The following is a 71,366-nucleotide window of genomic DNA, read 5'->3' as shown; positions in this document are numbered from 1 at the left end:
AACTACATACCCACTCAGATATATCATTATGGCAGTATCTAACACCCATCCAGGCAGTTCACAGTAACCCACACAGAGCCAGGCTGAGGCTACCATTCAGCAATTAGAAGAAAAAAAAATATTTGCTTCTACTTTCCTGTCCTGCCTGGGTAATTTTTTATGGGTATACAAAATTTTTAAAAGGATAATCTTTTCTATCATTACTTTCAATTGAAAAAGCATTAAAAGAAAATGACATCTAATTACAGCCCCAAAAACTGTACTGAGGCATAAACTTCTCTCACTTCTTGTATGAACAGATCAAATTATGCTTTTGGCAGCAAACAAGCAGGGAGCCTGTTCCAGAACCCACAACCTTGTAGCAATTTTGATGTTGCTGGTTTTGTTCGATTAAAGAAAATACACTGAATTTTTTTTAAGAGCAAGGGCAAATTGTTTGAAATATTACACTGGGAAGAGTAATTCCGAAACAGGATGTTGGATAAAATGGACAAAGACAACATTACTGTCATTACAGTAATGTCAGACAAAGTCTGTTGTCTTTGTCCAGCAGACAAAGTCTGACATTACTGTATAAAAGAAAATAATCTACACTGTAATTGCTTTTTTGACTATGGTAGAGACGTAATTTTTTCTGCGTTTAGTTCGTAACGGATAGGGGAAGAAGAAAAGCTATCGTTTTTTGCTGGAAAAAGTTTAATAAAGGCGTAAAAAATTATGATCTAAATTGTATTTTTATGGATTTTCAGAAATCCTCTAAAAAGGGTCCCGAACAAATCGCTGTAACTCAAAAAGTATAAGAGATATCAAAATAATTCTTTCACCATGAGTATCAGCAGGCTTTTGAGGACCATACAGCTTATTTTTATGTTTGTACAAAAATCAGTGTAGACACAGCAACGATGTAAAAAAGTGGTTGATGTGGGAAAATGCAGCTCTAAAGCATTTTTAGGATTTTGCACATTCGCTACTCCCGAACAAATTGTTCCTGCGGAAAAGCTGTAACAGTTATCCACAAAATTCTTTTTTTGTGAGTGCCAGAAGGGTTGGGACATTCATGTGTGAAAGTCTCATGTCTGTACATAAAACGGTTTAGGAGTAGCGACGATGCGAAAACATGTGATGTTTTGGATTTTCAGACGTCATTTTTCAAAACCGCTCCATAGGAAATGAATGGGGGAGGTTTTGGGTTTGTGTCGGTCTGAGGTGATTTGCGAAAAATCTATAAATGCCACATGAATGAGGGTTACATTTCCCAAATCCTGACAAAAATACCTACGTTTTGATGTATAATTTGTCTACGTAGAGTGAAAATTGAGCGAGTAAAGTCAAGTTGTTCGGAGTTTTGAAATCTTTAAAAAAGCTAGAGTGGGCCACTCTAGCGGTTGGAGAATTCCGTCATTGACTTTCATTGTAAACGATGATTTCGCTGATTTTTGGACATGAGCTTTGAGGAGTAACTGTGAGGAGACGATAATAGATATCCACATCCCGTTTTCACTTCTGAATAGTTCACAGATATATCTACAAAGTACCTATATCGTGGGGGTGCTCGCTACAGTTCGGGCTGCATTTATCGTGATGTAAGAAAAATAAAGAATAATAATAAATAAGCCGTTTAGAGGTGCATAGTAATAGGTGCCTCCATGCATTTGCATGGGAGGCAGTGCTGTGCTTCGCACAGCACTGCCTCCTCATTGCAAATGCTATGGCAGGCGCCTAATAATATCATATGTGTAGTTAAACTGACTCTGTGAAATGCAGCCTAAAATGGGCACTGTGTCCTGTGTCCTATTTGTGCCATTGCCAAGCCTGATAAATGAAGAAGGTTGACACAGGAGGGCCATCCGGTGTAAAACCTTGGCCACATTTACCATACGAGTCAAGTCCAGGCCCGGGCTAATGACCGCCATTAGTGCTGGTAAACGACAGGGTACCGGTGGAAATTGGGCTACTGTTGGTCAGCAAACAAGAGGAAGAGGATGTGTCCACAGACAGAGAGATGAGGATATGTAAAAGTCTAGGACTGAGAGTAGGGACTTTGTTGGGACTATGGCAGGAAAAGCAAATGTGTTGGCTGACAGGATGCAGAGGAAGAAGTTGGATATACAGTGTATTCAGGAGACCAAGTGGAAAGGTGGCAAGGGTAGAAGCTTAGGAGCAGGGTTCAAGCTGTTCTACCATGGGATGGATGGGAAGATAAATGTTGTAAGAGTTATCTTGAAGGAGGAGTTTTTCAGGAATGTTCAGAGGTGAAAAGAGTGCCAGACATGGTGATGAGTTTGAAGCTAGAAATTGTAGGTGTAATTTGTAACACTGTTACTGGTTTGCGCCACAGGTAGGATGTGAGTTAAAGAAGAAGGGCAAGTTCTGAAAAAAAGTTACATGATGCAGAATATCTCCAGAGATAAGAGAATGGTCATTTGTGCAAATTTTAATGGAAACAATGTAGCAGGGAACAGAGGTGATGATGAGATGATGGACAGGTCTGGCATTCAGAACAGGAATGCAGAAGGAAATATGGTATTCGTCTTTACAAAGAGAATGGAAATGGCTGTAGTGAATACTTTCTCAATTTATGCTGCATCTCTCTGTACTCCTGGCAACCCTCTACAGTCCTCATCCTGTTCCAATTCTTTGCTGATCCCTTTCTCCCTATGCATTTTGATACTTCCTTAACCCACGACCCACTATCAACTTTCCTACCAGAAGACATGTCAAGTCCTCTCCAACCTTATTGAGTCATGTGGAACACCCTTGTGGCCTCCCAGAGCTTGTCTCAGCTCCTCCCTGAAAGCCACACATCTTTCTTCCTTTTTCAGGTTCCACAACTTTGCGCTCTGCCCTGCCTTTGTCCTGTTGATCTTCCTTGCCATCAGTGTCATTCTACACACCACTGGCAACACTTTAACCAACTACTACCTTGCAGTCACTGGTTTCCTTCATGTTACATAGTCCATACAAGATATAGTCCCCCCGTGTGCTCCTACCTCTGCTCTTGTCAGTCATCTTGTGTTTCTTGCCTCTTCTGGAAAGTAGTGTTAGTTCAGGCCAAACAAAGGACAGTAAGGAGGGAGATAATGATTTATACAGGTTGGTGAGAGGCAAAAAATGAGAAGGACATTTAGCAGGTTAGGGTACTTAAGTATTGAGATGGAAATGTACTGACAGGTACAGCAAGTGTGATGAAGGAGGAAAATGAGAGAGAACAAAGAGCAAAAGGAACCATTGTGGATGAGGAAGAAGCCAAGATTAGGAGGGATGAAGTAATGACGGCATTGAAATGGACAAAGAGTTGAAAGGCATTTTGTCCCGATGATATACCTGTGAAGGAATGGGAGTGTCTAGGAGAGACGGCAGTAGAGTCTTTGGCAAGGCTGTTCAATGAGATCAAATAGAGCGAGAAGATGCCTGAGAAATGGAGAAGTGGGCTGGCACCAAAAAGAACAAGGGAGATGTGCAGAGCTGTGGTATCTACAGAGGAATAAAGTTGAGTCATTCAATGAAGTTATGGGAAAGAGCAGAGGAAGCCGGACTGAGGTCAGAAGGGAGAATCTGTGAGCAGCAGTTTGGTTTCATGCCAAGATAAAGGACTACAGATGAAGTATTTGCTTTGAAGGTGTTGATGGAGAAATACAGAGAGGGTCAGAAGGAGCTGCATTGTGATTTTGTAGATCTAGGGAAAGCATATGACGGGGTGCTGAGAGAGGGGTTGTGGTATTGTATCAGGATGTCTGGCATAGCAGAGAAGTGGTGCATTACATGAATGAGAGCTGTAAGACAGTGGTGAGGTGTGACAAAGGAGTTCAATGAGGAAATGGTGACGCCATCCAGGATCAGCTCTGAGCTGCTTCTTGTTTGCTGTGGTGATAGACAGGTTGACAAAAGCAGTTAGACAGGAATCTCCATGGACCATGGTCGCATGACATTAAACAGGCTGCTCATGCTAGAAATGTGACTGAGTAAAAAATAAACACAAACAAGCCTAGGTCAAAATTCCTCCACAGTGATGTAAAAGACTGACTGGCAGTTATCTCAAGTGAGATGCTAGTTGTTGCTGCCAATGGTGACACAACCAACAATTAGATTAAGGGGAAATTACTTTTTCTCCCCACAGGACAGGGTTGATTTGCATAGCTTTGAAAAAAAGATGTTCTAAATAAAGACCCCAAAAGAAATTTGTAAGGGGGCAAAGACTTTTCACTGCACTGTTTCCATTATGTCTGCTTTGATGTGTACCTCTCTCAGCAGCTGTATCATTAAAAAGGATTTCCACAGGTGTACCAGCCTCTGAGCAAATACTAAAACAGAGCTGGGTTGCATCAGTCCTCCCAACCTTCAGAGAGCCTTTAGAAGTGTTTGGTTTGAAATTGTAAATTATTTTCTCCTACTTACATGGTCCGTTCATTTGCATAAGTCTCTAGTTGAGCAAACAAAGTTTTAACTTATCTGCCACTCGAATGCAGACTAAAATAAACTGCTTTCTCAAGTACTTTTGAAAGAGAGATTTATAAACCTTTTTTATTTGTGCCATGTTCCTTTTGGCCCAGTTCATTTTGAGGTTAGACTCTGCTGCTGTACTGCCATATTGATTTTATAGAGTTGAATATTTTGCCTCTCGGTTGCAATGTTGGATACAGCTGCATATCTTAAATTCTTCACTTTAAAACCTTTCACACCAAACAGCTTTGTTTTCATATTTTCCATTATATAACTCTGTTTCAGTGACAACAGTGGGTGTGCTGATATGGTAAATTACGACATTATGTATCAGCAGGTCATGTAGAATGGTAAATTATCCGATTGAGAAGCAAAACATGTGTCAAAAGAGACCCACGTTTAAAATCACTCATATTTAACTACATATGAAAATCCGCCACTAGTCCAGCAATCCACTTCAATTTTTACTGTACCTTTCAGAAAGTAGGACACTGCAATCTTACAAGTGATAGTAAAAAAAACAATCTATGAAACCTCAGTACTTCGTAGGACCACCTGATGCTGCAATCATAGCTTCAAGTCTTTCAAGCTAGCTTTGTAGTAGCTTTGCACCTCTAGAGACTGAAACTTTTGTCCTTTGCTTTTTGCAAATTATCTCAAGCTCGGTCTGATGGGATGGAGATCAACTTTCAATTTTTGCTTAACCTCTGAATTAGATTAAGTCTGAACTTAGATTCGCCCACTTTCACACATCACGGTGAATGCTATGATTTAAATGATGTGTATTTAGGGTAATTGACCTGCCTGAATTTCAGCCTTCAGCTCAGTCTCAAGCACATTGAAGCCTCTAGCCATCTTCAACTCTGCTCAACACCAGCTTCCCTGTCCCTGCTGAAGAAACACACCCTCACAGTATGATGCAGCCACCACCATGTTTCACCTTGGGGAGGGTGTGTTCAGGTTGCAAAAACGGATCAGTATTTCTCCACACATAACATTTTGGTTGTTAAATGAAAAGTAAAATTTTGTTTTCATCTGACCGCAGCACTTCCTGTGTACCCCGACACGGCTTGTGAAAAACTCCAGAGAGAACTGCTTATTAGTCCGTGGGCCAGAATCTGTAGGACGTCTCCGTAAGAACTTTCGTATGAACTAGCACGGCGCAACTTTCTTGCACTTGGATCAGTTGCTACACATAGCAGTGATCTCAAAACACCGATGTTCCCACCTTTTCACTTGCACATTAATAAGTTATAGCCGATAAAAAAATCTAAACTGTTGCGCTACGGTCCAAGAGGTCATGTGTTTAAATTTTTGCTGCTCAGCCAATCAGATCGCTGTATTGTCAGCTGAGTGAGTGCAAGAAAGTTGACCCCTGACAGTTCATACCAAAAGTCATCCTACAGATTCTGGCCCACGGCCTATATGGCTTTTTTTTTCACAATTATGGATTTCTTCTTTCCTTTCTTTCATAAAGGACATATTTGTGGAGTGCATGATGAATAGTTTTCATGTCAACAGATTCTCCCACCTGAGTTACCATGGGCCATGTATGTACTTTTCTGGATAATGCTTTCTGTTTATTCACCAATGTTCTCTTACAAACACTGAGGCCTTCAGAGAACAGCTGTATTTGCAAAAATTAAACTAAAAAAATTAAAACTGAAGACAATCAGCTGAAATTGATATTTATCAAGAAAGAGAACTGAAAATAAATACATTGCCACTCATCAGATTTTGTAAAAGGAAAATGGAAAAAAAAAGAAAACCATGTATTTTTTCTTTCCATCTCACGTACAACTTTGCACTGGTCTATTATACTAATAAAATTATTGGGTTTATGGTTGTAACAATACCAAACTAAAAATTGCAAGGTATCAAATACTGTACTGTATAAAATAAAAAAAATGTGTTTAAATAGAGGTGAAGTAATAGGGGAAAATGTCATGATATAAATATTAAAAAGTGACTCAAATATTAAGTAATAGCTACAAAAGATTTTTTTCTTTAAAGCTGGGCGTATTTCAGGCACTGATCTTAAAAAAAATCAGTTCAAAGGTCCACATAGATCTGGTATCTACAGATCCACACTACCATGCCTGAATGAAGGATGATGGTAATGTGGAAACAAGCCCATCAATTTCTGAAGATTCATTACAGCTGCAAAATATAATGAATTGCATTTGCTTTGCTTTCTTTTTTCAAATATCACATTACACATGTCAGCTTACATAATAATATATATGATTTAGCAATGGCATCTAGGTGTTATTCGAGTGTATCTGTTGCTTTATGTCTGTTGGTTGTGCTGTTCTTTTTGTGTCTCTTTCCAGGTGATGGAGCAGACAAAGAAGGTTTTATCATTCTCTCCCTTTTATCTCCTCTTTCTTTCACCTCTACTCTTTTTTTTCTTTTCTTTCACTTTTTGTTCTTCCTTTACTCTCCCATTGTCATGTCCATATAATTTGAAATTCTCCTTGCAGGAATCATAATAAAGCTATTTATAAGCATAAATCAAGTGGAGCACTATGGCGAAGCCGTTTGCTCCACTTGTAAAAGCAAAATCTGTCGAGCTCTATCTGGCATTGAGACATCAATTCCTATTGCCATATTGCTAGACAGGACACTGGGAAAAAAAATAAAAAAAAATAAATAAATAAAAAAAAATAAAAAAAAAGAATTGCATTTGGCATTGCAATGTGAAGGTGTGCAATGGATTTAATTTTTATTATATTACATGTGTTTTCTGCCAAGCATGCAAAATTCACTATGACAAAAGTATGACCTTTGCCCTCCCTGTTGGATAGACATCTACTGTCCTTGGTGTCCATATTTGACGCGTATCTTTTGTGGTGGAGATACTAAAGGTCGCAAAGAGCGGTGGGAATAGTGCTTTCAAGGAAAAGGGGAAAAAAAGCCAGAAAAATTCTGATTTATTTTAATTTATGTCATCATCACAATATTTAGCAATATGATCACAACTGCATGTTTTCCTGATAGTTTATACCCTAGTTTTTAGTCTCTGAGGGCCTTTTTACTCTATTGAACAGCTCTTCCAAATAATATCCTAAAAATTGCAGAGTTGCTGGGCTTGTATAGAAATATCCCCCATAAAAATGGATCCACATAGGCATTTTAAGCAGAGAATTTATTATTAAAAAAGAAATACCAATTACCTTCGATGAGTTTGTATAGTGTAAAATCAACCAATTGCGAGACATTTTATGTTTTACTCCGTAAGTGTAACAACTGTAAATTCTCTTTGGTGTGTTGACTATTGGCTGAAATTAAACATAATATTTTCTCTTTATTTAGTATTACTCACGCTCCCAGTCCCTCTATTTCCCCCCTCTCCTCTTGCTTGTATCGAAATGCGAGCAGCGTGAAATTAAAGCCAATGCGTTTCTGACTGAAATAAATTTGCCCTTCTGATGAGGTTGGAGTTGCTCCAAAGCTATGCAATGTAACACTCTTTACACTTATTTTACTTCATGGTAGAATTATCACTGCTTATTATTACTTGGAATACAGGACTCTTTCTTCTGGGTATGTATGCAACGTCTGAAAGAGCTTGGTGAGCTTTTTTAGAAGTTCATAAAGTGAGAGTAAGTTAAAGATGTAGAATACTGTAATTATAAACTAGTCCGTGCTTTTGTTACTTCAAGGCTGGACTATTGTAATTTTTACTATCAGGAAGTCCACAAAATGTAGTTCAAAGTCTTCAGCTGATCCAAAATGCTGCAAGAGTTCTGATGAAAATCAACAAGAGGGATCATATTTCTCCAATTTTAGCTTCCCTTCATTGGCTTCCTGTTAAATCAAGAATAGAATTTAAAATTCTTCTTCTCACGTATAAAGCCCTTAATAATCAAGCTCCATAATATATCAGAGCTCTGATTACCCCGTATGTTCCTAACAGAGCACTTTGCTCTCAGACTGCAGGTCTGCTGGTGGTTCCTAGAGTCTCTAAAAGTAGAATGGGAGGCAGATATTTTAGTTATCAGGCTTCTCTCACACCCTGTATACTTTTAAGACTAGGCCTAAAACTTTCCTTTTTGACAAAGCTTATAGTTAGTGTCTTGGATTACCCTGAGCTATCTCTAGCTATGCTGCTATAGGCTTAGGCTGCTGGAGGACATCAGGGTCTATTTATTCTGTACTAAGGTAACCATTTCCTGCTGCAGCAATATGCCATATGAAATAAATGTGTGATTTTGTTAGTATTGGTGCTTTATGCAGCTTCTATTGTTATACAAATAATGCATGTCTTTTGTTCACATTAGATTTCAACCTTTCTGTGGTAATGAAAAAAATTAAACACAAATGGGCAACACATAACACTACAAAATAGTGCTGTGTAAGGTTGAGATATGTGCAAAGTCTTCAGTAAGAATTGAATGTCATCATGCTCTCTTCATGTAAAAAAAAAAAAAAGCATAATTCAAATATTTGAATCATGCCTTGAAGAGTTAAACTGCCCCTTTAAACTCTGGGGTTATTTTCTTTCCTAGACCTGTTTTGGTTGCTGTTGATAGTTTAAACAGAATGTTTTTTACAGGTTTTATGAACAGCAAATAGTCTGTGGTGAAAACTATGAGAATATTGTTCATATAATTTCTACTAGTTGTAGTATTGTGGTGTCCAACTGAAATTAATTGCTTCGATTGGTAATGAGTGATTGAATTCAGTTGATCCAACTTAATTTTTTAGTTTATAAGTTGTAAAGTTAACCCTTTCTAAATAAACTACATTGGGTAAACTTAATTCAATTACTTGTTACCAACTGAAGCAATTCATTTAAGTTGGAGCTGCATTCTCTTTGTAAATTGCAAAAGAATGACTGATAGGGAACTTTGAGCTTGTAACTATCGTTAATAGTCTTATGGCACATTGCTCAATGGCCATCTGAGGCTGTGATGTGCTTTACAGCTTCCTAAAAGCATCCAAAGGCAGATAAAAAAATAATCTCAGGAGCGTATTTATTATTAGAACCTTAAGTCAAATATTTTTTGGATAGCAGCCTTTTAAATATAACACAAGAGAACGTAAGGAAGCGTCACCTGCCAAGTTTATTGATGGCTTTGTCCCACACACTCCCTCAGGTGTCCTTACTGTTCAACAGACAAATGGCTGTCACTGAACTCTTTTTAGTCTCATCTTATTCAGACAAACTGCCAATTGGTGATCATGAAACCCTGAAGAGAAAACCATCGCTAAAAATCTGAGATTATTTTCTCTTAAATCTTCTGTGTGTGTAGCTCACAGAACAGCCCTCTAGCACTTCAGAGGTGATTATTCATTCTCCGGTCCATTTCTCTCTTGGCTGAGGTTGCTCCCAGTCCAGGCATATTAATCAACTGCTGCCCTAATTGACTGATTAAGTCTTGTCTCCCCGAGCCAAAATGGCTGACCGACTCATTAAACCATGACATATATTCTAGTAGCAAAATGGCTGATTGCGTGCTAATTTTTCTGACCTTTATGGACAATATAACAGTTCTTTCCTCGGTTCTTGTAGTTTAATGTTAAGGTAATAAGGTGCATTACCTGAAGCATTTGAAAAGGGAGTGGTTGCTTTTCAATATTTTGTCGCATTACAGCCACAAACTTGATTTACCAACATAAAGTAGTGCATTAATGTTAAATTGAAAGAAAAGAATACATAATTTTAAACAAAATCTGAAAAGTGTGGCACACTTTTGTATTCAGTCCCCTTTATTCTGTCACTCCTGAAAAAAAAGAACAGGGTCTAGCTTATCTCCATACAGTCCATTAAACTTCTCGTTAGCAAAGTGAATTTTTCAAGCACTTTGCCTCTGAATCTCTCACAGCATCACCGAATCAGTAATGTAAACAAAAGCCGCTGGAAAACTGACTGCATCCCACAATGCATTGCAAAATCTCTGGCTCCTCTCTGCATCCTCTGGCTAATGACAGAGGTTTTCTGAACAGAATATGTGACAACCTAATTAGTGAATTTCTTTCCCCTTTTCATTTTACAGAACCTTACGCAAATGAAGTGGTGTGTGGACTAAATCAGAATCAGAAATACTTTAATAATCCCAGAGGGAAATTACTGTTTCAGTACAACCGCCATCACATACATCACAAACATTTTGGGTGGGAGGGGGAGGGATTTACTGAGGCCATGCTGCCAAGGACACTACTGTGCCCACAGGGCGCTGCCATTGAATCTGTGGAAGGATAGAATGCCACAACAGGGGAGAAGAGGGGAAAAAAAGGCAAATAAGACACACCCTATCCTCTCACGGTAGTGTGAGATATCTGACAAAAAAAAAACTCATGCACGAGAAGCACAAATAAGACGAGACACATATAGCAGAAGGTAAACATTTGAGACTAGTCGTGTGCAAGTTCATCTGTTTTTGTGAGCATCAGTTATGTGTGTCTGTTTGGGTGAAAGTGTTTGTATTTCCGTGAACGCTCTCCAGAGGCCATTGTCCTTGATGTTATCAGCCGGACAACAGTTCAGAAAGCATCCGCAGATGTCAGCGGGGGAGGAGGGAGCAGGGTAGAGTTCTGAGCTCGTCCCTAATAACAATCCAGGAGTGATTAGATAGGGAAGGCATAGACTTATATTGGGCAGTATTTAAGAAAACAAATGAAAGACAAGCAAAGCCCAACTGCAGCTTTCCGCTAAGAGTAACCAGCCTCTGGTTCACATAGGATGGCACAGCTGCAAACGTAAAACATAACAATCCACCTAACATCCAGACAACAGCTCTATAGTAACTCTGGAGGAGATACCATGAAACATGGTGATGGCAGCAGCATGATTCGGGGATACTTTTCTCCAGCAGGGACAGGGAAGCTGGTCAGAGTGGATGGGGAGCTGGATGGAGCTAAAAAACCTGAGAACTGGCTGGTGGAAGTTTTGCCAAAAAAAAGAAAAGACTTGTGTTAGATAGAAACTCAGTGCCCTCTGGCATTTGACCAATCATTTGTGAAGGACCACAGCCTTTTATTTTCCATCAAACATTGCTCTGCAGTCTGAGTTTTTTTCCACTCTCAATCTTTTGAGTTTCGAGACGTTCCACATTGACTGTTTTCCATTTGGATTTGTGAGTTTATTCTTGCAAGTCATCTAAAGCCTTATGAAGATTTTCATAAGAGCTGAGAAAGTTTTTTTCTTTACTTTTGGACAACTTTCAGCAAAGAAGTTTTCTCACTCTAGGCTCTCATAAAATATGAAAGCTTCTGACTCCTGATTACACAGAAAATGAGTATGCGCTCCTTTTTATGTTTAATTATTGATTCCGGTCACATAACCACATTTCCTTAAAGTAGACTAAAGAAAAAGTTATTTAAATTGTTGCTTGTAAAGAGCACAGCATGTCCACCTAAACCGCTTCAAAATAACAAAAACCGAAAAGGTACCAAGTAATGAAATTACACTGAGATATAACACTAACGTCCAAAACAATCAGACACCTCTTTGGAAAACACAGGGTCAGCCTACATTTTATTTCTGCTAAAGCTAAATTTGTTAAAGATATTACATTGACACATTTACATTTAATTCATTTTGTTTATAATTACCACTTTTATTTTGAAATAAATATTTAAAAAAATTATTTTAATATATTTTGAATTGATATATTATTGGTATTAGTATTAGCTTAGTATTTGCTTATTTGTTTGTTTGCTTGTCTTTCTTATGTGTACTCTTAGTCGGAATGGCCAAAAAGAAATGTCATCACAGTAACACGTGGTGACAATAAAGAATCTTTGAATCTTATTAGTAGCAGTAGTAGTGGCAAAATCACCTCTGGGAATGCCGATGCTGCTTTTGCCCTATGAAAATGATCCAGCTCAGCCCAGCACTGATGTGACACAAAAAAGCATCCTGAAGGCCCCTAAGGCCTACAGGTAGCTGCTTCATGTTGGGCAAAGGGTGGCAGAAGGACTACTAATGCGGTCTCTGCCAGCAGGTAGTCTGTCTCTAGACTAGGGACAGCCCAAGGTTATATGGGGCCTTAGCAGAATTTGATTTCATATCCCCTCTCTGTTAAGAAAATCATCACCACTAACAACATTCAATACATATTTGGAGGAACCAGGGGAAGGGGGGCTTAGTTTAATTTGAGTTTAAAAGCAACAACAGATAATTATTATTACTTGCTGAGACATATCTGTGAACAAACAGAGCTCAAATACACATAAAAGTTTAAACTCATAGCATCAGACTGTGACTATGTTAGCATAACAATCAAACTCTGAAGATTATTCCTTGTACCTTTACAAAGTAAGCTTGATGATTTTGATTACCATTTTTAAATTTCAAACCACTAAAAACCTTTTAATTTATCTGCTGAAAGCAACAAATCAAATGTAATACCATTCTCGTTCACAATAAACTTGTATAAACATTTTAGACCTACAGACTGTGCTAAACTTCAAGCATCTATGGAATCTAGTATCTAGTAGCATTCATTTGCCGAGCACTTGTGTTGTAGCAGAATTGATTCAGGGGGGAAAAATTGCCCGCGGCGTTTTGCATTTAGCACTTTAACTGCTTGTTTCAGCTGAGCTTTTTGCAACTGCCAAACACAAAAGACGCAGAGGCAGTCATGCATTCAACACACGCAGGGAGTCGCATCGTCCTCCGGCTCTGATCCCACAGACAGCACACTGATCAATACTGAAAGACAGACCGGCCAAGAAGCAATTCAGCCACAACAGCAAACAAATAGGCGGGCTGACCGATGCACCTCCGGCAGCTGTAAGAAACATCACAATGCAGTATTAGCCAGTGCGGCTAATGAGCTATTATAGCGGTGACCTTGGGGACAACCTCATTACCAGGTGAAAATGGACGGCAGACAGAAGCTAGATTCATTATCATATTTATCAGCACCTTTATTGCAGCCCGCTGGGTCATGGTCCTCCTGGTGTATTCCTTTGTTTGTGTGTGACTGCAAGCACATGACAGTGTTACAAATAATAAGATACCATCACAACATTGTAAAAACCTATTAAGTGATTCAAACATCAATTAGAATTTCATTTTATTTTATAGGCCGTAAAACACAGGATCTGGACCAGGGAAAGAGGCTCATCACAAACCCTGTTCCAATGTACCCACGTCAGTTTCAGAATGGACGGCCACTAGAGGGCACGACTGTCTTTCCATCTGGTCAGACAAACCGAGCAAATGCTCCTTCCTTCGTACTGCTCTCTCTCGCTTCTTCTCTGGTTAACTTTGGCAAAAACTTTAGAGACATTTACTGCTCGGACTGCAAGACAAGCGCAGAAGCAATCTGGTAGCACTAAACAAGCATTTTATGATGTTCCTTTAAAAAGCGAAATTGGGTTACAGTAGGGCTGGACGATAATTTAATAACAATATATATAGATTGATAGACGTATATTGATGATAGAACAAAAGGGTCAATAAAAAGTCCAATAGAATAACAGTTTTCCTTCCTTATGCATTCTAGCCTATCATGTAGGTTAATATTACAGTCATTACATCCTCCCAACCAATCACAAACGCAAACCCAGTATCGCCCCCTTCAAAGAGAACAGAAAGCATGCGTTCCTTTTTCTTTTTTAAAAACTAGCAGTTTTGGTAAAACGTTGATGTAATAAAAGGGTTGAGTTTGAATTCAGTCTTTGTGTGTTCTTTGTCTAAAAATTGGTTGCTAAGCAACAGCATAAAATGGTCAAGGCTGCACTTAAAATGTATGTTTTGAATTTGTTGATAATTATCGATACCGATCAATATGATTTCTATTTTATCGATATGATTCTTTCTATATCGTCCAGCCCTAGGTTACAGGCATAATCTAGCAAAACAAGCAAATAAGAGCCTAGTAATGAGCAAATAGATAGTGGTGCAGAGCTAGGGTCAAGCACTGGCCATTTGCAACACAGATAAAAGTCTTAAACGTTTATTTCTGAGAGCAGATATGGACGCCTTCCAGCTGATTAGGTTGTGATCAGGATATGAAACTCAAACAGAGAAGGCAGCGGAGCACTTATTGCCCAAAATATTTCCACTTCTAGCAGATTTACATTTTAAATTACTGATCTGCAACAGGATGGAAATGTTTTTCCTCCTCTATCACTCCCTGAACTGGAACCTCAGCCTGCACATCTTTAATTGTCAGACTGTCAACTTACAGCGGGCATAATAACCATTGAACACATCAAGGTTTTTTCAGCTGAAATATTTCTAATGGGGCAATTGACATTCTCACCAAATGCCAGCAACGACCCAGGTAATCCACACACACACACACACACACACACACACACACACACACACACACACACACACACACTGATAATTCAGAGCCAATTAGTCCACATATTAAGTTAAGGGTAAAAAGATGGAATGATACAGGGTTTAAACATTGAATTCATTATTGACATGACGACATGTTCAGGGTGTATCCCACCTTTTACCCAATGAGCGCTGGAGAGAGGCAGCCGCCGCCAACCTGCTACAATAAATGGAAGAAGAGGATGTTAAAAAAGGGGTATATAAAGCCAAGAAACCATCTGAAGTCTGGCAAATTTCTGAAAATATTCCTGCTATGTGCAATTTCAAGCCACATAGGACAGACAACCAAGCGCTCACACCAAAGGGCGACTAATTAACATAACAGCCATGTTTTGGGATTTTGGTAGAAAACTGGATAGCCCCAAGAATACCCATAGATGGATGGCTAAATTAACGGCTAAAAATAACTATTAGAACAACAGCTATATCCTTGTATAAACAAGGAAATACGGAAAGCATCAAAAGAAAAAGAAAACCCAAACACCTGGAGATTGTGACTGGATGTGATAGAAAAGTATAAAAGCCTCTGCTCCCCTGGACAGCAAACTGGGCTGGAAATGCAACAGTAAAGCCATATATATATATATATATATATATATATATATATATATATATATATATATATATATATATATATATACAAGAAGGGATAGAGCACACTGTACTTCAGAAGAACTTTATGTCCTGATGTGGTTGCAGCAAGATGCTGCAGATTTTTATTTAGGTCTGTTGCTGATGTTGCAATAACCTTTGTCCTTATTTGACGGGATAGCAGCACCAGAGCCTTTGTCTTAAAGATAGAGTAGTTGATTTTTTCGGAAATGTAAGTACCAAACGGTCAAGTCCCGTTTTGAATGACTGCACATAAGACCATCTTACCTGCTCTTCTGCTTCTCAGGGGATCACATGAAAAAATTTCCCAAATCCACTCTGGTCTTATTTCTTTTTTTCTGAGGCCTTCTTCTTCTTCTCATAAACTTGTTAGCGAGTTTGCTTCTTTCGACCGCAGCCATTTTCAATGTATGCGGTGAGAGTAGCAGAGCTACAATGAATGGCTAACACCTAAGCTAAACAAAGCTAACCGGATACATACACACTAGAAGTGCACATGCGCAGCTAGCAAGTGGAAACTAACCAGGGACGAGCACGCACACTGGCGTTACGTCAGTGCGTCGGAATGATTGACACGTGGGACAACTAACAGATGAGGTGATACTCCCCAGAACTCGAAGGACAGAGAAGGGCATGAGCCGGACCACCCTTCTGACCAATCCCTGCCATTCGGTCCAAATGGCAAAAGGGTTAGAATATTGGTTTTTGAAGGCCTCCAGCTTTGACAGAGCTCAAATTTTCTCTCAGGATGGAAGGACCATTTAATCCTGAATAACAAAAAGTGTTTCTAAACAGGACTACCAGGTATAGCTTTAAAGAAGGCTGGTTCTGTTTTGGAGCTTTCAGACATGACTGTAGAACGAAGGATGCATCATAAAATGAAAAACATGTTAGATAACCCTGAGCATCCTGTGGAAAAAAAAAAAAAAGATGGTGACTCAACAACGGTGTCTTCAGAAAGAGGCTTCTTAAGATCTGCAACTACACAGACTGCCAGAGGAGATACGGCAAACAGCCATCACCGTCTGTAATGACTAAAACTTGTATAATGAGAGTTACTGTGCTCCAGTGTCACTTTGGGGTTAATGAAGCATTATTGAACTGAAGTGAGTTTTCCGCAAGACGAGCTGTCTTGCTTTGGAAACAAACAATGATGAATTAAGCACTTAGAAGAGGCGGCTAGCAGAGAGTGCTTTACTGTCCTGATGCAGTTGAGCAAAGGATTTCTACGGCTGTATCTCTGAGCCTCGTAAAAAAAAAAACTTTTAGTTTTGCCTCACAGCTTGTAGATTCTTCCAAACAGTGATTATATGATGATGGATTTTAATATGATAATAAGAAAAAGTATGTGTGGTTTTTAACCCTTATTCACCATCCTGCTAAATTGTGTTCTCCATTTAAACCTATTAAAAGTGATTTGAATGACAAAGCAAGCCAGGTGCGGAGAACAGGGATTAAACACACCATTGAGACTCAAGAATGCAAGGCGATGGTAAGAGAGAGGGAGGGATGAAAAGAGGGTGATGAGAAGAGGACAAAGTGATCAAGATTAACATGGGAAATGGTGATGAAGAGCAGATGGATGGGAGGGGTGAGACTCAGCAAAGTTACAAAGGAGGCAGGGGAGGGGGATTTAGTTGAGAGACGGGTATGGACTGTAAACAAAGCTGATAGGAAGCGGTGAGGAAAACTTGAGCTGACGGGTAAAACCAGGGAAGAAATAAAGGAGTTTTAAAAAAGTTAGAGGTGGGATGAGAGATGAAGGGGAGTTGTTTGAAGAGGAAGAGAGACTGACACACAAGCAGAGAAGAGCTCTGAGGGGAGGGCTGGGTAAAGAAGAGGGATGGAGCAACGGATGAGGAGAAAGAGGCCGTGACGGGGAGCCATTAATAATTTATGATAGCCTCAGCTTTTCAAAGCAGCGCAGCGGTCCCGCACCCTGCTTTCCCCTGACGTTTAATTTGTCTGAAAATCAGCAAGTGTGGAGCCTGATTATCGTCTCCCGTCTGCCGACGCCTCTGCCTCAATCTCTCCGCCACTGAGGTGAAATCACAAGCTGTTCCATACACACACACACACACACACACACACACACACACACACACGTCAACCAGGAAACCTTTAAGATAAAGCAACCCCTGTCTGAAAATCATAATGGGACAAAGGATGTCAACGCAAAGAACCGTCATAAACCCTGTGGGGTTCTTGGGTTTACAAGCACAAACTAAGATCTTTTCTACCATAATGCTTCCAAGAAGGAATGCAGGTTTTTCTTCAGAGCACCTTTATGAACTATTTAAACATGTTTTACAAGCAACATGACGGGCCTGATTCTGATTACAACCACCAAAACTGCTTCTGTCATTTTAATAACTTTTGAAAAAATACAAATATTAAAGAATAGATTAAAAAGTGGAACAACAACTACAGCGGGGGAGGGGGGGGGTAATCTTCCTCTCTTCAGATCAATTCTTCCAAGGAAAGTCCATCTCTTGGTTTAGGACTCCATCAGCACCACTGCTCTAGTGTTTTTATTTTGCGGCTCTGCCTCTCGGTGCAATCAAGGACGTCAAAGAGAAACCATTAATTATACATGCATGAGTAAGTTCAGGAATCACACGAAGTGGCACCAAGGATTTAAATAATTTAATTTAGGGCTTCACAGAGACCACTTATTCATTAGGCAGAGAAGCCTGACGTATTATAGGTTGGATAACAGGAAATGCAGGAGTTGATTTCAACCCAAGTCTCATAATGATACTCAAACTATGTATTGATATATTGGTATCGAGGATGATGAAACTGCTGAGTGGCAATGGACTGCCTGCCATATTGATTCAAATGGTTTGACTGCTGAGTCCTTGGTTTTCACTCCTGGCTGACTGGCCCTGTGTTGCATGTCGTTCTCAGTTTTTCCCACTTTGTTGCTGTCTGGAAAGACAAAATAGCTCTAAAATAATAGCTTTATGTCAGGTAAGTAGGGCAAGGTCCACTACATTTGAAACGTTAGGGTACAGTGACATCTAGCTGTAAAAATGGAAATTGTAACCAGCTTCGTTACACCAACGTTGCCAGGCCGGAAATATTGTACCGCTGGAAGATTTGAGTTGGTTTGTATGACACCAAAAAGGTTTTCATGATCAGCTTTGATCAGGCATCTTTCAAAAGATAACAAAACAATGTAGAAGGAGCATCAATTTGATTCCATTTTATGTTTTATTTACATTTCATTAAAAATGGCATACCAAAAAATTGGATTCTTCAAGTGAACCATCTTTCTTACAGCAAACAAAACATTCTATGTCATGAACCAGAGACAGATGGACCCAGTATTCAACCAGACAAGCAGAGGTTAGGTGAAAGAACATTTATTTACAAAAATGCAAAAACGGGCATCAGGTCAAAAAGGGGAAGAATGTGTCCAATAACCAAAAATAACAAAAAGCAGTCACAGATGAAACTATCTACAAAAAAGGGGACAGGCTAACTCAAAAATCCAAAGATAGGTCTGATCAGGAAACAGGCGGGCAGAATAAACTCAAGCAGTGGTCAGTTAAACAGGCAAACAAACGTGGAACAGGGAATGCTGGACAAGACTCACCGATAGGGATTGGAAAAACAAACAATAATGTGGCAGATTGCAGGGGGCAGAGGCAGGTATAAGTAAGGGAGTGATCAGGTGAATGGAGTGAAACTAATTACTGCAATGGGTGGAGCTAATCAGGGGAAGGGAAGTGACAGAGTAGTGACTGAGAGGCTGATGGGACAGAAACTAAGACTACTGAGCCAAAATAACCATAAAGACCAAACCCAAGATAGAAAACAAAGCTAAGACTGAACAGAACACAAGCTATAATAAAAACTAATAAAGGAAACCAGATAACTAAAACAGTAAACAGGCTAAATATGAATCTAACACAATACAAAACAAGAAACAGAAATAAACCCTAAGGCAGGAACGCCAACATAACCAAAATAACAACATCTACCAGAACCGAATCGTGACATTCTAATAATTGCTGCCTAGCATTTTGCATATTTCCACGGGTATTTTTGGGGATTTATCTACAAGTCTTGGAATTTCGAGGCCTTCTTGCCGTCACCCTAATCTTTTGTTCCTTCCACTGATTCTCTATCAGATTCAAGTCAGATTTGTGGTTTGAGGGTGCTCCAAAACAATATTACTTATATTCAGAAAAAAGACATTTTGGTAAAATATATATATATAAAAGATGACTTTAAATGTAAATGTGGGTATGAACAATTGTGGTCTTCACTGCACAACTGTAGTGGTAAGAGTACGACTGTACACTTTCAGTGTAAATGGTCTGAGATTTGTGGGAAAAGAAAGAACAATGAGAATGGAAAAAATATCACTATTCACAGACTTTATTCCTATCCTTTAAATGCTGTATCCACCCATCTCTCTATTTTACACCAATGTGAAAAAATGAATATATAAAAAAAATCAACCACCATGGCATGCTAAGCACTCTTCCTCCACAACACTTTGTCCAAAGGTCTGGCAAATGAAAACATACTACCACCTACCCAAGGCTTTTTTTCCTGGGCTTAATTCCTGATACGGCCATTTCTTTTTTTTACCCTGATGATTGGAGTGAAACGCAGCAGGCAATGGCATAATCAACTACTCTGGTTCCTTGAAAGGTTCCTCCAGTGAAGTCTTGTCCTAAAATTAAACCTTAACAGTAAGGACGCAGCGTGCTTTGGTGGTGCAGTGGTTAGTGCACACAACTCATGTACGGAGGCTTTAGTCCTCCAACCTGTGCTCCTTTGCCACATGTCGCTCCCCTCTCTCAAACCCCCTTTTCCTGTCAGCCCACTGTACAAAAAACAAGCCACTAGTACTGTAAAAACCTAAAAAAAAAAATTAAAAAAAATAAAGCAAAGACAGTGATCTAGAGCATGCTGTGACATTGACCGCTCAAAACCAAACAACAGAACCCCACTTCAGAGTAAAATCTGGACAAAGTCTTTTTTCCTCACTCTTTCTGGAGTCGGCCTGCTAAGCTACACAAGCGATTTGATATTTCATAAATGCACTATTCTATTTAAAACTGCAAGTTAGGACAATTGCAATTTAGTTTAAGGTTAGTTTGTTGTAACATAAATCAATTTACAGCATTAAATTGTGACAATAATGAAATAAAATAGTTTTTATAACTCTCTTTGTTGTCACATAACAGACACTTTGTGGTAGCTCCTGGAAAAGGTGATGGAGTTGTTGCTGTGTGACAAAGTAGCCACCAGCAGTTTGGTTCCATGTGAAGTCGCCTTGATGGACACCTTCTGCTCTATCTTCTCGCCTGGCTGAAGGAGACCCACCCTGTGGCACAGAAAGGGAAAAAAAAAAACGTAATCTTCCAATTTCGGCTCAAACACAGAGACAGAGTTTATCTCCAGAGCCCTAAAACGCTTCAGAGATCCAACGGTTTAGCTCAAAAACAGGCAGCAGCTAAAAGAAGGGAGAATAGTGAGATTCTTGATGTTCCACAGTTTGCAAAAGGATAATATTATACCTGTGTTCTGTCACTTTTGTTTAACAGCTGGCTTTCCTTGGATAAAACAAAAACTTTTTAACAAATCTGTCTGGATGATTCAATAGAATTTACATTTGTAAAGGGTCCTGAGAGGTCGTGTTCTGTATTAAATGTGAATATAACTAAACGGTCCTGAATTGAAGTTGGGGTGTCATTTGGCCAGGTGTCCAGGCCACTGTGCTCATAGCACGACCTCTGACCTCTGACTTAGCATGACCTCTGACTTTCTCCCCCTAAACCGAATAAATCACCATTTAAAATGTTCCCCGTCTGAACCGAGATTGGAGCTGGACACTTTGTTATGCCTGCTATGGCCTTGGATGCCTGTTATGCACCTATATCCAAGTTCATCATTAAGTGATGCGATCACTGTTTTTGCAACCTGCGGTGGTGTTCTTTTTCCTGTTCTGTTGCAGATTCCTTGAGTTTGGACATGAAAATACATCAAAACTATATACAATCGGAAGAGAATGAAGGGAATGTTTTTTTCCCCCCTTTTTGCAGTGTGTGTGTGTTTAGCTTAAAGACTTGCATGAACATTGGACCATTGGACAACCAACACTGAACACATGTGTGAGGCATGCAGGGTGCTTTGGTAAAAATGTTTTGACATTATTTTTAAATCACACAAAATAGTAAAAAGAAATAGATTACTTTTCTTTGCCTGAATCCCTTTACTAACATAATTAAGCAGGTGAGGACTTATGGATGTGAAAAATGATCAGTGTAAAAATCTAAAGATTTTTTGGGTTTGTTTTTCTTTTTTTTAAAAAGGGAGGTGTGCCTTGATTGGCAGACATGGAAGCTGCAAGAAAAAAAAAACTCCAGAGATGTACCTGACAAGAACAATGTGCTTGTCGTGAGTACAATGTCGTCAGAAAAAAAAAAAAATTTATTTTCTTACAGTTACTGGATGACTGCCTGTGGATGGACCTACCTGGCCTCCTTTTTTCCCTGTAACAAACCCGATCCCTCCACACTCAGGACGGCGCCACGCATCGGTTTGTCAAGGCTGTTGGTGAAGGTCACATAAACCATCTTCTCTTTCTTTAACTGGACACTGTCTCCTCCTTCAATCTGCAAAACAATCACAAGTTTGACGTTAAAGACAATAAGGCCCAAACAGATTCTCGCTGGAAGATTATTATTTTTTCCTCGTTATAGAACGTGATAAATGAACTGGCAATAAAACAGGAAACTGGAGAAGTGTTCTGCTCTTGGAGGTAGAAATGATGGACAAAAGAAGAGTGTGAGGCTCTACCAATGGTACAGTCATTATTTATTTATTTAAAAATATATATTTATTGGGTTTGAGTTATGCTGTATGCAGTGTGAAATACTGCTTATTGCTTTTGGGAATTTTCCAAAGATGATCACGCAGTGCCTTGCAACCGCTGAGCTTTTCCACATCTGTTATAATGCTACAAATACAATTTTTGGTATATTTGAATTTCAATACATTTTAATGTCATTTTCTGTTAAATTATTATTTTTAGGTTTTATAAATAGAATCCAAAAATATGAGGCATGCATTTGAGGTCAGCCTCCCCTGAGACCATGACGGTATTCCTCTGCCAGATATTCACATGTAGACTGAAAGTTTTTACCATTCTTCTTTGGAACTAGCACGCATTCTATCAAATTAGATCGAGTGAATCCATAGGCTTTATTTATTTATTCAAGTCATGCCAATCTCATGAACACACTTTGATCTACACCATGCAATCATAGCTCTGGCTGCATGTTCTGGGTAGCTGTCCTGCTGGAAGGTGAACCTTTTTGGGCTTTCCTTGTCCAGCTCGCCAGTTTAGCTGGACGGCCAGGTCTTTGTAGGTTTGTGCATGTGCCATGGAAGGATCTATCATTGCTCCATGAGACTTTCAAAGTTTGGGCTGTTATTTTTATAACCAAACTCTGCTTTAAACATCTTTTGGTTCATCAATCCACCAAGTCTAAGATAAAGTAAGATGAGTTTGAAAACATGTTCACGCTACACGTAGAGAAGCAAGATAAAAGTGCTAATTGTATGTAGGTTTCCAAACTCATGACAGGTAAATGGAGAAAGAGTTGTCAGTGATACTCCCTTTGATGTGGTGTAAGGCGATTAGACAAAGACACATTGTTAAATCGATCAAAGGTTGCATGATGTATTACCTCCATCGTTATTGGTACACAGCCCATGGTAAATTCTTGTGCAGACAGGATGCTTTCATTGGTCACTGAGTCCTGTATTACCACCGCTGCATTAACAACACTGTCATTCCCCAAGATGAGCGCATAGTCAGAATACGCGATGGTGTGGTGGAGCGTCAATTCTGAGGGGAGCAAGAAGATGAGGAATGATGAACTGCACATGAAATAGAAATATATATATATATATATATATATATATATATATATATATATATATATATATATATGTATATGTATATAACTACGGTTAGCATCATAATCAGGAAAGTAATCATATTCGTTCACCCTTATTAGGCTGGATGTGAACTTCGTTGTGTTCTGTCCAGAACGTCATCTCTGGGTTGTTGTTATACTCTTTCATCTGAGCGTTGATATTTTCCTTCAGGACTCGCTGGTGGTTTGATCGGTTTGTGACTTTCACACACAAGCAGATGCTTTGGCCTAGTACGGGCAACCCCTCCGTGCTTAGGGACACCTCCAAACTGGGTGACTTTGCTCCTGAGAAACGACAAAGAATTCAGGGAAAGGATCAAAGCTTGTAGACTGGAGTTTTTTTTTGTCAAGTTAAACAAGTGCCGATGTGAAGTGGAAAGCAGATGTCTTTAGACATCTCATAAAACAGGTAGTTTAAGGACAATAAACTACTGATACATTGGAATAAAACGAAATGTACGACTTTTGGTATGTGATGTTCTAGTGGATAGAGTATATGACATACCATTTTTAGGGGTTCACAAACTTAATTGGAAAGCTCATAAAAAACGCCCTACTCTAAATCAATTCAAAACACTTTGTAAAGAAGAAATTCTAAATCCTTGTGTACTTCTGAGTTAATAATGAGGGGATTGATGTTTGGAATGGTGCGTTCACACCGAACGTGTTTTCTGCAACCGGAGCGACAGATTTACATTTTGTCGCTACAGGTGCAACGCTGGAGCGATGAGACGCAAAGCGAGGCAACAGACGCGTTTCTAGCAATGTGACAGGCGACATTTTGGCGAATACAGCAAAACCACAATGTAACTGAGTGGAAGAAATGCACTTTTGTTCTTCTTTGCTGCTACGAACTGTAAAGCATTAGAAATATAAGAGGAGGCAGTTTTGAATCTAGCAGACCAAGTTATTAGCAATTATTGGCGCACACATTTTATAAAGAGTAATGATATTGAGATTTAAATTCAATGACACTGTAGTGTTCTTTAAAAAACATCCTATACAAAGCTGCCTTGAAAACATTCACCAGTGCAGTTTTTTGACAGCACGACAAGCACAACTGGTTCTAAATTCTTACCAACATCTGCAGAACGCGAGGAGAAGGTCATGGATACTGTGAACAAAAAAAGTAATAATGAAGAGGGTCGAACTGCAGCTGATAAACTGTGTGCAACAGACAATGTTGTCTTCTCATAGGGTGTTGTTTTAATAAACATCAGAAGTGGTAACGTTATCAAAATTACTGCTGGTAATTGTTATTTACAATAGCATTTTTAGTAACTTTATCTTTAATCAGTTAAGCAGAATACTTGCTTTAATAAATAGGTACTTAGTCAAATTTAAAAACACATTCATCAGAAGAGTTTTTCCATGCAGTAAAATTTCTGCCACTTCCACTGTCTTCAACAAACCCTAACCGGAACTAAATAAAATTTAACTTGTGTAATACACATTCTGTGTTGTTGGTTTTTTTTTTTTTTTTCAAGGGCATCCCAACAAAACTGATTGTCACTGAATATATTTATTCATTTCAGTAATTCATTGCAAAAACTGGAACTTGTATATTTTATAGTTTCATTACACACAGAGTGATATATTTTTATAAGCCCGTTATTGGGGTTAAAGCTGTTGATTATAGCTTACAACTAACGGAAACCCAAAATTTAGTTTCACACCAAATCGAAATAATGAGAAATAAAAAAGTATTTTTAACACAGACGTGTTGCACACTGAAAGATATGTCCATGTATTGCACTGGATATCCACTCAATATCTAGCCTCTTTAGCTAAACATGACTGTGAGTGTGTAGCTGATGCGTTACACCCAGGTTGCTCTGATAACAGCCTTCACCTCATCCGCGCTGTTAGTCCAGGTGTCCCTCATTTCCTCTTGTCAAATCTCCATAGATTCTCTATGGAGTTTAGGTGAGTGTGTTGTCCAATTAAGAACAGTGGCAATGGATACATCTATTGCTGGTTGCCATTTTACTTCACACTTTTTCCTTCCAGTGAACTTTCCATCAGTCTGAGAACAATCAGCTTCTTAAGCAATGATTTTTTTTTATAGTTAAGCCTCCTTGTTGACGAGGCTGTTGACCATCTGCTGGTCATCCATCAAGTCAGCAGTCCTCCCCATCATTTTCGTAAACCATACAAATAATTTCCGTAATAAAACTACCTTTTTTATTGCCGTGAATATTAGGTTGTCATTAGTTGTGAGCTTTATAATTAAAATTACTACTTGAATGTGTCACTCTGTTTGCAGTATATCTACACAAGTACCACTTTTGGGATTGAGTCATTGAAATGAAGTACGTTAAAGGGCACTTGTACACACAGTTTTTATGTAAAGCTGAAGCTGACGCTGTGATCTTAAAACTAATGACCAGAATGAAAATGATTAAAGTGTATAAACATAATCATACCCATTCTTTCTGTAGGTACGGGTGAGCAGCAGGAGGAGAGGTTTCATGATACAAAAACAAGAAAAGGACAAAGATTTAAGTGAAGACATTTAAAAAGGTCAAATGAAAATTGTTGCTATAGCAATGAAAATATATATATTTGAATACCTCTTGGGTCGTGCCACTGCTCTCCTGCAAGAAAAAAAAACAAAAACAAAAAAAAAAACAAGGCAAAATAACGTTGAAACACGTGCCGAGAACAAAGACAAAACAAAGCATTTAAGGCATTTTCTCTTTGATGTATATTTTTCTTGCCCATAGTTTAAAATAAAATGAATGAAGGCTTCTCACTTTTCAAGCCCTTGTAAGTTTTTGTCAGATTGCATGGACTGTCCGATCCGATGCTTTTGGTGCATATAAGCTGACCCACGGTCTCGGAGTCCACTGTTTGTCCGACGACTTGGCCATTGTGCACAATCAGACGACGAACATCTCCATCAACAGAGGCGTAGAGGAACGGGGTGTCATATAGCACAGAGAGGCAACGTTGTTTGATGGCGGCAACAGGACACGGGCCGCAGCGGAATAATCCTATGAGACACGATCATAGCTACATTTTACCGTGTTTCCTTTCACTTTGACCCCTTTGATAGAAGCATTTTCTCCAAAAAAAAAAAAAATACACTCATCGAGGTAAATCGGTATAAATCGTTTGTAAGAATGTTTAGGAATTCTGAATCAGCAATAATATCCTGAGACTCGCCCTACCTCCACTCGTCTCTTGGGGTGTGGGGTCAACCACCTGCCAGCCATCAAACCCTGGACTGAGGTCTGGTCTCCTCATCCAGCACTCCACCCACACGTGGAAGTTCCTGTAAGCACAGACACACTCGATCACACTCCAATGGTAGATTACGCTCAGATTGGGTAACAAACATAAGAGTCTCTTTCAAATAAAAATACAAAAAAAAAAGCAAGTAACACCTACCAAATGCTGTCATTGGACAAGTTAAGTTTCTCCCCGGTGGTTGTGTAGTACTCTTCAATGGTGGTGTTGTGATCAGTGTCATGGGCTGCATTAAAAACTGTCACCACCCTGGAGGGAATCCCCAGAACTCTCATAACTGGGGGGAAAAAAAAAGGTTTTGCGACTTTGATTTTACTAGAAAAACACTTTTCTCTCTTTTGTTTTCAGAAAACAGGCATGCAGTTTGCTTTACTATATCCTTCATAGAGACAGAATCTCTGTGCAGAAGCCAAGAAAAGCTGGGTGCAGAGCAAGGGTTTTGTATTTCAGTGTTCAAATAATTTAATTGAGTGCAATCAATCAAAAGAGAGAGTGTGGTCCAAACACAGAGGATAACACGTTTTGGTTTTAAGGTGGAACATCGTAACCTGACACCGCCAGATAGATTTGCTTCGCATATCCATCTGGAAACCTTCCGTTGAAGTAATTTTGGGAAGGGGCGAAAATGCTGGTTAGCTGATTGGCCTGTGTTGGTGATAGACAAGCCAAATAAACCAATCAGATCAATGAAGCATATGACGTACTCGTCAACATGCTTCGTCGTCGCTCTGTCACAGAGCGATGACGAAAACACAACCACAAGCCAAGCTACTCTTGCTGCTGCAGGTAAAGGCTCGTTAGCTCAGCAAAGAAATACTCTGTAATTCCGATAAAACTTGCTCGATAGCCACGCTAACGCTAGTTTCATCGGCTGAAGCCGCCATGTTCCTTAGACTGAACTGCCGATCTTCTCGTTGCGTCACACCTTAACCCGCCTCAAAGCCAACGCTGATTGGACGTTCGTTTGGTGAACGGCTCCAAATTTTCTTTAACGGAAAGTAGCCAGACTGATCTGCGAGTGAAACCTTGAAAGCTCGCGAGATCAGGATGGTCTCACGAGGCTAGGAACATCGGGCCACATCTCTACCTTCATAGAACTGCTGAGGGGGTCGTAGGAGTTTGTGGTTCCATTCACACGTTTTGTGGATCTAACAACCATATGCACGGGTATAACACAGCTGGAATCGGGGTCACGTGGGGGTTTAGTTTTTGTTTAAGTGGAAAACGATGAAATATCTTGGTGCCTAAGATAAAGGACAAGATGATTAGATGGATTAGGGCATCACATGCCAAAATGTGATTGTTGGCTCAATATGTTCTGCTGAACAGAAAGCAAAGATCTCCATTTACTGGTCTGTCTGCATTAGTTAAGGATCATGAGGGAAGAAACGGGACCCCAGACACAAGCAGATCAAACGGCCTTATGGAAATTCATGAGTTAGGGCGACGAGCTGCTTTAAAAGGAGTTGGTTGAGATGGGGATGGAGAAATTATACAATCTGGTACCCCCATGAGCCGATTTTATGACCTGAGACACATCTAATGATGGCTTGATAGTATGAACCCGTTTTCGGTTCCAAGTGTAAATTTACATGTTTTGTGACTTCCTTGGATTTAGGAGGCAGACTATTGTGCAAGGTGACAATAGTCTGACAGCGAGTACCTGTGCAGAGGACCGATGCAAAGACCCAGCACTGCCCATAGAGCACAGGCTTGAATTTAGACGAGAGCCACCGATTGAGGATTTCAGCACTGCCGGTCCAATCTGTTGGCTTTACACCGTCACGGTAGTCACCCTGCCACTTTCCAGCCAGAATTCCTAAATCATCATTGCTGTTCACCTTTGACAGAAAGAGACACATGTATGAAGTTCCTGTAAAGATTCACAGCAACTTGCTCAAGGATACGTTTTGGTCATGTTTAGTTATGAATATCAGTAACTTAGAAGGATATGGCACATGTATTTTTATGATAGGTTCTGCTTATTATTCATATTAATGTACTTGTTTTAGCTTACCATGCCACAGAGGACCAAAGAGAGGTAAACCGGGTCTGCTCGTGAGATGTAGTCACTGTGGCTGTTTTGTTGGTGCTGTAGGCTGACTTGCAGTAGCGCCAGACACGCTTCCAGGACGCCAGGCTCATACTGCTCAAATCCAAGCACAAGTGAAGTCTTACATCATTCTCTTTCTGCACAAGTTTTGATCTTTTTAACCTTTTTGTTGTGTATATGCGTGTGTGTGTGTGTGAGTGAGTGTGTGTGTTCCCCACCTGACCAAACGACCAGGGCCGACGTTGAACATTTGCTGAAGTGCCACAATACACCAACCCACAATCACTCTTTACGTACTCCTCTATCAGCGGATCGTCCGGCATGTAAACTGGATCCTCTGAAATGCGACAGAGCGAGTGTTGAACATCTTCAACTACATTAAAGCAAGTGTGGGAAACGAATAACAGGGACTCACCTCTCAGCCAAGGGTTGCAGAGCAGCGCAAATGTCCCCGCTACGTAGGTGTGTTTGTGCCGGATTGTCTCTATTTCTACCAGGAGCTGATAGACACCCACTGAAGATAAAACCGGGGAGCAGATGTTGATGCTGACCGAAAGAGCGTGTCTGTCTCTGGGATGAACTGTGGCTGACCATCTGTGGAGGTTTGACCATTCCTCTGAGAACACAACTGGGATCCTCTGTGCTAGTCTGCCTGCACATAGAACAACACTCAGAACTCAGCCCCAAGTAACACTGTAGAGTTACATGTCATTTTGAATGAATGTGTTTAATAAAAAAAAAATTCTGCCTCAGCCTCACTCGGCTCATTTCTCATTTCTTATTACCAGTTTTGTTATAATTTTATCATAAGGAGAGAGCAATAAATCAAACGACATAAAAAATTCTCCTCTTCCATTCTTGACCACAAAAGACCAAAGGATTCTGTCTTTGAATGTCATATCTTGAAACTGGAATCAAATAAGCACCTGCCTTTGTTTTTTCAAGATCGGTTCCTGGTCCAAAAACCCAGCTACAAGAATGTGCACAGGAGGGAGACAGCTTGTTTGCTTAAGATTACATTTACCCGCTAAGTAGCCAGAAAACATGATAGTAGAAATACTGTCATCCAAATTCTGTTGTAAATAAAAGTTTTATTAAACAAGAGTTTTTTTCCCCTTTTTATCTGAATTGCTACAGGAGTAAAATAAAATTTATCCATTTTAACAAATCTGTACTAATTTATTAATCCATGAGTCACTTTCATTAGTCAGTTCTAGCTCAAGTCTACTCTGCATACCCAGAACCAGAACCAAACATGGAGAAGCAGCATTTAGTTCTTATGCTCCACTCATCTGGAACAAAGTCCCAGAAGACTGTAAAATGCTGAAAGTTTCTTTAAATCAAGGTTAAAAGCCTGTTTGCTTAGAGCTGCATTTGAATGTTAATGTTGAATTCAAACTGTTGTAGTTCACTGAAACGTCTATAGATTAAGTTTGTAGTCCAGTTTATCTTGACCTGCTGCTACTATTCCACTGCAACATGCTTTCCCTCGTATGTTTTCTTTTCTCATGCTCTTTATCTACATCACTTTGAATTGTCTTGTTACTGAAATGTGCTGTATAAATAAACTTGCCGTGCCTTTCAGCCATGTTTTGGGTTGTAACCCTAACCCAGTATGTCGGGTCTTGACCACGACCCCACTTTGGAGCATTAAAAGGAATGTGTTAGGAAATTGCAACAAATTTGGTTGTTTTTAATCCAGCAATTATTAAAGAGACCCCTGGGATAAATTTTCAATTAGTCCAAAAAAAAAAGAAGAAGTAAAGAATGAACAAAATTCAAATAAAATCATCTTTCATAAAGGAAACATACCTTATCAAATGTGAAATAGTTATTTATTTTTACATAGTAGTGTATGATATTATATGATTTAAACTGAATTAAATGAAAACTCTTTATCATCAAGAAATATGGTATCGACATGGGTATAATTGTCATATTTTTGGTTTGATTAAGTTGTAGAGTTGTGTTTTTACGCCTTTGGTTCTATTGTTCCTACCTAAGCGGACCAGCAGCACCAGCCTCTCAGTGTGGGGTTTCCATGCCCGTCCGCCAAACAGCAGAGTTACTTTAAACGGTTTTCCTCGTCGTACCACCAGGTGAGTTTCACTTAGCCCCTGGGTCTCATGGGAAATGCTGTTTTCTTTTATTTCAAGGTTCACCAGGCTCAGCTGAAGGTGGCTCTGTCCTGTGAAGATGGAACAGGAATGAAGGGATTGTGTGAAAACCATCTCACACGAGTAACACTTACACATGAACCAAGGAAAGCATCTGTTCAAGCACAGCAGCGGAGGCCACCATTTCCCAAAGTGCTACTAAAGTCGCCGAAACAGATGCTCTTTGTGCAGGTGTGAGGAGCTACAGGGTACCTCACACAGTCACAGCATGAACACACGGGTTTAAGTTCGTATTAACCCAGTTCTGAAAGATCAAGCATCTCGGCTTTTCACAGACTTCTCTATGAAGGGAACAGTGGTAGCAAATTACTCAGTTTTCCAATGATGTAAAATAATCAACATTGAATTATATTAATGAATTTAAAAATCTTATCAGCAACAATATTAAATGGCTCTGTCTCATTCTTATTAGCACTAAGTAAGAAGCCTGAATAATTTTTCTTAATCACCAAACTGTGTTATTGCATAACTTAAAGGAACAAGTGAAATTTAATAAGTTATAAAATATGGTTATTTGAAGAATCTCAATATTTAAAACTTAATGATTGCCATGGAACTAACAGCACCAAAATAAACAATTAGTAATCGCACTAATCCATTTTAATTATCAATTAAGTCCAAAACATAGCATAAACAAGCATAAAATAAGGCCTATTTGAAATAAATTTATGAAGGAACTTAATATTCTAAATATTTGCCGATTAAACCCCTCCTTTTTCAAAACTTTATCAGTCTCTCTCCTGTCTGAATATTTCAACTAAAGATTTCACACATAATTTGGATTGTTGTTATTTTTTCTGACTTAAATCTGAGGGACGGTTTGGAGGAAGGAGGAATCTATAAGAAGGAAAGCTTCCTTGTAGGTTCTGACACCAGAAGGAAGCCTTAGGCGAACTTTATATTCCTTTGCTCAGGGTCTTCTTGTGTCACCTCTCAGTGAACTGATGTGGATCTCTTCATCCCCACCAAGGAGTATAGCTACAAAAATTACTAAAAGTCTTTGACGTATTTTAGAACTTATTTAAACTGCTGCTTCTCTAGGTTTGTGAAAAAGCTAGCTGTGCTGTAATGTTAAATGGAGACCTGGCTTCATGCGATTCAGTTAATTATGTTTTACTTCAATCCTCTTCTACTGAGACCTGCACATGCTCTGCAACAACAGAGAGAGGTTGGTTTTCTCTCTCAGGGCTACAAAAAAATAAACCATCATTCTGTTCTCGCACACCTGCTTTGGGAGTTCTTGCATGTTGTTCTTGGGCCATCCCCTGGGCAGGACGTTTTTCCTTAGTGCCGTTCTATGACTATCATCCAAACGCTGCACCTATCCGGACTTCCCAAGGATTCTGGCCCTTGAATTCTTTGGAAGCATAAAAGGTTGTGGCCGAAAATAATTTTGTATTGCCTTTACAATGCTGCAGCTAGCTTAATTTTTTTTTAGAATCTCATCAGATGAAGAGAATAGTTTTCCACTGCTGTTGTAAAAGTAAAGTTGCCAAAACAAGGGAAGGCTCCAGATGCAGTAGTATAATAAGTATAATAAGCTAACTTTACATCAGAGATGACAAAAATCACATGCGGGGTTCCCCAAGGGTCCATTCTAGGTCCCCTCCTTTTCAATATCTACATGCTCCCTCTTGCCCAGATAATAAAAAAAACAACATCAGCTACCATAACTATGCAGATGACACATAGCTTTTCATCACCATGTCACCAGGTGACTATGAACCTGTTCAGGCACTGAGTAAATGCCTAGAAGAAATCAATACGTGGATGTGCCAAAATTTTCTTCAGTTGAATAAAAACAAAACAGAAGTAATAATTTTTGGACCAATAGAAGAGAGATCAAAAGTTAACACACAGCTCCAGCTGCTTCAGCTAAAAACCACAAATCAGGCTCGAAACCTGGGTGTAGTGATGGACTCAGACCTGAACCTCCAAAAGCATCTAAAGACAATTACAAGGTCAGCTTTCTATCACCTGAAGAACATTTCTAGGATTAAAGGACTAATGTCTCAGCAGGATCTGGAAAAACTAATCCATGCGTTTATTTTTAGTCAAATTGATTACTGCAACGGTGTTTTCACAGGTCTGCCTAAAAAGTGGGTCAGACAGCTGCAGCTGATCCAGAACGCTGCTGCCCGCGTCCTCACTAAGACCAAGAAAGTAGAGCACATCACCCCAGTTCTAAAGTCCTTACACTGGCTCCCTGTATCTCAGAGAATAGACTTTAAAATCCTTCTGTTAGTCTATAAATCCCTAAATGGCTTAGCACCTAAATACATCACAGACTTGTTATCAGTGTATCAACCCTCCAGACAACTAAGGTCGTCTGGCTCCAGCCTACTCTGCATACGTGGAATCAGAACCAAACCCAGAGAAGCAGCATTTAGTTCCTATGCTCCACTGATCTGGAACAAACTTCCAGATAACTGTAAAGGTGCAGAAAGCCTGAGTTCCTTTAAATCAAGATTAAAAACACATTTGTTTAGGACTGCCTTCAATTGTTTTAGATAACTGAAACACCACAATTTTTTATGTTCTATTTTCTATCTACATTTTATTCCTACTTGCTTTTATTCTGTTTTATTTTGCTATATTTTAATCATGTAAAGCACTTTGCATTGTCTTTGTACTGAATTGTGCTATATAAATAAATTTGCCTTGCCTTGCCTATTGTACTGGAAGTTTGCCAGTGTGTAAGTAAATATTTTATTTGATTTCATGGATATTCGATTTTTTTCGAGGTTTTTATGGTGCATGATGATAATATGTTACTGCTCTATGACGGAGCAATATTTGCACATAGAACCGCATATCCTCCATGTAGTAGTGAGAAAAATGTTTAACCATTTAAGATCATTTTTTACAAACAAAATAAAAAAAAAATGTGTATATAGTACAGATGTCCACGTAGTAAGAAGAGCTACTGTAGCTGTTTCTTTTCTTTGCTTTTCACCGCTATAGGTGTAAATAGCTGTGCAGGCAGTACTTGCAACAGGTTGAACCTTGTTATCTTCGTGTCAATCTAAGGATGGGGCATGACACTAAACCGGAAAGGTAAAATAGCTCAGAAAGAGTAAAAACTATGCGTGACATTTTGTCCTTTCTGTCACACACACCCTTATAAAAGTCAGCGAGGTTGTTTAAAAAAGGAGAGGGGAAAATGCCTCCATAGAGCTGTACTAATACTTTCTTGGTGAAAAATACGTTTTTGGAGACTTTTGTCATATCAAAAAATAAGTTTAGCTGCATTCTCATACATATTTCACACAAACCATTTTTCTGAAAAATACATCAGTTAATCAACATTAGAGAGTGGTTTGTCTTTAAATTACGTTCATGCTGTGAAGCAGAGCGTGAGTTAACAGAAGTTGGCAGGTTAGAAAGGAAAACCAGAGTTGTGCCGGATTGGCAGCATGTACTCACCACCGGTGTTGTGTATTACTTGTTGCTTGTAGTCCATGATCTGCAGGAGTCACAGGTGAGCGAAGAAATGATGAGCATGCTCCACCCCCCCACTTATAACCCCTTCGTTGTCTCACTTTTTTTGTGACCATGCCTTAACCAATGGGGGAGAGGCAGGGTATGTCACGGATAGGTCCTGAGGCTGATTGCTAAACAGCGGCTTTACAAGTGAAGTGTTGACTAGATCTGAGGTTCCAAAAGTAAAGGCAGAATCCCATGTGGAGAAGTGGGGTTGGTTAGATCAGGGGTTCCCAAACTCATCAGCCTGCAGCCCCCAAAATAACACGGCCTGAGACCGGCGACCCCCTTTATGGTGGGATAGGGGGTCCAAATCTTTTTCTTTTATGGAAATTAAGAGAATAAAGCCATAAAACTGCAAGAATAAAGTAGTTATTTATTCTTGTAATGTTTTTTTATATGTCTTGTAATGTTTTTATACGTTATTTTGACATATTTGCTGTTAAATGATCATAAATTTTGGAGAAATCAAAACTATTTTCCACGAATAAAGGCATCCATTTGCAATATGAAAACAAGTACATTGTACAGTTGGGAATTTGGATCATCATTTGGATCGTGACCCCCACATCGTGTCTCATGACCCCCACTTTGGGAACAGGCACACTGGGCTGCAGTTAAAGGAAACATTTCATGGACTTGCGAAAGTATTGTTACCCCTTGTTTTGTCACAGATTCTCTACTGGATTTAGGTCTGCACTTTGACTAGACCATTCTAACACAGGATTATGCTTTGATCTAAACAAGTTTATTGTAGCTTTGTTCTGCCCAACACCGTGCTTTGCGTATAGCCTTAATATAACATATGGTGTCATGTTATCATGTTAATGTTGTGTCCCCTTAATAGGCTTGCAAACAACACTATTCTTATCGCCCCTCTTCTGTAAGAGCCAGGTTTGTGGAGTGCACAACAAACAACTGTCCTATCTACAGACTCTCCTCCCTAATCTGTGAAGCTTGTGGCTGCAACGTGACAAAATGTGAAAAAGTAAAGCGATATGAACATTTTTGCAAAGCACTGCAGGTCTAACCAAAGTGCCGATATACAAATTGCATTTTATAAACGGTATCCCCTTTCCCAACTGTATAATTAAAGCAACAATTATCATATTTAGTGCATTTAGTATCGTATGCATCTGATGGAAGGCATCCAAGAAGCTCAAATTCAGAGGAATGATTGACTTATCGACTGGCACACCTCATTCCGATAAACATGATAATCGTGCATGCTGGAGGCATGGGTGTTGCATCTAAAAAGGCATTACACCTTTGAAATACCAGGAACGATCATCAAAATGACGTAGAGGTGCGTGAATATTGGCACACTGACAACTAGCTCCCTTGTGACTCTGCTCTTTAATCATGAGGCAGCTAGGTCTGAATGCAGTTCTAGAGAAACCGTGCATGGGCTGGGTTTGACAATAGCCTGAGGACAACACCAAAGAAATTGTGTATTCACTTGCAACACCATCTTCGGGAAAGTGTTGAAAGCTTTGGCACACGAGGGATCGCTCCGTGTGAGAATGTTATGAACCCATCATCACTTTGTGATTTGGATCGATCAGTTAGGCATGGGTGTTGTAGACCGGAAATGTTCACCTATCTGTTTAAGCTGAAATTGAAATTTACAAGAATGCAATGATTTGTTAGTGGCATGAATAACATGATGTAATTTAATGATAATCTTGTGGGGGGCTACACTTTTATGCAGATGGATCTAATTAAAATATCAAAAAGTCAGGGTATTTCTGTAATTCTGGGTCTTGAGGGGGTCTGGGGGAGTGTCTGGTGGTTCTGGCGCTGGGGCGGGGCTCTGGGGTGACCTCTGGTGACTACATGCAATGTTCTTGAGGGGTTTGTGCCGGTAAGAGCACCTTAGAATCTAGAATACAGAGACTTTAAAAATCTGTGTCATGTGAGCTCACTTTCCAGTCCCCATCAGCATTCTTGCTGCTGGGTTCGGACATAGCTCTAATGGAGCTAAAGTTCTTTTAGGAAGAACAGAAAGCAGAGCAGAGCAGTAATCTATTCCACAAGTTACAGACGCACGGACTAGTGTCTCTGCATTGGACTGGGAGAGAAACGCTCACTCTCTGGCAATGTTCTTCAGAACATTTTTTACGCGGTTTGTGAAACTTACTTTGTATCAAATGTCCCCATCCATGATTTAATGTGTCTTTTAAAACAGATGAAAGGCGCATCAGTGGGTCTGGGATCATCAGGAGACGCTGTAATCTAGAGCTGTGCGTTATCGTCGCCAAAACTGTATTTTTCAGGGAATGCTGTTAGACCTTTAAGGAGAGTGTTGTTGATGAAAAACAGGCTTCTCAAAAATAGTACTGTTGTTATTATATATTAGTATTCTTATTAAATAAAATGATCAAATAAAACATCCATACCAATTACAATCAGAGTTAGGGACATGTATAATCTCCTGTCTTCTTGCATTATGAGTTGGCTTTGCTGTACTCTCCTTGTTAAAGTAACAGTTCTTTTCCTGTTAACCTTTCTTAGTTTAGTTTAAGTAGAAAAAATTCCCAATACAGATAATTTAGAGCATGCTTATTATTAATTTATTAAACTTGTCCAAACACAGCAGGCGTTTTCAAAGGAAGAGCGACCCAGATCCTGCTCTCATGGCTGAGAAAAAACTAAATTTGCCTCCATTTTTTTTTATAACTGAGCCTACAAGAATCTGCAAACTGGATGGCTTTCTTTTAAAATGGCAAATGTGCAAAACCATTTTAAAATTTTGGCTCTGCTAAGACTTGCACTTCTCTCTCCTGCAAAAAAATAATTAATCTGACATCTGTAACTGAAAAGTTACTTGCTTAGTTTATTGTTGAGCCGTTAGCCACAGGACTGTTGTTGTAATTAGTTAACCCCACCGTGCTTTGTTATAACAGAACACAACTTCCTCATTTCCAACCCTCACACACCAGTGCGTGTGTCCGTGATTCATAATGTCTGGGAATACAAGCACAAATAACCAAACGTTGATGCAAGACTGTTTAGCAATGATCAGGAAACTGATTTGGCACCATGCTCCACAGTCACTGAAGTTCTGTGTTTCACAATCTGGCCTGAAATGAGCTATCTGAGCTTCATCCAGTCTTTTATTGTTGTTCCCATCTGATAGATAGCTCTGTTTTTCATGTGCCACTATGATGTTAGGCATCCAGAAGCCGTAGTCAAAACCTGACCTTTAGTTAAGCAGACCTGGGCCTTTCAAACTCCAAACAATTTGCGGCCTTTGAAAACATGTATTTTGACATCAGCAGATGAACAAATCACTGAAAAAAAGCCATATCATGAACATGTTTGTGTTTTATTGCAGCAGCATTATCTCACCAAGCGCAGTTTTTAAGTGTGAGATTCTGCTGCTGCAATAATACATGTATTGACATGAAAAATGGCACAGGCTTACATTCTTCCCCACTGGGATTGTGTGCTCGGGGTGGTGTGCAGGGGGAGGTTTTCTTCACAGTGTAGGCCGAAAAACTTTGCGTTTGGTCTCGTTGGACCAGGGGACCTTCTTTCTCGTGTTTGTTTCATGTCCTGCATGACTACTTGTAAACGGCAAAAGAAAACTGAAATGCATGAATACTAGTCTCAGGAAATTTCACCCCCTGAATAGGGGATCTCTGCAGCTCCTCCAGAGCTACCAGGAACCCCGTCAGTGCTTCCTTCTGTTCTTTCATCTTCATGAAGCTGTTGTTTCATTAATGTTCTCCAGCAAACCTCTGAGACCTTCACAGAAGACTTGCATTTATACTGAGATTAAAGAACCACACAGATGACTCTTGTTATTTATTGCAAAAGCAGGTACAACCTGTTCCATTCATAATGGAAAACATTTTAAAACCATTATGTTCCTTTCCAATTTAGTCCAATCACATGAATTCCAGTAAAGGAGAGTTTGTGGTTGTAATATGAGGCAATTGATAAGGATCAAAAGGTAGAAATTATTTTCCGAGTCAGTCCATAATGATAGTTCTGCTAGGTTCCCTGTGCAATTGGACATATCTTGATTTGAGATTTTTTTTAGAGAATGATTTTTGCTTTCATTTGTCACTAGTGATGATTTTGAAGTAAAATGTTTTTGTTAATGGTATTTGCAGTTCCTAACAAATAATGAGTGCAGACTGAGCAGAACACGTGTAGTGTTTTCGTGATTATGTCGTGCATATATATAAGAGATGGTGCCAGTAAGTCGGATCAAAATAGTTAACTTTTATTTGTGTCAAAAACATTGACAGTGACAATTTGATACAAAAGGGCACTGAAACTAACTTGTAGCTCTGGAAACACACACACACACACACATACACACACACAACCAGCAACAAGTACACTGTTGCATGAGACTGGTTCCCACAGAACAGCACACAGAAATATTTGCACAGCAACTGCAAAAAGGGGATGAGAATAGTTCAGCTTTTATCCTTTTCTGTATGCCAAATTGACTTTACCAGAAAAAAAAGATCAACTTTAAACATAGTGTTTTATAAATTGGATCGAATATCCTATTCCACAAATCCATCACAACCCTGACCCAATATCCATTTATTTTTTTTGAAAAAAAGGCCATTTAAACACTCACATTGTGCAAACCACTGATTTCTACAACTGCAAGACAATTCATTTTTAAAGATTCAACTGAAGGTGCAAACTTTGTCCAACACCACAAGCACACCATGCATTCTTTCACCACGACACACACACACACACACACACAAAACAATTACCTATTTTACCTTAACAAGGCACGGCCTTAATCCTGCAGAGAACGAAAACACACAGAGGGTCAACGCAGCGCAGTGAGCTTCAGCTGCCTCTAGGAGTTTAAGGCGCAACAAAATAAATCAAATCGTAATAGTTCCATGTGTTATAGGGTGGATTTTAAGATCTTCAGATCAAAAAAATTAGAATAGTTATAAATATTTTACACATTAAAAGGCATTTGAAGCACCAAAAACGTGACAAAAACAGCCCATGAGCACTTTAAGATTAGCCATTTTACCTGTAACATTATTTAGATCTAACCCAATTTTACAATTCACATATGAAGAAATAAACCTCACTCTCAACAAACAGGGGGGGGGGGGGAATACAACTTTCTGTATTACTTAAGTTGTTTTCGCCTTGTTTTGGCGTCAATGGCAAATAGATTGGTTGCACAGAGGTGGTGGATAAATGCGTGGACATACAGGAGGGGGAAAAAAAAAAACATTCATATTTTAAATACGAGCAAAAACAAGGCTGAAATTTACAAAAATGTCACAAATGATGGACATTTCTAAATACAGTCCCTACCAGACAGACTAAAGAACTTTACATGTACTTTTTTCCGCACTAAACCCTTTTTTCCAGAATAAAAAATAAATACACCCACACACATCAAAGTCCAATGCTTAAAAAAAGCACGCACACGCACACACACACACAAATCAGTTAGCTTACATAACTTAAGACAAAGATCTTATATGTACAACGTTGCATGAGAAACCTTTGATGTATCAAAGTACTCAACATGGAAAAATGTCTTATTGCTGATTTACACTGAAAGCCTAAATAGTTTATCCAAGCTTTGCAATTGAATATGAAGATGTAGTTTGTTGCAATCAGAGAAGAAAAAAAACTGGAATGAAGGGAACATTAAGTGCCAAGAAGAAGACAACTGACTACCTACGACCTGATAGGTAACCGATTTAAGGCATGATCAAGACGTTTCTGAGCTGATCAGAAGTGCATATACTGAAAAATACAAGGATGTCCATGTTTCTGCAAACCTAAAACTTCCTGCAAGTTTGTCCTAAAGGCAACACCTGCGGCAACGCTTTATTTCATCCAGAATGATCCAAAACCCACTGTGGGAGCTTAGAGAGACCTCATTTCAGGATTTAAGCTCAACATCTACTGGGCGGCTTTGGGGAGCTTCTTCCAACAGGCATCAGGTGAATTTCTAACATCTGAACCCGCTGATAAAAAAGAAAAAAAAACACACACACACACACACACCCGTAGAAAGAATGTCTAGAACCTACATAATCCCCACCTAGAAACATACTCCACTCGTTTGAGTTAAGACTTCACTCTGCTTCAAACACCTGAGACTACGGCTGAACACCTTGTGGGACGATGGGTGTGATCAGTATCACTTATTACACATAACTGCAGCAGTCTATAGACATGTATATACATTTGTTGGCATCACCGGTTGAGAAAAGAAGAATAATAAAATCATTCATATTAATCTTTTACTGCAGCAGCATCATCACATCTAAAATAATAATAAAAAAAAAACAACCTTTAATTTCAGTGCATGTATCATGCATGGGGAGAGAGAGGGGACTTCTTTATTATGTTGGTATTTTAAAAGGAATTGCAAGTTAGTAAGCCATTAATCCATGACTTTCTGTTCCCATGGAGTACCATTCCTGTGACGCAGAGGCCCGTTTCCTTTAGCCACCGGCTTCATTCACTGAGGAGGATGGAACAGGTGGGTAAGAACACCTGCTTAGCTCACTGTTAGAGGAATGGAGCAAAAAGTAGCACCCTTTGGAGGGCAAAAAGTTGTTTGAGTGATGTCTGGGGGGAAAAATGGCTTCCCAGTCCTTCCATCACAAACGTAAACGTATGACGTTTCTCAAAACTCTACTAGGTCTTTATCTGGAGCCATTTGCCTTAGAGATGTTTCCACTACATGACCTCCACTTGTCCTCTACGCCTTGTAGACAACTGACTGGTTCTGGTACAGTATAGGGGGGTTAAAGTCGACCCTCTGATATTATTTCTCTATTGCCCCCTCAGGAGGTAGTAACGAACTAGTCTGAACTCTAAAGGGTGATTATGGGATAGCAAGGTCTGTGTTGACTTTTTGCATCATAACAAAAGCAAAGCAGGCTGCTGTGGGTCCTGCTGTGCTTTGGTTCAGTAATCCCAGCCGCATGCTACTAAAACACACACACAGGTCATGATCTCAGATCGGACTTGTATGACGTGAAACGAGAGTGATTCATGAAGAGCGGTAGCTTGTTTATTGAAGAACTAGGATCTGGTTGGGCTAGTGACTCCAGTGTCCTGACTACTCCGCTATTGACCTTAACAATGCTATTAGTTGTTCTGACATCAATTTATAAGCCTGCTACTTCCAATCATGTTCAGAACTGAAGAGGCCTTATGGATGAGAGGCAAAACAGGTTTTAAGAACAAGAGCAAGTCCACTTGCCTTAAGCCAATGATCTCAAACTCCAGACCTGCAACCTTTAGATGTGTCTCTGCTTCAACCCACCTGACCCAAATATTAGCCCACCAGCAGAGCTCCGTAGAGCTCGACTGCGTGCTAGTGAGGCAGTGAAACCATCGGATTTAGGTGTGTAGGGCAATGAAGGAACACATCTGAAAGTTGCAGGACACTGGAAAATGTGTAAGTACGACTTTGGTAAGCAACAAAGCCGCTCGAGATATTCGGATACCTCTGAGCTGTCTACAAGACTGCCCGACTGTAATGTCGAAACTAGAAGTGCATTCATGTAAAGTCCTCCACATACTAGGGCGTACTTAACGCCGTGCGTACTCAAGGCGTACTCTGCACGGACTCCGCGTATACATGTACGTGTCACACTATAAACTCCTCAGAGGCCAGAAGTCTTTACATCAAACTGTTTTATAATGTGCCAAAGAGCTTGATACACTGAGGACATGCAGCATCACAGTCCCTCTCTGTTCTCACTGACAGGTGGGAGCCTGCTGTGAAAGAAAACGGCTCTAGGTACCCAGCTAGCTAATCAACCATCCGTTCTGCCGCTTTGCCCCACTGGCAGAAAGTGTGGGAGTTGTAGGAATTTGCCTACAAGAAATATGGGCAACACTACAATCGACTGAAGCATTAAAACGTCTGGGGAGAGTCAGCGCAGAGTTCGCCAAGTTCACAGTATTTGCACAGTACACCAGGATATGTGGGAGCCTTTAGGCAGCCAGCGCCCGGAGTATGCGCTAGCAACAATAAACCTAGTAAGTTAATTCAGTATAAAAGTTAAGTTTCTTTTGGTCTTATGTCAGAAAACAGGGCAGTGTAGTCCAACTACTCACTCTTCCCGACAGACGGATTGCTCTCCCTTTCTGAAAGAGCTGTGTACGCGGAGGGGCGGAGTGATATCACACACTTGGGAAGAATATTTAATCCCCTTTATAATCCAGTGCGCTTTACGGTAAGCACTTGGGGTTGCCATGTCCTGTATGGCTGAGAGTCTGTACCAGCGTATTATCTGAAGGGAAAACATCCCACGCTCACTGTTAAGTACGATGGGGGATCTGTGACACTGTGGGCCTGTTCCTCTTCCAAAAGACAATGGGGACCTTGTTAAGAGAGAGGGAAATCTTGAAAATGTCTGTCCAGTTTTAAGTCAGAGGAAATCTGGTGGACTCTCCTTAGTAAACTGAAAATGAGTTGCAATCTGGGCTTTTAAGGATGATGACACCGAACCTTTGGACAAATCCACACAGGAATGGTTCCCCTGAAACAAAAACGTTTCTATGGCCAGACATCCTTTAGAAAACCTGCAGGCTGAGCTGAAGTGAAGAGAGCCTCAGAGACTAATAGGATACGTTTGAGCAATTTAAACTATTTTTTTTCCCCTTACCCCCTATTTTTTATCCCAATTACCCCCGCCCCTCACTGAATAAATGTACACAAATTAAAGGATTGTTCTTTCTACACTGTTCAGTTGGAGATTATGCTGCATGAATAAAAGATTAATTTATTTTAGGGATTTCTACACATTTTTCTCCCAGAGGTGCTAATAAATTAGTCTTCATCAGTAATCCCTTGGTTTCCCCACACACCGACGAACCATAGACCAGAGCTTGTTTCTCCTAGAACGAAGTCCTGATTGAATTTCACTGAAACTCAAAAGACGGCAGTCAGGCGGTTGCCGTAAAGGAGGCCGACTCGTCCTAGTGGGTAATCAAAGAAGGGTACTTCCACTAAGTGATGGAGAAAAAAAGGCTTTTGAGGCCTCGGCTTCCAGAAATCGCAGCATGGACAGGACATAATTCAGTTTTTCAGGATTCCAGTGCTTCGGAGAAACCTCCGGTGCTGCAAGTACCGCGTGAGTTTCTGCTAGGCGGAGAAAGCTCAAAGCTTCTCGTTGGGAGAGAAACTCCGAGACGCCTCCAGGACGCTTTCGAATCAGTGCTGGGGGAAACCAGTCCTGAACGTGATGCTGCTGCCACACACATGCACACCTCAAAGCCAACACCGTCTACTTGGATAACACGACAACATGCAAAACCCACAACTTGGTACAAAATATCAAAATAAACTTATATATAAATAATTTAAATAGCTATACTAAAGCTGAAATCTTGGTCTAAGATGTAAAAGCAATAGTCACAGAGAAGTGCTCAAATTGTTATGTACAATTAAGGGCAATTTGGAGATTTTTTTTGTAACCGGGCTTGGAGTACTCCACGACTTCCTAGAACCCGCGGCAAAATAAAAAAAAAAAAAACATCAAGATTGAGCCGTGAAATGTTGGTTCACAGCTCTCCTTCAGAGGAAAGGTAAAGACCTACGTTGAGAATGATTTAGGTTTGTGCACCTCCTCTCCTCTCCTTCATCCCCACGTCTACCCGTCTCCCAAAACATTTGTCAAGTCGCCAAAGTCACAGTCGAACAGTTCGCTGATTCCTTCGTGTTCCTCCAGTCCAAAGTGGTAGTCGTGGCTCTGGGGAGGCGAGACGTTGATGAAGCTGTCCAGCGGGAAGGGAAGGCCTTCACCGTGCAGAAGGTCCGGGGACGAGAGGGGCGACAGATTAAAGTCGGCGATGTCCCCCAGGCTGGAGAACGGGTCTCCCCCCAGGAGCGATTCTGTTGACGAAAGCGAGAAATAAAAGCTGCAGGAATCACAAAAGGTGTCATTGTAACAATTATCTTTATCGCGGTTAAACAGGTTATTCCTGCGGAGAGATTGCATAATTGTTCAGATAACCGTGTCTGTCCTACTCACAGCTGCCGTTTAACACCTACAATTATTACTAAAGCAACATTTTTAGCAAACAACAGCTACAACATGTGGAAGACGGCATGTAGTTGGTCTGGGAGAACCTGCTGCCCCTGCAGCGACGCTGTGTGTGATGCTACTCATTAAACCAAAGGCCAGGGAGCTGCACTGTCTCTGAGCAACACGCTACAGTTATGACACCCCCCCATTTACCATTTTTCTACGGTGTTAGATCTACTTTGAAACATGTTTCCTAAGAACTGATTTGCCTCAGCCATAGGCCTTAAACTTCATCTCAAACTCAGATTTCATTGTAATGTTATAGAGATTTTCTGGGATAGTAGTAGCAGATAACTGTGGCAGGGGTGGGAGATGTTGTTTTCAAATACTTTTTATGAGTAAACATGTGAAAATGGAGCCTACCTTTAAATGTACCTATATGTAGTCAATCTGAGCTCTGTTGAAGTTGAAGGATCGTTTCTGTGAACCTCAATTTTCAAGGCTTGCCACAGAATCACAATTCAGTTTAAGTTTCCCGCTTTGACTGGGACATTTTAACACATGAATACGTTTTGCTCTCTGAACAGCTTCCCTGTCCCTGCTGAGGAAAAAGATCCCACAGCATGATGCTGCCACCACCGTGTTTCCCTATAGGCACCGATAGTTCAGGGTGATGTGCAGTGTAGGTTTTTCATCACATGGCAGCACTTGGCATGCTGACCAGGCAGTCCATCGGAGCAGAGCAGCTACTCAATGACGAATCCTAAATAACGGAGAGAGCTGTAGCACCGCTTTGAAAGACACAGAGTCGTGGATGGCTGAGAATTTCCATCAGCTCAATCAGGAGAAGAACGACGTGTTTATGACAGAAAACAACCAGAAAGAAAGGTCCACAGTAAAACTCTGAGCCAGGAATAAACCCTTCAGGTCAGCTAAAAAAGCCTGGCTGTCATATCCGACTCTGGTGTAACTTTTAGACTTCACATAAAAGGTGTTAGTAAGAGCGGATTTGATCACTTGAGAAACATTGTCAGGGTTCCTCCTTCGGTCCAACACAGAAACTTTTAACCCGTGTTTTTACCAGTTATTGCAACACTCTGCTGCCTGGTCTCCCTGAAAAGAAAGCAGCTGAGGGAGAGCAGAAAGAACTCATGTCGCTCCATTTAAAGTCACTACACTGAATGTTTTGGAGTTGATTTTAAGGCCCTTTAAAAAAAAGCCATTCCAGGTGTCAGCCCCACATCAGATCTGGTCTTTTTCATGCACGTCTTCACAGGGTTCCTGCTAATTATCCATTTAAAACTCCATACCTTCCCAGGCTGGAATTAAGGAATACTTTCTACCCTTTTTTAAGTATTCTGGATATTTGAGTATTAAACACAACCCAGATGTCTTTATAATATTGACTTATCCCATTAATTGTGGAACCAACTTCCATAGCTTCTCATCTGGCAGGGTGGAGAAGGACCCGTCCTCAGAGCCCGTTTCAGAACCAAATGTCCAGTTGAAACCCCTGAGAGGTCTTTCTCCAAGAGTGTGAATTTATTAGTTTGCTCTTTGTCAGTAAACCTCCCAAACAATCAATTATCAAACTGCAGTCTGGTAGATTAGATAAAAACAAAGTCACCTAAATATAAATCAGTGTAAAGACTAAGCCTGCACTTGCTCAGGAAAACGTGCAGCATGCAATAACGTTGCTGTTTTGGGCTGAATTTTCTGCTGGCAAATATATCACTGATAAAGACAGTGCTGTACTATTCATCTTATTATCATGAAAAAGAAAAATCTGGATTTCTAAGGAATAAAGGTGATCAGGTTTCTCATTTCTATAATTATCCAGACAGGCAAAACAAATAAATCAACTGCGGTATTTTTCATCCTTCCCATCTAGATTCCTCCTGAAAGAGGAACTTGATGATATTAAAGGCGAGAACAAAAACCTGCAGAGAGAACGTTTTGTTGTCGCTCGCCTGTGGAACAAACTTCCTGGCAACCAGAAAGCAGCTAAAACGTTTTTTAAAAAAGCAAACTTTGGACGGTTTGGCTGAATTTTAGTCACAGAACTTTTAAGTTCACTGCAGCTGTTTCACTGTCGCATTTTTGATACTTTGACTTTATATTGAATTTTAAATAAATATCTCAACTAAACCTAAAGATCTCAGTTGACCTTTATTTGTTTCTTACTAGCGGCTTTAGTTATCATCACTTATCCGGGTTGAAGTAGCTGTGCTTCCTTGTCCACCTCCACCATCTCCTCCCCACTAACCCAGCTGTGTTTCCTCATTAGCCCCCCCCCCACTGACTGACTGACTGAAAGCAAAAGCATCACTTTAACTGCAGCTCTGAATTAAAGGCAGATTTATTTCTGCATGTGAACACTCACCTGAGTCCCCACCCAACACCAGCGGCGACGCCTCCTGCTGGGAGGCCGCTGTTGCCGTGGATGCGGTGGACGCCGGGGACGACAGGCCCACATCCAGGGCCGGCGTGCCGGTCCGGGCCCGCGGCTGCTCGGCGGGTTGCGCGGGGGGCGTGGCGCGGGAGGGGTCGGCGTTGCTTTGCGAGGGGCTTCCCCTCGTCACGGGGCTGCACACGCCCGAGCTGTCCTCCGGACAGAGGAAGACGTCTATTGGACCCTGGGTGCTCTTGAGCGACACGTGGTAGCCCTGGGGAGAGACGGGCACACGAAGGAGCGCTGTCAAGTCAGGGCGCACTTCCCAAAAGGCTGAGAGACCCGTTTCCACCGGCCTCACCTCAGTCGACTCCGTGACTTGCATCTGGGTCTCAGGAGGAGCTCGGACCACCATGACCAGCTGGTCGGGGGAGTCGAACGACTGCCTTAGGTCCTGACAGCGCACGTAACCCAGCGTGCTGAACACAGCCGTTAAAGAACAAAGCGCTGCTTCAACACACTGAGGTGATTTGGCTTAGATTGCAGAGTAAAAACGGCGACAGAACGAGGGCTCGTGTTTTTGGCTCATCATCACAAAGCCAGCCTCCAACACGCATTTGGTGAACCTGATCCCTTCATTACCATCAGGGCTGAATTATTCCCTTTGGACTAAACCAGCGCAGTCACCGTTTGTCACGTTTCAACCTCAAGCGTTGAAACGGGACAGCATGGAAAACGCCCCAGAGTGACAGTGGGATGGTTTGGGTCAAAGTGCATTCACGTAGTGGTACAGTGAGTCAAAGTCCAGATCTAAATCTAAATGAGCTCGACTGAGCCAGAGCTGACGTGCAGAAAATCTCGGTTTCTAGACGTGTGAAGCTGGTAGACAGCGAAGCAGAAAGATCCTGAAAGCCAAGCATTGCTTTCCGTCTACACACTAGGCAGTAGCTCCCGTCGGCCTCCTAACATGAAATCCAAACATGAATGCACTTTTAGTTTGAATGTAACTTTTAAATCAAAACAGAACACACAGAGGTTTGTTGCTGTGGCAACGGGACCAGGTGTGGAAAAGGGGCACGGATGTTTCTGCGGGTTTACAACAAGGCCGCCCGACCAGTTCAGCCTTTGGCTAAACGGGTCGAAAGGATATTTCTTGTTCTGTGGGTCCTCCGTGAGCAGCCGGAGCTGCAGGGTGCATTTAGAGATGAGGTCGTCCAGCTGCTCCTCGGCCTCCGTCAGGTCACACACCTCCCGCTGCAGCTCCTCGTGCCGCGAAACCAGGCTGGCGTCGATTCGGTTGCCGCTGCAGAAGAAGGTCGCACAGATAAGCGGCGAGTAACGTTTTGATCCGGCCCCAGTCTACCGTTGTTGATACCCACAGCCACTGGATGTTGTTCTTGGACTTCTTGGAGATGAGCTGGATTCCCTCCAGGACGTTGGTGATATCATAAATGCGCCTCTTCTGGACATCCAGCACCTGGGAGGCCCAGTTCAGGTCCACCACGCCGTCGGCCGACTGCGACAGCAGGTTGAGAAAGCGCTTGGTGGTCAGGTTTAGGGACGTGTCGTATCGTGACTTCTCCGTCGTGTTTCTAGGGACTGCCCAGAGGAAGGGGAAGAGAAATATAAATCACACGCTGGTTTAAAATCAACCGTCAGTACCATCAGATGTTCTGCAAACAGGACAACCGTGTTAGGGCTTCTGCTTCTCTAGTTTCAACATCTTGCACCAGAAGCATTCCTTGGCCGTTTTCATTTTGTTACATTACAACTTTGAACATCTGCCAGCGCTCTTCATTATTAAACACAAAGCAGAGCGCGATTATCATGTGGACGGAAAACGACACATGCCCCCTTTCCTCTGATACCGCCAATAGGAGAACTAACCATGGACTCCACAACCGTCCTTCGGGGAAGAGAGGGAAGTACAACAAAAAAAATCTATTGCTGACAGAGGCCCATAGATTTAAGGGGTATTTACAGGCCCTGGTCAAAATGTAAGTTTTTACCCCCTATGAAAACAGTGTGTGTTGGGAAACACTTTATATCAGCCTGAACACACCATCCCTGTGCTGAAATGGTGATGTGGGGATATGCTTCTTCAGCAGGGAACAGGAAGTTACATACTGGAGACTGGGACAAAGCGAATTGTTTAACAGATCTAGAAAACAACGTAAAACAGGATTTTCTCTGAATGTTAGAAATCCGGTTTCACTAAAACAAGCTCCGTTTTGCTTCGCTGTAGCTTGAACACGAAGCCAGACAGATTGCAACTAGTTTAGAAGAATGTCCCTGAGCCAAGAGCTGATTGCCGGTGAAAGGGTCATACTGAAGGCTTTTACCGAACTACAGCCTTACAGGCCAACTGTGTGCACTGAGGGAACAGAGGAAGAGCGCCGCATTACTTCTCACCGATGGACTGGAAACTCCTCCTGTTCGGCATGAAGGAAATAGCCAATTAAAACTCAACAAATGGTTTCAACTAAGCAAATATTTCAACTCGAAACAAAGCCTACTGGTGTGCCCCAGAGGCATAGTAGTGGGAGCCGCTGTTGCAAGAACCAGAGTCATACAAATTAGTATTTTGGCTTCACAGGGGAAATTACAAATGCCCTCACAGGTTTATACAACACTAGGAAGCATTTTCAGTTCCTTACTGAGCCTGAATGAAGAAGCAGACGGAGCAACATACTCCAGTTTCAGACTCAAGTCCAGCTTAAGCTTCCAAAACAAGAACCGCGCTCAATTTAGGCCCGTGAACCAATGACTAGACCAGACTTGGCCTCTTGGTCTAAGATTTGTGTCTAGTTATCAATTTCTTTCTGTAATTGGTTGTGAAGCCAAAAAATGTAAGCTCCAGACTCCATCCGAATACCCTTAATTATAGCTTCTAGCTCCTATTCCTTGACCTTCTACGGGGTCAACAGTAAGAACTGCAGAAATGAACGAGTCATCTGCATACGTTGAACTCCCAAAATCCTCACTCTGTAACAGGCAACCTTTAATCTGCCAACTTAAAAAAAAAACAATAATGATCACAACTTACTTTTTTTATTTGCACACAAGGCAGCCCTCTTAAGTCAAGCTGTCTCAGTTTGTTTTAGGTCATCTTAAACAGGTGCAACTCATTAAATCCATTTAGTTTCTTAATCCTTTCCTGAGCAACAGTGTTAAAAGGAAAAACACCTGTTGATAAGCCATGGCAAAAACCCAACAATTACCAAAGTACTGGAAAATATTTGACACCAACCCCGTCTTTAACTCCTATTTCCTAATAATCGTAGTTTTTGTCGTTTTGGTAGGATAGTTGAGATTTCCTTGACTTCGTAGAATCACCCTTCGGTGCAATTACAGCTGCCAGACTTTCAGACTACGTCTAGACAAGCGTTTGCCAGTCTAGAGCATAAAGGTTTGGCCCATTCTACTTCATAAAGTAGCTCATGCTCGGTCTGATTGGACGGTGAGTCTGAACACCTTTTTGAGTCCTGCCAGTTGGGTTTAGGTCTGGACTTTGACTGGACCATCCCCAACACGTGAATATGCTTCGTCCTAAACGAACCAACTGTAGCTCTAGCTTTATGTTTTGGTCCGTCCGTCCAGCTGGAAGGTGAACCTCTGCCCTAGTCTCCAGTCTTTTTCAGGCTTTATTATGCTCCAGCTGTGCTGCCAAGGACTCTGACCGCCTTCCTCGCCTTCACTGAAGAAAAGCATCACCACAGCATAATGCTGCCACCGTGATGTTGCACCATGGGTGCAGTGTTAGTTTTCCAAATAGTGTTTTCCATGTCAGCCAAAAAGTTCAAATATGTTCTTAAATGACCAAAACGCAACCTTCCGTTTGTTTTCCATGTCCCTTTCATGACGTGTGGCCAATTACAAAATGGACTTCTTACTGCTTTCTTCTTACCACCCCTTTATAAAAGCCAGATTTGTGGACTACATGACTAACCAGCTTTCCTGTGGACAGATTCTCACACCTGAGCAGCTCCTCTGCAGCTCCTCCAGTCTTTTGACTGTTTAACTTGCCTGGTCTGTCAGTTTATGTGAGCGACCATTTCCTGGTGGGGTTGTAATTAGGCTATATACGGGACGTGCTCTTTGGTCTTTGGAATTGATTGTCCACTAATGTCCTCTTAAAAAAAACAGAAGCCTCTAATTTAGTTTAAATTGAACACAGGCAAACATAGATTACTAATAAGCTGCCTTCTGAAGGCAAATGGTTGCATTGTGTTTTATGTAGAGGTATCAGAGTAAAGGGGGCTGAATAAAAATGCTAATTAGCATCTGAGATGTGCATTTGTTGCCATGCATTCTTTTTTTCACTTGATATTTATGTGCAATTTTGAGTTGTTCTATACTACAAAGCCCCTACGCAACACATTGTTGCAACGTGTCAACACGTGAAAAGGTTTAAGGGGTCAGAAAATGGAGAGACAGCTGTGATTGTTGCTGAAAGTACTGAGCCTAGCAGGAACAATGGAGGACGGGCTGTTTTCCACTTTAAATAAAGGACCAGATGCTGTTAGAACAATGATAAAGGTTGATGTATACGAGGGTTGGAAGCTCCCACACACCAATGCCCCTGTTATTATTATAATTTTTTTTACTTGTATACCTCTAGGAGGAGCAGGTGTGGAGGGCGGGACTTGGCCTGTGGTTGGTCGCGCAGTGCTGACATACTGATGGTCACTGTCCAAGTCCAACTTCCTCTTTACCTGAAGTTGGGGGAAAAAAACATGTTACACTGAAAGCTTATTACACTGTATTAGATGAAGCTGATGCTCATGTATCATCTGGCCAAGAGAAGACTAAAACTGACTCAGTGATATGCAAAACTAGATGCCTTCGAGCTACAGATGGTGAGGTTTTGGAAGAGCTCTGCTGCACATCAGAACATACGAAACTCCCCATTTAACCACTTCCCCTGTTGCTCCTTTCACTTTCTCTCCCCTCATCTCCCCACTCTTCTCACCGGAGGTCTCCCCAGGACCGGCCGCCTCCTGTCCTGGGCCCCCACGTCGGCGGGGCCCTGCGGCGTGGCGAAGAGCAGGATCTCCCCCGTGCTGGACGGGACGGCGGCTGGGTGGAGTCCCTCGCCGCTGGGGCTGGTGATGATCACGATCTGATGATCCGCGCCCAAGTCAATACCCCCAGAGTTCAGCAACGTCTCGAAATCTGCCAGCAAATCCTCCGACGTCTGTCCCGTTATGAGAGCGTCTGACATGGTCTCCTCAAATCGACTCCGGATGTGCTGAGGGGGTCAGACACTGCAACGCTGTAGTTTGAAAGAGGATCAGCACCTACTGGCATTTGCGGTGAACGTAATGGTGCCAAAGCGATATTTCGACAGGGTGTGTTTGAAGGAGTTCAACGACAGCTGGATCATTTCCTCCAGAGCTCCTCTATTGTTTGCCGTTCAGTTGTTGCCTTTATCACTACAAGCTAAGTTATAACTGCTGACTTGCTAAATCTAATTTAGATCAGAGGTGAAACAAAACACAACAAAAACAAAAACAAAAACAAAAACAACACACAGGATGTTCTGCCAAACAGGAAAACAGGCAAACTGAAAATCGTGGGTCAAATGCATAATCCTTCCCACGCCTACAGCCGGAGAGGCAGAAAATGTTCTTAAAAAATGTTTTATTAAATGGTAAAGTGGAGGTAACAAAGGCTGGAGACGAACGGGGCTTGCACAGGGACAAGCCGATCTTTTGTTTCCGAGCCTCCTGTCAGCAGTTCGGCCGCGGCCTGGCCACTCTCCTGCCCTGCTAGCAAGCTAACTTATGGCTCCACAACAAAGACTCCCACAAGTTCACTAAACGAGCCGGCCAGCACTCAAGCTAGCTCTGAACCCCCTTAGAGCGACATCGTCTTATTTTACCTAGAAGGCAGATCTCGTTTTTTTTTTCTTTTTAGCAACGAAAACTTTAGAGCAACCCACAGAAGTTAGCTTCTCAACATGAAATATCTACAAACCAAAGCGCATCACCGCGAGCCAAAATCCTCTCTGACGGTATATTTGCGAAACTAGGCGTCTGTCCGGAGGAGAGTACGGTAATTAGGTTGCGTATAGAGATATAGGGTAAGTTAGCATGTTAGCTTTAGCCGCAGATCTTCAGTCCCCTCGTTTTGCTGGGGCACGCAGGAAGCACTCCGACAAAACATGCAAAATAAAGCGAAATAAAACAACAGCAATCCACGCCGATTCTTCCCCCCAGCAGCCTAGGGTCCTTGGGTCGCTCACCACTGGGCGCGGCCCATCTGTAAAAGTCCCCTCGCTGCCCCGTTATCGGCCGTTTTTGTTGTTATTGTTCCAGCTGATCCCCATCCAAACAAGCCGTTGGTCGGTTTTCGCGCGAAATCTTTTTTGCCGCGAAACTAGCACGTGTCTCGAAAGGGCGATCCCCATTGGTCGAGAACAGGCTGTGCAGTGTAGTGTGGCTGTAAGCCCCCATTGGTCGAAGAGATGCGTTTCCGCAAGAAGAAGCTGGTGGGCTGTGATTGGTGCGTGCAGCCATAGACATAATATAAATGGGCACTGACGAGATTTGGGGGTGCCATCTTGGGGCGGTCGACAGCTCTGATCAGTGTAATTTGTTGAGCAGGCGCAGAATCAATTTTAATCAACTAACTCTCAGAATATAGAACTAATTTTCACGTTTTTTTGCAGGAAACTTTAAAACTATAATATGACAAATGGTTCAGTTCATATAAATATTCTTAGTGGGGTTAAAAGTAACAGAATATTCTGATAGGGTGTGTAAAACACAGCCACTCATAAATTTTTTGATTTTTTTATTATATATATATATATATATATATATATATATATATATATATATATATATATATATATATATATATATATATATATATATATCTATATATATATATGTGTGTGTGTGTGTGTGTGTGTGTGTGTGTGTGTGTGTGTTTGTGTGTGTGTGTGTGTGTGTGTGTGTGTGTGTCTATGCGTGCAGCTGCCCGTCACGTTCCCGAGCGCGGATTCTTCGATCGAATGGTGCGTTCACGTTCCCCGGAGAAAAGCGTTGTCAACCTACCTTTCTTGTGGTATATTGGATAAATACAAGGGCAATATATTAATGTGCTCCTTGTATGAACTTATGTCAACTATTAAATACCAGTTTAGCGGTTAGGGTCGTGGCTGAGCTTAGAAGTGCTGCACCGCAAAATGAACAGACTTTGTTTATTTCGACAGGTATATATCTTAAATTTCTATTGTTGGCCTTTACGCTTTGGGACTTGAACTAAACATTTCCCTAACACATTGTTTATAATTGTATTTTTTTCCTGAAACATTTATGTTTAAAATGCTTATGCCAGTTTTTCTTAATTGGAGGGAATTTCCATCAAGCGGCAGGCATTGCTAGTAGAGCACCTACCACACAAGAGGAGAGCTTCAAGATGGCGCAAGCAATATTTGAGGTGCTCGAAGGTAGTAGTATTCCTTTTATTGTTGCATGGTTACGCACACAGACGCACCTTTACGGATTGTTTTAGGAACTGTGTTTTGGAGTCTTTCTAGAAATCGTAAAATATAAACAAATGTCTGAATCGTTGTTTGTATGATTGCAGAGAAGAGAACAACTCTGAAAGTGTAAATGTAAACAACCAAGCACATCAGATATTTTTCACATTTCTATTCAAGACGTTTTCTGTCGGATTGTCTGTTGTTAGTGCGCAGTTACAGGTGATGCGTTTTTCCAACAGTCCTTCCAAATTGCAACAAGGTTTAACAAGTGCATGAAGTCATTCCAGCTGCGATTCAGGCCTGTTTTTTATTTTTTATTTATTTGTTTATTCTTTATTAACACTGACTCCGTCTGTGTCTCGCACAGTTTGCAATCAGATTACAGTCTCAATGGTTGGGGACGTAAACATAGAAAATTGCGCATCTCGGAGAAATCTCTGCATACCCAAATCGTTCATAGCTCTCTTGCCTTTTCACGTTTCCACGTCCCAACCACACACTTTAGTGGATTACATGTGATGACCAAGACAAAAGGGTGCATCACTTTAACTTGGAAAGAAAATGATAAATGGTATTTGAATTTCCCATAAATAAATAATCTTATACTGTGAGCTGCATAATCTGACAACATTTGCTCTGCTGGTGCGACTAAGTGCTGTCAGAATGGCCTAACTGAGTGTGTGATTTCATCTCAGTGCAATTGCAGCTGTTCCGTGAGGTCCTCAGAACCTTAGTGAACAAACAGCATCCCGAAGAAGACCCAGGAACATAGCAGAGAGGTGGGGGAGGACACCATGGAGAAGTTTAAAGCGGGATTAGGCTATAAAAGGAATGCCCTAACCTTTGAAATCTCACAAAGCTCTGTTCCATCCATCGTCTGGAAATCGTGACGGATGGAACAGAGCTTTCTATGAAGGCAGGCCGTCTGTTCAAACAAGCTTTGTGAAGGACAGAGCAAACACCTTTAAGAAGGTGCTCTGGATCAAACCTGAACTTTCGGTAGTGCATTCCTGGAGCAAAACCTGTTAGAGGCTGCAAAAGACCTCACTGCGGGACAATGGCCCTGCTCTTAAAGCCAGAGCTACAATGGTTTAGGTCAAAGCTTAGTCACGTGTCAGAATGGCCCAGTCAAAGTCCAGACTTAAATCTAATTAAGAATCTGTACCAAGATTTGAACTTTGTCGTTCTCCAACCAGTCAAATTAGGCTTCAGCGTTTTTGCAGTTGTCTCAGTATCTAAATGTTCAAGACCGCTGGAGCAAAAGACGTGCAGTTTCAATTGCGGTAAAAGGTGGTTCTACACAGCATCTTCTCAGGGGGGCTGAATACGAGGGGGACTCTTCTTCTTTGTTCTCCTCAGGCATGGACAACCAGACAGTGCTGGCCGTCCAGTCTCTGCTGGATGGCCAAGGTGGAGTTCCTGACCCGAACAGCCAAAATGTCTCTGCGACGCCTGCCATCCAGCCAATGGGTACGTGAGATCATACGCAGGGTTCCTACACAGTCTTGAAAAGTCTTGGGGTTGAGTTTTGGTTTTTAATTGGAGGATTTTTCCTTGTATGGAGAGGTATGGAAAAATTGCAATTAAGTGAGTTTGTTTTCTTTTTGCTCATAAAACACATTTTTGGGAAAGCTGGTACAAAAAAAACACCTCATCAGGCATCTTCTTTGTGCAATAGCAGTTTAACTTCTAGAAGGCAGCTATAAACCCTCTTAATGAGAAGGGAAAGCAGTTGCTGCTCATTGATTGGCCCACATGACAAATATCAGGAGATTAGGACGACGCGTCTAGGAGTTCACTAGCTTGGGCTGGTGCACCTTATTCGGTTAATTATGAGCTCTGTGTTTAGATGGTGCCTTTTTTTTTTTTTTTTTTTTTTGCTTGCTGATGAGAACCAGCTTGGTTCTGTTTAATCATCCTGCAGATGACGAAGACGTGTTCCTGTGTGGGAAGTGTAAAAAACAGTTCAATTCTCTGCCTGCCTTCATGACGCACAAGAGGGAGCAGTGCCAGCCTGGGGCCCCCTCCCTCTCCACGGTGTCCCTGGCCTCCAGCAATGCCTACGCGCCGGTCCCCTCAGTCAGCTCCGTACCCCAGGCTCCCGCTAACAGACAGGTGAGTGCGGAAAGGAGGACGCTGATTCATATGGAGCTTTGTTGGTGGTCCACATGGAGTCTGCTAAGGACCCCTGGGAGTCCTACTGGAACTGTGTGCTTTGGCCAGATCGGACCAGATGAGACTGAGCTTTATGGCAACAGCTGCTCCCGGCAAGTTTCCTGGCAAAGAATAGTAAAAATATGGGCTAGTCACCTTATGTCCACTCTTATGTATGGTGCATGGCCTGTGATGCTGTGGGCCTGTTTCCTAGGAATGACTATTTTCTAGGATTGTAGTGGATAGAAAGGCCTCGAATCTGATCGTTCACACACTTTACTGCTTTTTTCCTAAAAATGCCCCGGTAGTTACCTTCAACAACCACGTATATATAAATTAGTTATGGATATATTCCATAACTAATTCCAGATTAGACCTATCTATCAAGTCAACACTTTTTGTTCTTTTTTTTATCAGCTTATGTCTAAGACCTTAAGGGAGTGCAGAGCTGACCAGCACCAAATCATTTCATCTGCGCCAACGATTGTTTACATTCTGTCGCTGAGATTAAAGGAGACGATGGGGAAAATTTTCAAAAATCCAGTTTTCTTATTGGTCGCCTACAGTAATGTAACCTGACTCATGCCAGACGTATGTAGCTCCGCCTAGATCCACTCACATACATCTGGGACCTCTCCCATAGAAAGTGATCTCTCCAACCAATTTTATGGTCTGGCCAATCAGGACACAGGGCTGGAGTTTCATAGATGTGACGTAGTGGAGATGCGACCGTGACGTGAGACTGTTTTGATAGCAATGGCGGCTCGTTGAGGAAGCAAGCGTTAACATTGATGCTGCTATTTCTTCCGTGTTGTCCAATCTACCTGATATTGTTTCATTAAAAGAACATCAGAGAACTGCTCTGAAGGCTTTTGTTGGTGGAAACCATGTTTTCGCCCTTCTCCCGACCGGATTTGGCAAGTTTTGTTTTCCGGGCCGCGTCCACGTCTGCAGCGGACGCGCAGACGTGGACGCGGCCCGGAGCGGTTAGCGGTTAGCGCGAACCATGTTAGGAGGCCTTTAGTCCTTAACGCGGTCGGCCCGGGATCGACTCCGACCCGCGGCGCTTTGCCGCCTGTCTTCCCCCTCTTCCTGTCAGCTCACTGTCAATAAAACGCGTGCCACTAGAGCTGCAAACACATTAAAAGAATTTTTTTTTTTTTTTCTGCGTCGGTCTCATCAGCGTCACGGGTTAGCTTCGGTGTGAGTGGTTGAAATAGCACGTCGATAAAGATGACAGACAAGTTGCTTATCCAATCATATGCAAGGATTGTTGATAAGGCCCAGCCTTCAAAAAAGGCAATTCCTATGGAGAGGTCCCAGATGGATGTGAGTGAAGCTAGGCGGAAGGACATGCGTGTGGCGTAAGTCAGGTTAACAGTAATGTGACCATGGTCCAAATTCCATGTTGGGTTGGTGAACAGGCCCCGGTGATGTCCTCCACCCTGGAGGATGGCAGCTCTGTAGAGCAGCTGAGGGCCGAATCAGAACGGTAAAAATGTAGAAACATATTCCATCCAGATGCCCCAAACGTTTCTCTGGTCGTGATGGTTCTAGGCGTGAAACTACCCAAAGGTCTTCCTCCTCTGAATTTGCTTTTCCTCCTCCGAATGTTCAATCCCCAAAGTTGCAGTTTAGACGTCAAGTCTCTTTAAACTCCAGAGGATCTTTTGATTCAACGCCTAACCTGTAATCAGCTTGGATGATATTCATGCATATTATTTGTACGTAGCCGTTTTTATGCTTGTTATTTTATGTTCTGGTTTTGTTTAATCAACCGTTTAGTTAGATTGTGCTGATTCACAACATACTTCATCTCAAGGCACTTTACAAGAAAGATTGCGTTGCAAAATATAACCAGTTCAGTCCACATCTACATCGATCATGTAGAAAGTTTCAAACTCAAATACATATACATGGGTTTGATCGTAGGTATGATGCAGTGCAATCAACTAGGGTTTAAACTGTAAAAAGGCTACCTGTCTAGGGAAGCGCAGCCAATCACATCGAGCCGTTGCAGCAAGCATGTAGCGACAGTGGAAAGGAACAAGTCCCTTGTTTGTGTTTTTTTTTTTTTTTTTTTTTTTTTTTTATAAATCTACTTCTGATAAAAAAAAACAAATAAAGACAATCGTTCCTTCCTAAGAGCGTGTTACAAGGTAGCTCCATATTAACGTAGTGTAATAATGTAGTCCTTCAAATCTGCTAAGAAAATGCAAGAAAAAACAAAGAAGCAACAGAAATGCTAGTTGGAAATGTTGAAACCCGTTCTATCCCACTCGGTCACCAGGTGTCGACCTACATCACAGTCCCTCCGTCTCCTCTGACTCACACCCTGGTCCAAGGCAACGTGCTGGTGAGCGATGACGTCCTCATGTCGGCCATCTCAGCTTTCACCTCCATCGACCAGCCCCTGGCAGCCATGCAGACGCCCATACAGGTGACGCAGCGCAGAGCCACGCCCGCGAGACGACGCCGCTTCCTTTGGACTACGAGACGTTCTGAAAACGCTTGCTTTTATTGCAGAGTAACCTGAGCATGCACACGGCAGGGGTGTCTTACCTTCAGCACCATCATCATCACCATCATCACCATCAGCAGCAGCAGCAGCAGACTTCCCACCCTCTGCCCTCCAGCCAGGCACCAGCCCACCCCCTGCCAGCCGGACAGCCCACCCAGCCTCTCTCCTCCCAGGTCCCGGTGAGCCACAGCAACTCGGTGGTGCAGGTTTACAGCGCCATGCCCCACATGGCCGGACCGGCTGCCGGCGGCGGGGGTGGCGCGGCAGAGATCCATACGTTAGGTCTGCCAGCTTTCCATCCTTCCCAGGTGAGTTCCTCCACCTCGCCGGTTCCGGCTGCAGCTGTAGACCACGTCGCACGCCCCTTTAAGTTCCACTTCCTGCGTTTTTCCTTGTCTTCCCCCTCGGTGCCGGGGGCAGTGTGTGGAAGGCCAGCCGTTCAGCAGCGCTCCGGTCTACAGTCCTGGGAAGCAGGGCAGCAAAGCGAAGAGCTGCGGCAACATGGTGGAGCTGAGTGACTTTGAAAAAGTCATCATACCCAAACAGCCCAGGAGCAGCAAAAAAGCCACGGATGGAGCAACAGGTGATGGAAAGGAGGAATATGGCGTATCATCATCAAAAGTTTTCCGTACCATTGATCTTTTTCATGCTACAACCGCTTCAGTGAGTTTTTACCTTTGAAGTGAAGGGAGATGAGACGTCCCCGATTCCCCTCTATTCGTTTCCAGCCATCTTTACATCAACTCTGGCCGGCTGCACTGCTCTTGCAGCATCCCCACGGCATGATGCTGCCACCACCATGCTTCACCATGGGGATGGTGTGTTCAGGGGAAGGTGCGGTGTTAGTTTTCCGGGTGTTTTTCACGTAGGCTGAATAGTTGAGTTTTGGCCTTTACTGACCAGAGCACCCCGTTCCTGCGGTCTCCCCTACACCACTTGTGGCAGACCACAGAAGGGACTCCTTATATCTTCCTGTCACTTTTCCATAAAAGGCTGATTTGTGGAGCTGATAGTTGTCTTCTCACAGATTCTCCTTCCTGAGCTGTGGATCTCTGCAGCTCCTCCACAGTTACCCTTGGCCTCTTCTCTGATTATAGATCTCGGTAAGTCTGTGGTTCGAACATGACAAAACGCGAGAAAGAAAGGCAATGGGGGGGGGGTGAATACTTTTTCCAGGCACCTTAGGTCAACGAAATTGTAACAGGGTACCTGTGATATTTATCACAAACTCATTCTACATCACAAAAACCAAAACTATTGAGCTCAATTATTTACAGTCATGGGAAAAATAGTCGTAATAAATTGCACATATGGGTATTTCATATCAGTTTCATCAATATTGAAAAATAACGAAGGATAAGTTGTATTATCAAATAATTTAAAAAGGCTCTTTAAACTTTTCTGTACAATATAATTAAAAAAACAAATTCTTATGAGAGAAATGAACTACCTTTATTAACAATTGAAATTGCTAGATGCTCGTTAAGTCTGCAGAGAGGATCCTCCTCCTTTGCAGAGACACATGTATATGCATATACATTTATACAAAATAATTTGACATCAGGGATGATGTTTGTTGGACAATCCAGCCTTAAATTGATGTAGACACTGGAACAGAAGACTAGTTCTGGCGTAAACCAAATGCAGCGTTTAAGGAAAGGACCAACGGTGAAGCATCGAGCTGAAGGTGTCATGGTTTGGGGATGCTTGTGCTGCTGAAGGACCTGACCAGCTCTCCTCCACCGAATCCAGCATGAAGTCTACCGTGTATCAGAGGGAGCTTGAGGAAAATGTGGGACTATCTGTGGAAAAGAAAAAGCTCAAAAATAAAGTAAACCCACTAAGGACTGAAAACCACGAGAGGAAATGTCCAAAGCCCATTCAGAGCTTAGATCTTTATCCCGATGAGAGGCAGCGGGTTGCCTTAAAACGGGCAAACACCTCCCAGCTGAGGTGTTTGCCCAACTAGCTATTAGGTTTAGGGCACCCTAACTCTTCAGTTAAATAACTTTTTATAATTTTTCTGAATGAACAAGTATCCACTCTAGCTATTTCTGCGCGCTCGCGATGCAGAGGTGTCAAACAAAGCGACGCGACGGACACCGTCAAGACATCAGGCGGCTGACTATTTACAAATCTCTCTCCTCAGCAGAGCACCCGAAGGGAAAAGGTCCAAAGCTGAAGTGCAATTTCTGCGACAAGTTTTTCTCCAAGAACTTTGACCTGCAGCAGCACATCAGGAGGTGAGTTGCTCGGCAGCAGGCAGACGGCGGCCGGCGGGCACCGGTCCAGCGTCGTCACTCAGAGCTGTTTTCCTCCCGCAGCCACACCGGGGAGAAACCGTTTCAGTGCATCGTCTGTGGACGGGCCTTCGCCCAAAAGTCCAACGTGAAGAAACACATGCAGACTCACAAGGTGGGCTGGATTTTAGTCTTTTTTTTTTTTTTTTTTTTTTTAAAAAAGCTAAATAGTAAATAAACGAGGGCGGAGTACACACACGGGGCCTTTCTGTGCAGGTGTGGCCGATGAGCGTGGCGAACACCGTGTCCCGCCTGCCGATCACGGTCAAGGTGGTGCCGCTGTCTTTCGTCGAGGAGGAACGGATCGGGGAGCAGCAGAAGCGAGGCGCCGGGGACCAGGGCGGGCCGGAGCAAGCGCGAGCAGAGCAAGAGTCGACACCAAGAGGTAACGTGATCAGCCTTTCAGGGTCGCTTTCAGGGTCGCATGTTTTTTAGACTCCCTTCTGATCCCGCAGCAGATTTTCAGCCAACTCGCCCCCCGGTTACAGAGGCACCGGGGGAGGAGGCCCCGGCGGAGGCAGAAGCCGACCCGGCCGGCGGCGGCGGGGGGGAAGACGCGCGGGGCGCTCCCCCTCAGGCCCTGTCTGAGCAGAACCAGCAGGGCGACGCTCACACCAAGCAGATCGTGGTGATAGACAGCTCCTACCAGTGCCAGTTCTGCGGCAGCAAGTTCAAGACCTACTTCCAGCTCAAGTCTCACCTGACGCAGCACAAAGGCGAGCAGGTGAGCCACTGGGTCATGATGAGCAGGGTTTTTTTTTTTTTTTTGTTCCAACTAATCAGAGTGAAGAAATTCAGATCAAATTGTAAAATGTTTTGTAGAAAGTTTTTTTCCTTAGAAGTATTTCTATTACACAATTAGGTTTACATAATTTGCACGACTTCAGGTAATGGAGACTATAGTGTTTTCTGCATCAGACATCCAGCCGCTGCCTTTGTGCCTTCCCCGCAGGTTTATAAGTGTGTGCTGAAGAGCTGCTCCCAGACCTTCCAGAAGCTGGACCACTTCCTGGAGCACATCCGGACGCACCAGGAGCAGCTGACGTACCGCTGCCACCTCTGCAGCAAGGTCTTCCCCTCCCTGTTCGAGCTGGGAGTCCACCAGTACTCCCACTGCTTCTGCTCCCAGCAGAGCGCGCGCAAGGAGACGAGCGTCTACAGGTCAGGACAGCCACTCCCGCTAAAACGCTGCACGACAGCCCTGGCATCAGGAGAACAACACGTATTTGAACTAAAACAGGGTTAGTTTAAACACTGATTGAGGGTTGGCGCTGGATTGGGTCAACGAGAGGGATGCTTCTCTCTGATTGGTTGTTGGCATGGACCCATATGGGATACTGGTGGTGTGATAACCTGGAGTAAAAACATAAGGGTTTCATGTGATTTATATATATATATAACATGATCCAGCTACTTTTTACTGAAAACAAAGAGCAAACAATGATTATGCCTTCTGCTAAATCGATACCATTTAGCGATTACATTAGTTCAATTAATATTTTGAATCCCATACATCAACTTCTGTAAAGATAAGAAAAAAAAAACAACACCCATTAAAGTTAGCAATAGTTCTGAAGAGCTTATTGTGCAGAATCAGACTTTTTTTTTTTTTTTTTGCAGTCTTTACAGATTAACAAGTATAAGAGGCTCATAATAGCTGGTTCACTGTGGAGGAAGCCCAGGCAGCTGGTCTGGAGTCAGCTGCTTCACAGACATCCTGCTCAGAGCTCTTCTGTCATTTTTCTGCCATTTAGCAAATAGATTTGATTTAGGTAATTCTAGCAGATCTGAAATAGGAAAAGGTTATCGTGTCCTCACTGAGAATAAATGGTTTGTCTATTTATAGTGTATGTAAACTTCTGGTTTACATTGTAGAGGGATTGTTACAGCAAAGAAATAATCGGACCAACCATAAATGCCTGAGCTTTATTCTCTAGTTACAGTAAACCAGAGAAGACAGCCTGAGCATTTCATTGAAACACGTCTCACCACCTTCGCTGTGTGCTCTGCTTCAGGTGTGTGAAATGCCAGAGCAGGTATTCAACCCAGGAAGCTCTGGAACAACACCTGCTGACCGCCTCCCACAGCTTCCCCTGCCCACACTGTCAAAAGGTTTGTTTCCCACCCGCCGTCGCACGTTTGCACATCTGAAGAGGTTTGAAGCTCAGGTAGAGCGGAGGACAACACATCAGCTTCAACAGGAGATCTTAAGCTCAAAACTGCAAAACCTCAGATAATGTCTGACGTGTTAGTTCGTAACTCATTCTTTGTGTTTACGGATGTGTGCACGTTCCTAACTGCACATAATACATGGGCTCTATGAAAAATGGGTCACCTGAACACATAATAATAGAAAAAGCATATTTTTCTGTATCTGCTGCAGTTTGGATGAGAAAAGAATGCTGAGGTTATTTATTTATTTATTGCTGGAAAAACAGATTAAATTCAATTTTATTTATATAGCGCCAAATCATGAAACATGTCATCTCAAGTTCAATCATATTATACAGGTTGGTCAAAAATGTCCTATATAAGGGAACCAGTTGATTGCATCAAAGTCCCGACAAGTTTCTTCGCTACCTTCTAGGTTGTAACATAAAGCTTTTAACTTTTTATTTTACACTAAAGAAGATCTGACTCTCCGATTAAATATTTTGAAAACATTTACAGCACGTCGATTTCATAAACTTGCATATGTCCTGTCGTGATGTCGTCCTGCAGCTTTTCTGGTAGCACCTTGAATGGATTAGATGTTTTTTTTGTTTAGAACTAGGGCTGGACGATAATTCAATAACAATATATCTCCATTAATAGACAGATATTGATGATAGAAAAACATGGTCAATAAAAATTTTAATAGAACAGTTTTCCTTCCATTCTAGCCCATCATGTAGGTTAATATTACAGTCATTACATCCTCCCAACCAATCACAATAAGACCCAGGAACGCTCTGTCACCAAGCTCCGCCCCTCCAAAGAGTTCAGAGAGCAGGTTTTCTTTTTTCTTTTTTTAAAAACTTGCAGTTTTGGTAAAAGGTTGGTTGAATAAAGGGTTGAGTTTGATTTCAGGGTTTGTGTGTTCTTTATCTAAAAATTGGTCGCTAAGCAACAGCGTAAAAGGACTAAGGCTGCACTTAAAATGTATGTTTTAAATTTGTAGATAATTATCGATATCGATCAATATGATTTCTATTTTATCGATATGCGTTTTTCTATATCGCCCAGCCCTAATTAACTTATTAAAAAGTTTTATTATTTAGTATTAAGTTTTAAAAAGATGTTAACTAATAAATTGCAGAGATTCACTAATCAGTCGACCAGAGGATTGGCCAATTCTCCCTTGGTCAGCTCTGATTGATCATCGACAGGTCAAATAGTAAATGATCAGTCATTAAATACATCAAAGCAAACAATGGGCAACATTTTTTGTGTATAATCGCATCAAGCAACAACATGCTGTTACACTAAGCTGGCGTGCTCCGATCCCAAATTCCTTCCTCGATTAACGAACCTACAGGATATGTCTGCGACTGTTAGTTGTAAAATAAAATAAAAACTCAAAATCAGAATCAGCAAATCAGATTTCAAAGAAGGTCGGAAAGCAGTATCAGCCAAGGAATCGCCTGATTGTTGCATTTTTTTTTTTAAACAGGAGCTTTTCAAATAAAACATCATTAATTGGAACGGTTAAGAGCTCTCACTCTGGTTAAAACATATAATCATTATTAGAGAATCAGTGACCAGGTGAAGATTTTCACAGACCATTTAGGTAAAGTTTCTGAATTGTTCCTCTGCGTCTCTACAGTGTTCTGACTTTCTCATACTATGAATCTGACCTTTGGCTCCAAATGGCTGCATAAACCAAACGTTGCCTTTGCAACACAGGCCTCTGACCTGCTGTCTCTCCGTCCCTCATCAGGTCTTCCCGTGTGAGAGATACTTCCGGCGCCACCTGCCCACTCATGGCGTCGGAGGAAGATTCAAGTGTCAGATCTGCAAGAAGGCCTTCAAGACAGAGCACTACCTCAAACTGCACACTCGGATTCACTCAGGTCGGAAACCGTTTCCTTAAGCCATTGTCTCGAACGCAGGGTTTCCCAAGTCGGTTCTAAAATGTGCATTGTTCTAGTTCTCTGGTTAGATCGGGTGGGTGTGTTTAATGGTGTAAGCCTTGAGCCTGAGACGAGACGTGTTCTAATCTGTCTCCAGGTGAAAAGCCGTACAAGTGTTCCCTCTGTGAGGCGACGTTCAACAGAAAGGACAAAGTCAAGAGACACATGCTCATCCACGAGCCTTTTAAGAAATATAAGTGTCCCTTCAGGTGAGGCTCCTGAAAGGAAAACCTCTTTTAATTGGATGTATCAAAATGCTCCTAAACCCTTCCTTTGGCAAAATGTTGGCATCTTTTATACATTTTCCCTGCTACTCTCACTTGCTTCCTTTCTCAGGACACACGTAGGCTGCACCAAAGAATTCAACCGACCAGACAAACTGAAAGCTCACATCCTGTCCCATTCTGGTGAGTTGTCAGAAAACCCACATTCGATTCTCCTGGTGCGAGTCAGAAGTTCACACCCACAAGCTTCTGGTCTAATTCTGCAGGATGTTTTTTGGGCAACTATGGCTCAGTGGCAAGAATAGTCGGCTGATAATTCGGTTTCAGTATCCTCCCGTTACACCTGCCTTAGCACGAAACCCTTAGTTTCCTTCTAATCTACATATCGGTGTATGAATGTGTGTGCGATTAAATGCTTTGAGTGGTCAGTATGACTAGAAGATAAATTCAGTCCATTTGTCATTTCCAAATCTTGTTTCATTTAGTTGAGTCCATACTGTGTTTTTATTGGTGTCCTGGTGAGGACATGGCATTAAAGCATATGCTGTGTTCAATCTGTCCTGGAAGTCGGAGCATCCGGGACCACTTATCCGTTTGATGCGTGTTTGGGATGATTGTCCTGTTGGAACGTCATATTCTTTCTTAAAGTGAGGTTAAAGAATGTGGAGGTGATTCTCAATCTTAAATATTCCTGCCAGTTCGTACAGTGACCCAGAACAGCCCTACACCACAATACTGCCACCACCATGCTTTGCAGTACGTAACAGGGTTCTTAAAGTCTGACTCACCGCTATGTAAAGGCATAACCCTGCTGTCAGACACATTCTGAAAAATGCCACCAAAGTGGGCGGTTCTAAGGCACGGCAATGTGTGGGGCATGAGCAGTGGGGGTTTTAAGCGGGACTTGGGGATGCGGTCGGGATGAGGGAAAGTGACATGTTGAAAAACTGAGTGACCAGGGCAACATCTGGTGGTTTTGCCACAGCTCTGTCTTATGAGATGGAGGATTTTTCACCCCCTTCTTCACCGGAGGTTGAGGGAGCCCAGCGGGGCCTGAGCGTTCGAGCTGTTGACTCAAGGCGCTGACTCAGCAATGTCTGAAGCTAGCACTCCCGAGGCAGCAGAGGACCGAATGGGTCCAGTTTCTGAGTGGTAAAGGGATGTTAGCACCATCATTGTTGACATGGGTTCAAAGCAGTAACGCTAAACACTGCTACAACTCCAGAGTCTGACTACTGCGAGGCCAGGTGTCTGACTGAGATGCTTTTATGCCCAAACACTGGGCTATGGTGACAAAAGCATGTATCATCTGACCAGACAACTGTTCTCCTGAAGGCATGTGTTCTGTGCATGCGGACCGCCCCAGAATTCAATCAAACTTCAAACACGGGCTTCTGTCTCTCTCAGAACCCTGCCATTAATTCTTGATTTTGAACACGATTCACTGTGGATATGATTGACTTGAGGCTTTGTGTCTTCTGCTGAGGTCAGCCTGAACATCTAAACCGATTTCCCTTCATCTGAGATGACAGCTCCGCTCAAGTAGTTCAAAGTTGGACACAACTGGGTGGTCCAACGGGACAATGATCCCAAACACACATCGGAACTAACAGTCTTCTGTAAGGACCAAGATCTCAACCTGTTTGAGTTTCTTAAAAAAGTTTTGGGCTGTGATCCTATAAGCTGGGTTGATGTCAGGGAATAAACCAGTTTCAGTGAAGCCCATTGATTCACTAACTAGCTGCCAGAGGTAGTAACTAGTTCTATTTATTCAGTTACATTTACTTGAGTAACTTTTTGAACAAACTGTACATTCAGGAGTAGGTTTACAGCACTTTGCTTTTTACTTTTGTCATAATATTACTCAAGTATCCATACTCTTAAAGTTTCTGGCTACTCTTATCTACTGCGAGTAACTTCACGAATAAAGAACATACTTATTTTAACCAAAAGTAGACCAGAGACACAAAACCTTCATGTTAAAGTGAGAATTTAAGTTATTTTCTATCTCCTGAGCTCATTGAGCCATTTAGATGCCAAATAATTGTACAGTAAACAGTGGATGTTGTCATTGGAAGCACTGTGCATTGTTCTAACAAACACTATTTACATTAACTGCTGTAAGTATTGCTTTCAAGCTTAAAGGCGCTATAAGTAAGATATTTACTGTAAAATCCTTCATAAACATTCCCTATAAACAATCGGTCCTCTCCATCAACAATGTCTTTGTCACATTTTCTCCTTTCAAACCCAGAGGTATGGTCTGGAATGACTTCGGTTCAGAGTGTAGCCCGTGTTTACTTCCTGGTTCCTGAGCCAATCAAATCAGAGTTCCCTGCTAACATGGAAGCCAGTAAGAGAAGCAGACCAGAAATAGAACAGAATACAACTTCATAGACCTGGGGTCCGTTCTTCGTACGTCGCTAACTCAGTTAGCAGGATTTCATTGTTGACGATTTGGCATGATCTTGGATCATTTGGTTCTTCGAAAGACATCCTGCACTTGTTGTCATAGCAACATGTGCGCCAGCTTAAGCCTGATCGAGAGCAGGCTTATTTCATGTAAACAAGATTAGATCACGGCTGTATAAGCGGAGGAGATAGAGAAGTCTGCCGTAGCCATGTCCATTTTTACGACAGCAACCTGTTGCGGAAGGTGCAAGAATAATTTGCATTTGCAGAGTTTTTCGAATTAATTGCGTATTGCGCAATAGACAGGATCCTTTAGCGCAGCGCGACAGTGTAATTGTAGAGAGACTTTTCTTGGTGGCTGTTATAAACAGACACACACATCATTTAACAGTGGCTTTTATAGAGGAAAAAGTGGTGTTAGAGCCATAAATAGAAAATATTTAAGTTATGATGGTTTGCTTTTTATTATTATCATATTCGGTAAGAAGATTTGTTCGGGCCATTTTATTGTGAAGTTTAGTTTACTTTGAAAGGCTTGTTTCCTGTCGAGCCGTATATTGTATTAGAAAAAACTATGGTTGGATTATCTAGACACGGAGCAATACAGTTTTACCGTGTAAACTGTGGATGACTTGGAAAAGGAACAACTTCATTTTTTTTTAGATAAATAATTTTTTGTTAAAAATCCCAGTTTGCACATGTCCTTTAGTTCCCGTGTCTAAGGAATGACACTGAAATTTGGATCTCTTAACATAACAAGTGCCTTTTTAAAATAAAGTATAATAATTAAAGGCTACCATTTTGTAGAATATTCTTCTATTTCACTTTTACTTGTCCCCATGTTCTAGTGGGTCCCGTGGAGGTTGTGATATAAAAGAACAAAGTAAATATCAAATTATTAAAATGCAAAAATTCATACTGTAGAAAGTGACAGAAACATCTAACATGGACAGTATTTACGCATTAATTTGTCTGCTACTTTTTGCCAGCCCTCTCTCCTGGCTTTAGCAGACTTTGAGGTGTTCCCTGTCGTTTTAATGAATGACTCAAATTCGGCATAACCTTCCATTAAAAGCTCGTGTTCTGCTGGGAGAAAAACTGTGGGCGTTCTTTGGCCATGCTGATCAGCCAATAGCAGCGTTGCTGATCATTGTTTCTACTATCGATACATTTCCCCTTTTAAACAAATGCATGAATGCGCAGTTGTCTCAGATAACTCAATCCAGCCATACTAATCGTAAACAACAGGTGTGTTCGAAGAACCCAATTAGCCGGATCATGATTAGCCGGATGAAATCATCTTGAAAGTCTCATTTGATCTCGGATGTTTTAAGCAACGTACGAAGAACGGACCCGTCCTGTGGAAGTAAAAAATTCAAAACAGCAACAAACCGTTTAAAAACGGCATGTTAGGTTGTTGTGACTGGCAAGCCGTTGTACCGATCGGAGCCACAAGGTGTCAGTATTCCTTATAGCGCCTTTAATGTTGAAAAACAATGATTTAGATGTGTTTCTTCTGCCTGAATTTGTTGTATTGTAATTGTTATTCTTTGTTTATTTTTTCATTTTTGTCTTTAACATACCAGGATTTGCACATACCCTTATAAATATTAAATCATCAGTTATTACTAAGTACTTGAGTAATTTCTTGGCTAAGTTTTACATTTGCCTGAGTAAAAGTATGTTGCAGTGCTACTCTTACTTGAGCACAGTTTTTGGCTACTCTACCCACCTCTGCTAGCTGCAGGACATATTAATCGTTAGTGAGGGTGTGCTGGTTGTAAAGAACTCTCCTCTCCTCTCCGCCAGGTATCAAACCCTACAAGTGTCTGTTTTGTCAGAAGGCGTTCAGCCGCAGGGCTCACATGCTCGAGCACCAGCAGTCCCACACAGACAACTACAGGTTCAGGTGCGCCGCCTGCAACAAGGGCTTCACCAGGCAGAGCTACTACCGGGATCACAAATGTCCCACAGCGGGAGAGCGGACAGCAACAGAGGACAGGGCAGAGGAAGACGAGGAGGCGGCAGGAGCGTCGGCGGTTGAGGAGCAGGAAGGAGGGCACGATGGGAGGAGAAGCAGGTTCAGAAGGAAATCCAAAAGGCCGCCGACTGATGGGGAGGATCTGGAGGAAGAGGACTGCTCTGGGGAAGACCAAGAGGATGCAGAAAGACAGGGGGAGGAGGAGGGGGGTGGCTGCCGGCCTGCCATCGCTACCATTGAGGGGCAGACTGAGAGCGGGGGGGAGGAGGAGCGTGGCAGGGTGGACAATGGCGGCGAGCTGCAGACACACACTGGCAGCAACGCCCAGAACAGTTTACAGAGGCAGCTATGTCTGTAGTGCAAAGCAGCACGATGGTGAAAACCTTGGACAGATTTCCTGGAAAGGCCCGTTACCAACCAAGCTCAGTTATGAGAAGAAAACATGAATACGGGATGACTGGGAAATTAGTACATTTGTTTTACATTAAAACTAGAACATTGTTTCTGATGTTTTATGCTGTTCCATGAATTGGATCCGGTTTGTCTACATAAAGGAATTATTTCCCCATTGTTCTGTAGACTATAATTAAAAAGGAACTTCTGCCAGTAGTTCGCTCTTTTTTACTCATATTTGTCTTAAAAACGTACCAAGTTATATCCAAACCCAACACAGCCGATGAGAGATGGCCCTGGGTCGGTTTCTACACACATTACTTTTTTATCTTAACATCCATGCTTTTTTTTCACCAAAGTACTTCACTAGTGTATGTTTCGTTTAAATTTTCCCATTTTAGTCTAGATGAAATCCTGCTGGGATTATTTATTGGAGACATATGACCACATCTCCTTAGAATACCGGAGATTACTTAAAATCGGTGGTCAAAGTGGGAACTGAATGTCCCCTGCTGGGCGCGAAGTGATGCACCGTAGGTAGGAAGCGTTCTGCGGTAGACGGCACCGTTTCATACCAAACCTTTTCAGGTGTGAAACAACCGGACACAGAACTCTTTGAGTGTGAGATAGCCAACGTTCGTAGGCAGGGTTTGGATCATATCTGCCGTCGTGCACCGATGTCTAGCCGTCTGCTATTGGAGCGAAGTCTAAAGAAGGAAAGAAAAAAAAGGGGGCGTGATAAACATGCCTCCTTCCCCAACTTGCACATAAAGTACATCTTACATCATATAAGGTCCTTTTACACTCAAGCCCTTCACCACTAGTGCCAAATGGGCACCTGCACCGTGGCAGCATAGTTTCCTCGTAGCAAGAAGGTCCTGTGTTGGAAATCCTGGCCTGGGGTTCCTTTGCATGTTCTCCCTGTAGATTAGTGAGTTCCCTCTGGGTACTTTTGACCACAGTTCAACTGTATGAGTATTACATTATTAGCCCTCTATAAATTGCCCTTGTTTATTGGCAGACAGGATATTGTCCTGTGCAGGGTGTATTCTGCCTCTCGGCCATTTCCTGCTAGAGATAAA

The 71,366-nt window shown here is 41.7% G+C and overlaps 3 protein-coding genes across 6 annotated transcripts; 1 reads left to right on the top strand and 2 right to left on the bottom strand.

Moving 5' to 3' along the window:
- Window positions 1-20,367: 20,367 nt before the first annotated feature.
- LOC105925849 (protein-glutamine gamma-glutamyltransferase 5) lies at window positions 20,368-34,304 on the bottom strand. The gene is made up of 16 exons (XM_021316078.2): window positions 34,237-34,304; window positions 30,633-30,821; window positions 29,049-29,285; window positions 28,852-28,970; window positions 28,598-28,726; window positions 28,244-28,421; window positions 26,722-26,857; window positions 26,502-26,605; window positions 26,085-26,324; window positions 25,902-25,925; window positions 25,755-25,763; window positions 24,407-24,442; window positions 23,401-23,613; window positions 23,077-23,237; window positions 21,860-21,999; window positions 20,368-20,708 (listed from the first exon to the last, which is right to left on the bottom strand). The coding sequence occupies exons 1-16, from the start codon at window positions 34,271-34,273 to the stop codon at window positions 20,558-20,560; spliced, it is 2,103 nt and encodes a 700-aa protein (XP_021171753.2). The 5' UTR covers window positions 34,274-34,304; the 3' UTR covers window positions 20,368-20,557.
- A 7,513-nt stretch (window positions 34,305-41,817) lies between these two features.
- e2f1 (E2F transcription factor 1) lies at window positions 41,818-53,068 on the bottom strand. Its single transcript, XM_012862001.3, has 7 exons — window positions 51,665-53,068; window positions 51,308-51,407; window positions 48,072-48,291; window positions 47,843-47,995; window positions 47,054-47,168; window positions 46,684-46,966; window positions 41,818-44,167 (listed from the first exon to the last, which is right to left on the bottom strand). The coding sequence occupies exons 1-7, from the start codon at window positions 51,914-51,916 to the stop codon at window positions 43,926-43,928; spliced, it is 1,365 nt and encodes a 454-aa protein (XP_012717455.2). The 5' UTR covers window positions 51,917-53,068; the 3' UTR covers window positions 41,818-43,925.
- A 984-nt stretch (window positions 53,069-54,052) lies between these two features.
- znf341 (zinc finger protein 341) lies at window positions 54,053-70,500 on the top strand. Of its 4 annotated transcripts, none has more exons than XM_021316122.2 (16): window positions 54,053-54,151; window positions 55,547-55,657; window positions 56,112-56,302; window positions 58,632-58,781; window positions 58,868-59,170; window positions 59,283-59,445; window positions 61,012-61,105; window positions 61,187-61,277; window positions 61,379-61,547; window positions 61,618-61,886; window positions 62,115-62,323; window positions 63,178-63,274; window positions 65,082-65,214; window positions 65,372-65,483; window positions 65,611-65,681; window positions 69,720-70,500. In XM_021316122.2, exons 1-16 carry the CDS (start codon window positions 54,121-54,123, stop codon window positions 70,247-70,249), a joined length of 2,724 nt encoding a protein of 907 aa, XP_021171797.2. In that variant the 5' UTR covers window positions 54,053-54,120; the 3' UTR covers window positions 70,250-70,500. The 4 variants fall into 4 exon arrangements, with proteins under 4 accessions (XP_021171797.2, XP_021171799.2, XP_012717456.2 ...); XM_021316124.2 differs by having other exon boundaries at window positions 54,056-54,151; window positions 61,015-61,105; XM_012862002.3 differs by having other exon boundaries at window positions 54,056-54,151; window positions 61,651-61,886.
- Window positions 70,501-71,366: the final 866 nt, after the last annotated feature.

This window comes from Fundulus heteroclitus, chromosome 1 (assembly GCF_011125445.2).
Source record: "Fundulus heteroclitus isolate FHET01 chromosome 1, MU-UCD_Fhet_4.1, whole genome shotgun sequence".
NCBI lineage: Eukaryota > Metazoa > Chordata > Actinopteri > Cyprinodontiformes > Fundulidae > Fundulus > Fundulus heteroclitus.
The sequence above is the reverse complement of the archived record's forward strand: the minus strand, read 5'-3'. Positions and strand labels throughout refer to the sequence as shown.

Excerpts from the sequence above, each read along its gene's own strand:
- LOC105925849 (XM_021316078.2), bottom strand. The coding sequence starts at position 34,273 with ATGGACTACAAGCAACAAGTAATACACAACACCGGTG. Across the intron at positions 29,286-30,632 it reads GGTGCTGCTGGTCCGCTTAG|GCAGACTAGCACAGAGGATC; the intron begins GTAGGAACAATA and ends TTCTATGTGCAG. Across the intron at positions 20,709-21,859 it reads CAGGGAAAAAAGGAGGCCAG|GGTGGGTCTCCTTCAGCCAG; the intron begins GTAGGTCCATCC and ends TCTGTGCCACAG.
- znf341 (XM_021316122.2), top strand. The coding sequence starts at position 54,121 with ATGGCGCAAGCAATATTTGAGGTGCTCGAAG. Across the intron at positions 58,782-58,867 it reads CCATGCAGACGCCCATACAG|AGTAACCTGAGCATGCACAC; the intron begins GTGACGCAGCGC and ends CTTTTATTGCAG. Across the intron at positions 65,682-69,719 it reads TCACATCCTGTCCCATTCTG|GTATCAAACCCTACAAGTGT; the intron begins GTGAGTTGTCAG and ends CCTCTCCGCCAG.
- e2f1 (XM_012862001.3), bottom strand. The coding sequence starts at position 51,916 with ATGTCAGACGCTCTCATAACGGGACAGACGTCGGAGGATTTGCTGGCA. Across the intron at positions 47,996-48,071 it reads AAGAACAACATCCAGTGGCT|CGGCAACCGAATCGACGCCA; the intron begins GTGGGTATCAAC and ends CTTCTTCTGCAG. Across the intron at positions 46,967-47,053 it reads AAGTCACGGAGTCGACTGAG|GGCTACCACGTGTCGCTCAA; the intron begins GTGAGGCCGGTG and ends GTCTCTCCCCAG.